Here is a 72,089-nt window from a genome sequence, read left to right on the forward strand (position 1 = left end):
TATGTATATTTACTACCTCAACTTCCCCTTTCTCAATCTCCTATCTGATAAAATGGTACTTGATGTCAATGTGCTTGGTTTTGCTGTGAAATTGTTGGTCTCTAGACAAATAGATTGTGCTCTAATTGTCACAATATATTCTCGCCTTTGTTTGTTTAATGTTGAAACTGTTTAGTAATCCCTTTAGCCACAAACCTTCTTTCACAACCTTAGACGACGCTATAAACTCAGCTTTTGTTGTGGAAAGGGCCACAACAGATTGTAAACTTGCCTTCAAACTTATCAAATTGTTTCCCCATAGGAAAACATAACTAGATAGTGAGCGCCTCTTATTCAGATCCCATGCATAATCAACATCAACATAACCATACCTTTCATCATTAGAGGGATCATTCTGTATATAAGACCCGAGCTTCCTTTGATGAATAAAGATACCTCAGTATCCATTTAACTGCTTCCTAGTGTCGTTTACCAGGATTTGACATGTATCTATTGACCAAACTTTTAGCATAGGACAGATCTAGTCTGGTTGAAGTCATTAGATACATTAAAGATCCCACTGCCTAGGAATAGGGAACAACCTTCACAAGGTTTATGTGATCTTCATCTGTGCTTTTTGGACTGTTTGCAGCTGAGAGCTTAAAATGAGGTGCAAATGGACTACCAACTAGTTCAGCACCTTCTATTTTGGACCTCTGCAGTATTTTTCCACAATATTTAGATTGACTCCCATACAATCTGTCTTGTTTTCTTTCTCTGTCAATTTTAATGCCTAGAATCCTTCTAGATTCCCCTAGGTCTTTCATGTAAAACTCTTTCTTTGGGAGCATCTTGACTTGCCCGAACGCTTCTTTGGAACTTCCAAGCAGCAGCATATCATCTACATAAAGGAGTAGATAAACTAGTTCCTTAAAGCTTTTAGAGTTTGTATATACACATCAATCATAGAAGCTTCTCTTGAATCCTATTTTGGAGATTACTTCATCAAATCTGTCATACCAACACCTTGGTGACTGCTTGAGCCCATAGATAGACTTATTTAGTAGACACACCAAGTCTTCTTCTCCTTTCTTCACATACCTTGAGGTTGCTTCATATAGATTGTTTTATTCAACAATCCATGTAAGAATGTTGTCTTCACATCCAACTGGTCTAACTTCAAGTCTTTTTGAACAACTAAGGAAAGGAGTAGCCTAATAGATGTGTGTTCCACCACAAGAGAAAATACCCCAATATGATCAATACCTTCCTTTTATGTGAACCTCTTAGCAGCTAGTCTTGCCTTGAATCTAGACTTTTGTACTCCTGGAATTTCTTCTTTAAATTTGTAAATCCACTTGCATGAAATAGGTTTGTACCATTTAGGAAAAGGTACTAGTTTTCAAGTATCATTTAGGTTGAGAGACCTCATTTCATCATTCATTGCCTCAATCCACTTATCGGGATTTGTGCCCTAAAGTCCCGTGTCCTATAGTTTGTAACAACTTTGTAAGAACACTTGTGATGTATAATCTATATGATATTTACTTCACTTCTAGACTTTGCACATTTAGATGTTATGATTTGCTTGTTCGTCCGCCATTTGTTGTTGCCTGGTTTGTTGTCTGAGTAATTGTTGCCTTAACCTACAGCAATGATTAGATCGATTTCTTCGTCGGAAGGTCCTTTCAACTTCGGGGTCGTATACCAGTTCAAGAGTGCCTTTCCTGCTTATAAACGTTTACAAACTTTGGTTTTGCTCATAATACTCCCTCGGCTGTAGTTTTCCTACAAAAGATACAAGAAAAATTTCTGGTTAGTTTTGTTGCTGAATCCCCCGTAACGGCGCCAAAAACTTGTTCGTTGAATTCATGATTCGAGCTTAAGAGTGTATTGTATAAAGTAATTGGAAAAATAAATGTGAAATGATGCGTTGATGCATTTATGATGTATTTATGATGCGTTAGTGACGCATTGATGTGCTAATGATATGCAATGGGACGCATGACACTCCTCTATAGGTGTTTAAGTTTTCCTGAATCAGAACCAAGTATAAATCCAACTCAGGTTCCTGGTAAGTCCAGGTTCGAACTCAGGGATTTAGATTAAAGCTAACGCAAAACTTGCGTTGTAACTGTTGTAGAAATATCCTAAGTGAATGAAGAAATGAGTTATTTACACTAAGCTGCTGTGTGCGTGCAAGAAGATACAAAAAGGTTAACTAGAGGATAAGGGGTCGTGTGAAAAATGGAGTTTGATTCAAATGATATGCGTCGATCTAAGTTAGATGCACACGAACAAGAATATGATGTGAATGAGATGACTTTTTTATCTCCGTTTATGCGTTAGACTTCTATTCAGCATTTCTCAATGCGAATATCATACAATACCTATCTCTAGGATGTATACGTCAGTCACAGGATGCAGTAAAACACCAGTGCGTCTATCTCTAGACGTACTAAGAGATTCTAACTTGATGTTGGCTTACTTATTCTCTCAAATAATTTAAGCTAAAGCTGCTTTTACCAATTGATTTAGTTGGTTTAAGCGTTTCGAAATAAAATTTTGCATGAAGTTATAGATGCAACCAACATAAAACAAGAAATAAACAGTGGCGATGTATGATAGATAAAATATGTGAATTTATAAAGAAACTGATTGTCTTAACAAAACCAACACTTAATCGAATGAGAAGATGAAAACGATAAGTAGGATGAAATGAAAGAAGTCAAGCCGCAGAGTACAATCTCTTGTCCTCTTTGACTCAATTCTAGTTCGTGTACAACCACTTGTTGAAGAATTAGAAGAAATATCTCGCTCGAGCTTAGCTTTCTCTGCTTCTTGATCGGCGATGGTGGTGGTTCTCTTTCCTCTTGTTCTTCCCGTCACCACAGTACAGCTTTACGGTCTCAAAATTTCATAATTATGCAATGAGCTAAAAGGATTGTTCATCTGGTGGGATTTCTTCTATTTATAGCCGTCGGTCTTCTCCAACTTGATGATGGGCAGAATTAAATTCCATACCCTGGTCGGCCACCTAACACTCAGATGCTTTTCAAATGCCGCCCGCTACAGATGCCCATGCTTATAAGTGGTGATTTGACAATGAATTGGAAAGATCCGCTTCCGTTCGTAGGAACTCTTGAATAAAAGTTCCTTCAGTTGGTATCAGAGCTTTCGATTTCTAATATTTTCATTTCATTGTTGCAAAAGAATTTCATTTACATTCTTGGTGGGTGCAACATGTCTACTCTCTATTTTAGTTGTTAATTCGTTTATGGATGTGTGGATTAATGGAGTTTTCTGGGATGTAACCTCAGTTTGTTGAATTCTCAAGTTAATTGTTAAGGCCTCTACATTTTTTGGCACAATTAATTGCTATCGAGTCTCTAAATTCAAAGTTACTTTATGTCTTGAGTCATTCCTGATGAAGTTCGGAGCAAAGGTTGTTGTTCTTTGAAGAAGAAGACGATCAAGCGTTGGTCGTGTCGTGTAGACAATGAAGTAGACAATCGCTGAGTATCGAATGCTCGACTGTCATTTAACGCGCGTGCGCACTAGATGATCGTATAGCTCAGCAAGCTTCATCGCTTAGTTATTGACTATACGATCACGAAGTAATAGCATGGTAAATCGTTTACCTTTCGCATTCTAAACAATCGTTTAGACGATCAGGCTTTGCGGCCTCATTGTTGTCTACGCGATCGTTTAGCTTTTGTGCTATCGTCTACCTGGAGGTGTTTACTAAACGATGGGAGCTTCGCCCAGCGGTTCAAGACCCGATTCACTTGTGAACCAGTTTGCTCGGCAGAATAATGTAATAGATAGTTTTCTCATTCCGGTTTTGTATTGGTTCATCCCAGTCTATTAATCCATGGATTTATACATGTGATGTATATTTTTTTTATGTCATATGGTATGCACATATAGATAAATCTCACCTCAGGTTATGCATTGGTCATGCATATTCTTTTTATTATAAGTGTTATGATTTAGTGAAGCATGATTTGATTCATGTAAGTGCATGTTCATGCATCTTATAATATAAGGGTTATATTTATGTATGCATTATTTATTTAGCGTAATATTTATAAGCGTTATAAATACTTCGTTATGTGGCATGTGTGTTTTAGTTGTTTATTTTATAAATGGTTATAAAATGAAATTAGAATAATTAGTAAAAGGTTAAAGTGTAGCAAATCTATCTATAAAGGACCTTTTGTCTAAGGCAGGTTCTATCTAGGCTGATTATTTAAGGTGATGGCAACGGAACACCCCTACCTGGGAATCTACCTAGAAAGATGAATTAGATAGATTTGATGCATGCATGCAAGTCTAAGTAGTCACATTAAAGATGAATTAGATAGATTTGATGCATGCATGCAAGTTAAGGTCAGTCCATTAAAGAGTTTAATGTGACTACTTAGACTTGTTTTATTTCAAAGACAAAATTTGTTTTTGAGCAAACTTAATAAATGACTTAGATTATAATCAGTAGTTGGATTGTCTAGGTTAATAAATCCCTAGGTAGAACATTCAGTGGGAGGTACTTGGGGCATTTGATGCTTCATTTACACCTTTCGCGTTTCTCCCACATAGTCCACATCATGAGATCTATCCTCGGCCTCGTGACACCTTGGGAGTTTCCCCCTAAAGGATGAGGTTTGGGTAGGTCAATATCAAGGTGGATGGAGAGAATGTTCATAGTAAGTGGGAGCGGGAAGTGCGATAACATATCCCACGGTCTCTTTCGTTGGATTAAATAAAGTTTATGCGCATCGCCTCGAGGCACCCTGGGTGTGTCTTGTTTTGTGTGTTTCTTTATTTGATATCTTGTAAGAGGATAAGGTTACTTAATTTCTTATCCTAATCTTCTTTTTCCCTACGGTGGGAGCATTAAGGCAGGACTCTAGGGCCGAAAACGAGGGGTTACACTTACGCGGAATTGTTAACGGTTAACTGTTCTGGACCGAACAAATGGTGCCTATTAGGTTTAGTTCCAAGAGTTGGTTTTGCCTAATAGTTGAGAATGTCTCATCTCAGTGAAGGGACATTTGATCACCCCACCAGTGATGTTTGTCCTGCCTCGTTGGGGCATCATTGCAAAATAGAAGTCTTATCACTTAGGGTACTTGGAATCTGTTTTGCTACAACTATTTGGTTAAAAACGTGGTTTTTGCAAAGTCTTGTAAAATTTTATTCATTTTTCAGAAAAGGTTTTAAATGGCTACAATCACTATCAACTTACTTAGTGCCAAAAAACTGAATGGCCAAAACTATTCAAGTTGGAAACATATGCTCACGACGATACTCATCATCGAGGATATAAAGTTTGTCCTTACGGAAGACTGTCCTTCTATTCCACCTCAGGATGCTACTTGAAATGTTTGGGCAGTGTACGAGCGTTGGACACGGGCAAACGAGAAGGCCCGAGCCTATATCTTGGCCAATCTTAGTGACGTATTGGCAAAGAACCACGAGTCCATGGTCTCAGCACGTGAGATCATGGAGCCCCTACGGGGAATGTTCAGACAGTCGTCTGGATAGCTCAAGCATGAGGCTCTAAATCATATCTTCAGCTCCAAAATGGAGGAAGGCACCTCTGTTAGTGAACACGTGTTGAATATGATGGTCCACTTTAACATGGCGGAGATGAATGGGTCTAAAATCGATGAGAGCAGTCAAGTTAGTATTATCCTGCATTCATTGCTAGAGAGCTTCCTCCACTTTGTTAGCAATACGATTCTTAATAAAGTGGACTATACCATTACCACTCTCCTCAATGAGTTGCAGACTTACCAATCCTTGCTGAAAAGTAAGGAGAAAAAAGAAGGTGAGGCAAATGTTGTCTCGTCTTCTAAAAGGTTCCATCGAGGTTCGACCTCAGGAACAAAGTCTGCACCTTCAACTTCGAACTTCTAACTCTGCTAACCTACCACATGTCGCCTAGAAGAAGCGTCCACCACCAGTTGAAAAAGGAAAATGTTTCCATTGTAACCAGGACGAACACTGGAAGAGGAATTGTCCTCATTATCTGAAGGAAAAGAAGGCAGACAAAGGTAAATGTGATTTACTTGTGTTAGAAACTTGTTTAGTGGAGAATGATGACTCCGCTTGAATAATTGATTCGGGCACCACTAATCATGTTTGTTCTTCTTTTCAGAGGGATTAGATCCTGGCGACAGCTGGAGACTGGTGAAATGACATTGCGAGTAGGCACCGGGCACGTCGTCTACTCTGTGGTTGTAGGAGGCATCCAGTTAACTTTACAGAATAGGTTTCTTATATTAAAAGATGTCTTTGTAGTTCCTAAACTAAAAAAGAACCTTATTTCTGTAAAGTGTCTGTTACAATGCAATTACACTCTTTCTTTTAAATTGAATAAATTGTTTATTCATAAGAATTGTGTTGAAATTTGTACAGCTAAACTGGAAAATAACTTGTATGTGCTAAGACCGTTAGCCTTAAGTTCCCTTCATAACATAGAGATGTTTAAATCTGTCGTAACTCAATCTAAATGCCAACGAGTTTCCCCAAAAGAAAATACCCAACTTTGGCACCTTCGATTAGGGCACATCAATCTAAATATGATTGAGAGATTGATGAAGAATGGCCTTCTAAGCGAGTTAGAAGAAAATTCTTTACCAGTGTGCGAATCTTGCCTTGAGGGTAAGATGACTAAAAGACCTTTTACTGGAAAAGGTTATCGAGCCAAAGAGCCTCTAGAATTAGTACATTCTGATCTTTGCGATCCTATGAATGTGAGAGCTCGAGGAGGCTATGAGTACTTTATCAGTTTTACTGATGATTACTCGAGATATGGGTATGTCTATCTGATGCAACGAAAGTCTGAATCTTTGGAAAAGTTCAAATTATTTAAGCTAAAGTTGAGAATGCTTTGGATAGACGAGTTAAAACACTTTGATCAGATCGAGGTGGAGAGTTTTTGGATTCTGAGTTCCAGAACTATTTATTAGATCATGGAATCGTTTCCCAACTCTCGGCACCGGGTACACCTTAGCAAAATGATATAGCGGAAAGGAAAAACATAACCTTGTTGGCCATGGTTCGTTCGATGATGAGTTACACTTCCTTACCGGACTCGTTTTGGGGTTTCGTAGTGGAGACTGCGGTATACATTCTCAACTGTGTTCTTTCTAAGAGGGTTGTGAAAATACCTTTGGAGTTGTGGAACGGGCGTAAAGCTAGTTTACGTCACTTCCGCAAATGGGGTTGCCCAGCACATGTGTTTGAGGCAAATCCCAAGAAGTTGGAATCACGATCGAGGTTGTGCCTCTTTGTAGGTTACCCCAAAGGTACACGAGGAGGATACTTTTATGATCCCTCCGAAAACAAGGTATTTGTTTCCATGAACGCTACTTTCCTGGAGGAGGATCATATCAAGGAGCACAGTTCACATAGAAAAGTCGTGTAAAGTGAGCTTTCCAAAGAAACTACTGAAACTTTAACAAGAGTTGTTGAAGAACCTACTTTATTAAGCAGAGTTGTTGATGATAGTTGATCTGGTAGGTCGGTTCCACCTCAAGAGTTGAGGGAACCTCAATGCAATGGGAGGGTTACGAACCCGCCTGATCACTATCTGGGTTTTATGAAAATTCTAGCTATAGTGGCAGATGGCAACGTTGAAGATCCGTTGTCCTATCAAAAGGAAATGGAGGATGTTGATCGGGATAAATGGGTCAAAGCCATGAATCTCGAGATGGAGTCGATGTACTTCAACTCGATATGAGATCTTGTAGATCTGCCCGATGGGGTAAGACCTATAGGTTGTAAATAGATCTACAAGCACAAACGGGGTGCTAATGGGAAGGTGCAAACCTTCAAGGCACGACTTGTGGCAAAGGGATATACCCAGGTGGAGGGAGTCGACTATGAGGAGACTTTCTCACCTGTTGCCATGTTAAAGTCGATATGTATCCTCCTGTCCATTGCCACTTTTTATAATTATGAGATCTGGCAAATGGACGTCAAGATGGCTTTTCTAAATGACAATCTTGAGGATACCATTTACATGGTGCAACCCGAAGGATTCATTGCCCAAGGCCAAGAGCAAAATGTTTGCAAACTGAAATGGTCCATTTATAAGCTGAAGCAGGCATCTCGATTTCGGAATATTTGGTTTGATGTTGCAAACAAATCGTATGGCTTTGACCAAAATGTTAATGAACCTTGTGTTTACAAGAAGATAGTCAACAGTTCAGTAGCTTTCTGTTGGGAATTTCCTAGAACTCGCAGTTCGTGTTAAACATTCTATTTATCAATAATAATGATTTGTTGATTTTGCATCTTATTATGGAAATCCAATAAACGCATCCTTGGCAATAGTCTGAATGCTGTAACTTTATATATTGACATAAACAAGATCAAGTTGACAGTATATAGCCTAAATGGTTTAATAAGCATATGGATGAAATTGGGTATCTCATCCTGGTAACACTATTGGATGCGACCCACTCTGTAGTTGTTACAAGAAGTTGTAAGGTTCCACAAACGAAGTGATCCATAAATCGTTCATGTTGAGACATGTGAGTGGGAGCATCCTATGCAATGAGTTTGCACATAGAGTGGACCATGAAAATAGTTACTTTTCTTTATAACAACCGTTTACTATTAAAATTGACTATTTCATTTATCATGTAACCTAGGTTAACTCGATCTTAATTTGAAGCTAGCTATGAACTCTTATTTGTTCGGGATTATCCTTTGATCTGCAAACAGTGAGAGTAATCCAACAGCACTGCTCAATAAGCTTACCATTTTGAGGATAAGACCGGATGAATAGCTGGAGATATAGCCTTGCAAGATGGAATTCACTCCTACCCTATTTAGGGTTAGCAGATAGGTTGTTCTCTTAAGTATTGATTCCAAGTCTTGAACAATCAGGGTCCCGCCTTCTCATGATAGAGAAAAGATTTGATTCATAGAGATTATGAATCAAAACTGTTCATTAGAGGATCAGTAGAAACTTAAGAAACAAGATGTATTCACAGGGGTAAAACGGTATTTTTGACCTAGCTGTGATTACGAACAACTTATGAAGGATCGACTTACTAATTATGGTTTAGGTGGGCATAATATATCTATAGTGAGGGGAGTTCAACTATGGGCTATAGTGGAGTGTCCCATATGTTAACAAATGGGGGTTAGATCGGACTAATGAGTTTAGTCGATTATCTCGAATCATTGGAGCTCATGATCTGTAGGTTCGCAAGGTCCCCCTATTAGCTCGTAAATGGATAAGCTTTAGAGTAGCTTGAGAAAGTAATTTGAAAGGTTAAAATTAAACGGAACAGGAGAATATATATTTAAATATGATTTAAATATATGAAGATGGTTACTGTGCAAAAATTAATTTAATATTTGATATTAATTTAAGATTTGATATTAATTTAATATTTGATATTAAATTAATATTTTAAATTAATTTATGAAATTAATTTTAGAAAATCATTTTTCAGTTTATTAAATCAAAATGGTTTTGAAATCAATTTTTTATTTTTAAAAGAAAATTGGAAAATTGGTTTTGCATGCCTTTCAAATGGAAAATGTTGTTTTTTTCATTATCATCATCTTCTTGCTCACACAAAGGCCATTTCCTTCTCTTCATTAATACTCCAAGCATGAGCTGCAAGCCATGCAATTCACTTCTTTGCATGTTCATCTACAATAAATAAAGAAGTTTGGAATGATTTGAAGAGAGCTAATATAGAAATTTTGAGAAAAAATCTCTATGAGAAGAAAGAGTTCCAATTGGGCTGTTGTGAGTTCTTCACTGTTCTTCATCGATTCAAGTTGTTCTTAACTCCCACAACGTTGTCTAAAGCTCCAAGAGGATAGTGAGGAATACCTTGAGGTGGTTTACAGTGATCTTTGGGGAAGACTGTTGTTGTACAATCAAGTTTTTGGAGAGTTCTTCAAAGGTATGATCTTAAAACCCTCTTTTTAGAAAAGCATGCTTTAGTTTCTGCCAAAATTAGTGAATTTGGATGCTTATGGATCCTTGATACTTCCGCTGCATGTTATTTAACTTTTTCACTTTCTTAGCGTTGTATGTAGATGATATACTACTCATTGGGAATGATGTAGGTCTACTGACTAGCAACTCAATTCCAAATGAAAAATTTGGGAGAGGCTCAATTTGTTCTGGGTATATAGATATTTTGAGATCGTAGAACAAAGTGCTAGCGTTGTCTTCGTATATTGATAAAATCTTGCTCAAGTACTCGATGCAGAACTCCAAAAGGGGTCAACTACTATTCAGGCATGGAGTCACTTTGTCTAAGTACATGTGTCCTATGATGCCTCAAGAGGTTGAGGAAATGAGATGGGTCTCATATGCATCTGTCGTTGGCAGTTTAATGTATGCAATGCTCTGCACTAGGGCAAACATTTGCTATGTTGTGGGAATAGTCAGTAGGTATCAGTCTAACCCAGGTCAAGGTCACTGGGCCACAGTTAAGAATATTCTCAAGTATCTTCAGAGAACGAGGGACTACATGCTTATTTATGGGTCTAAGGATTTGATCCTTACTGGATACACGGATTCTGACTTTTAGACTGATAAGAACTCTCGGAAGTCCACTTCAGGGTCAGTATTTACTCTTAATGGAGGAGCTGTAGTGTGGCGGAGCACTAAGTAGGGGTGTTTATCGACTCCACGATGGAGGTCGAGTACGTAGCGGCTTGTGAAGCTGTTAAAAAGGTCGTCTGGCTCAGGAAGTTCTTGACAGAGCTGGAAGTTGTTCCAGATATGTCTAGGCCCATCACCCTCTATTGTGACAATAGTGGTGTTGTCGCAAACTCTAAGAAGCCCACGAGTCATAGGCGCGGCAAACACATAGAGCGGAACTATCATCTGATCCGCGATATAGTGCATTGAGGAGACGTGATCGTCACGAAGATCGCCTCGAAGCAAAATGTTGCTGATCCGTTTACGAAGGCTCTCACAACTATAATGTTTGAGGGTCACCTTCAGAGCATAGGTCTACGGAATCGTCTGCGGCTGGACTAAGACAAGTGGGAGATTTTATTGCACTGGGTTTTTATGCCCTAGTTTATTGTTTTGTACTTGTTTTTTTTTTTTTTTGTACTCCCCACTTCGCTTTAGGACAAGTGGGAGATTGTTGGGGTTTGTGCCCTAAAGTCTCGTGTCCTGTAGTTTGTAAACAACTTTGTAAGAACGCTTGTGATGTATAATCTATATGATATTTACTTCACTTCTTGACTTTGTACATTTAGATGTTTTTTATTTTACCACAAACCAATAAACTTAATATCCCTTGTTGTCTCTATGTAACTTAAGCATGTATGTAGTGACAGACAAGTGGATCATGTCTAAAGTGACAACCAAAATGGTCTATAGTATATGGATATAGAAGGGAAACCTTATCCTGGTAACATTACGGACGCGACCCACTTTGTGGAATTGTTACAAGTGTTGTGACTTGTCACAGATGGTATGATCCTGATCATTCGTGTAGGGGACATGCGAGCGGGGGCGTCCTATACAAAGAGTTTGTATAAGACCTGACCTCGAAGTGTTAACATCTCGCCATATAACTCCATTCATGACTAAGACTTCACTTCACCAGGATGACCATAGGTAACATAACCTCAATCCTGAGTGAGTTGGGAACTCATACCATTGAGGGCGGTCCTTTTATTTGCATGGGTGCGAATGGCCAGAGTGTCGACTCAAACCTGCCACTTTGAGGATTCGTCTAATTTGGGAGTTGGGAACTCAACTTCACAATATGTCGTTCACTCCTTCCCCAAAGCAGGCGTAAGTAGATAGATTTCTCTCTTAAAGGTTGATCCTGGGGTTTAAACGATATGGCGCCACACACCTTCTCATGGCCCGAGAGGTGTTCACACATAGTAGGACTATGTTGTATTGTTCATTAGAGGGATCAGTAGTACTTAAGGAGTAAGATATAACTACAGGGGAAAAACGTTAAATTGACCTATTGTAATTACGAGCATCTGTGAAGGGTCATCGTACTGATGATTGGTTATATCCAATGGACATAGAAATATATCTATGGTAAGAAGAGTTTAACTATCGGTCTTTAGTGGAATGTCTGGCAGTTAACGGAAGGTGGATATCGTAGCTAAAGAGTTTAGTCAGCTATTCACATACCATTAGAGCTTCGAGCCATAGGTCCATAAGGTCCCCTTGGTAGCTTGGATACAAGTTAAGAGTCAGTTTTTAGATCAGTTTGAAATGTCCAAATTGACAAGAGGGAACTCGATTATATATGATATAATTGAACTAGTTAATTATATATGATATAATTAACTTTATGTATGAGATACATTAATTTGGAAGAAAATGGATATAAATATGATTTATATCTAATAGAGGAAAAATACTATGATTAATATATGATATTAATTCATGAGTTATGAATATGATGTGATGATATTAATTGTCTATTAATTGGACGGTTAAAGTGGTAATAGGACGGCATCTCTTCTATTTTCATAACAGATGAGTAAGTTGAAATGTATTTGAGACACTTAAATAGCTCAGGGTGTGTTAAGCATGGTATGCACGGATATTGTGTTGAAGAGTGTCATCGCTTAGAAAAACCTGTGCCTATACAATTGTGCTTGAACGATCACTTACCTATACGATAGTGCTAAGTGATTGTTTAATGACTACACCCGCGTATGCTATTTATTAAACAATCGTTTACCTTTTTCTAAGCGACCGTTTAGCGTTCGATATTTACTAAACCATGGCATAGACAATCGCTTAGTTTTTCCTATACGATCGTATACTTCACCTAAACGATCAAGTATTTTGTCTATACGATAGACGGGCCTATCTCCCACTTACTTGATCTTTGTATACGATCTCCCTTCCTCCTTCCCTCTACCAAATCTGAACAAAGCCCACCCTTTGGATTCTCACTCCAAGAATACTGAGGGCTCTGAGTGGTGGTGTCATCCCCGTTTTCTTCTGTTCGTGTGGAGATTGTTCAAGGTAGACGATTGGGTTTTGCTGAGCAATAGCTTACTGTCTCAGCAAAAGCAAGATTTGCTGTGAAAAATAAGTCTTGAACTGATATGATCTCTTGATCTCTTATTTATTGTTATTTTGAGCATGTCAATAATTTAGCATTATGAATGCATATTAGTATGTTTGAATGTATATGTGGAAATTATGTCACAATGAATTGGAAAGATCCGCTTCCACTTGTAGGTACTCTTGAATAAGAGTTCCATCACCATTGTCTAACATCAGGACTGTTAGTTGCTTCCTCAAAACTGGTGGGTTCATTGTTGCTTAATGAAATGGCAGCACTTAAAGCAACACTAGCAAAGTCAGATTCTAGATATCTTGCAGGGGGCATGATGGTTCTTCTAGTTCTATCTCTTGCTAAGGAATAATTTTGTAAAACTCCATGTGTCTCTACTTGTTCACTTGACACAAGTACACTAGTCTCAGTAGTGTCATCACCTTCAACTTCTAGATTTTGAGAAGAAGTAGAAGCTCCTTGATCATTTTGAGGCTCTACCTCAAACCTTGTGCTATTGTTCTTAGATATAGATGTAGATTATTGCTCGAACATCATCAACATCTCATTTTCTCTGAGCATCACATCTCTACTATTTACACGTCTCTTCTCAATAGGATGCCATAGTCTATAATCTTTTACTCTAGGTGTAAAGCCTAGAAACATACATTTGATAGCCCTAGGTTTCAACTTACCTTGTCTTTGATGCACATACCCTACACACCCAAACACCTTCAAGTGTTCCAGCTTGGGAGGCTTTCCTGTCCACCTTTCTTCTGAAGTTTTCAACTCAATGGATTGATGTGGACACCTATTTAGAGTGTAGATCGTGTAGGAAACTGCTTCAGCCCAATATTTCTCAGGCAAAAAAGCATTAGACAGTTGATATCTCACCCTTTCAAGCACTATTCTGTTCAATCTTTCAGCAACTCCATTTTGTTGATGTGTATACCTCACTGTTTTGTGCCTCACAATGCCATTTTCCCGGCAAAACAAATTGAACTCCTCTCCACAAAACTCTATACCATTGTTAGTTCTCAAGTGTTTTATATGTTTAGAGGTTTGCTTTTCAATCAAAGTTTTCCATTCTTTAAATCTTCCAAACACTTCATCTTTGGTTTTTAGAAAGTAAACCCAACACTTTCTTGAATTGTCATCAACAAAAGAAAGAAAATACCTTGCTCCACTTAGAGAAAGAGAGTGAGTTGGCCCCCGTAAGTCAAAATGCACATATTCAAGTATCTCTTTGGAAGTATGATGTCCTTTAGGGAAGCATACCTTGTTGCTTTGCCAAGGATGCAATGCTTACAAAACTTCAAGCTGCCTCCAATACCTTTAGAAAGAATCCCCTGTTTTAAGAAAACTTGTAGCCCTCTCACACTAATATGTGATAGACTCTTGTGCCATAGCTCATCTTCTGTGGGTTCTTCATCTGTAGCCATCAAGGTTGAATGTGCCATTTACACATCTTTAATGACATACAAGCCATTAACTTTGGTTGCCATCAACACTACTTTTGAGTCTTTAATTATTTCAAATGTGCCTCCAACTCCTCTATATTCACAGCCAATGGAGTCAAACATCCCCAATGATAGGAGATTTCTTTTCAATGTAGGAACATGCCTCACATTCCCAATCAACTTCACTGATCCATCTTGCATCTTCAAGGATACAGACCTAATTCCAACAACCTTGCAGGTATTGTTATTTCCCATGTAGATCAGCCCTCCATCCCACTTCTTATAGGTACAAAACCACCCTTTAGATGGTGTCATATGGACTAAACAGCCAGAATCTATCACCCAATCTTGAGTCTCCATAGAACTTTACTCTCCACACTCTTCAGTTGCAGCCAAGGCATCTGAATACACAAAGGAATTTTCCTCCACAGCAGCCTCTACTTGTTTTCCTCCTTTGTTCTGTTGGTTCAGCTTCCTCTTCAAGGCATAACAGTCTTTCTTCATGTGTCCAAGTTTTTGGCAAAAATGATACTTGATCTTAGACTTGTCACCACCATTCTGCTTTCCCTTCCCATTGTTCTTTGTTTTCCCCTCTGAAAACAAGCCTTCTCCTTCTTGTTGATCTTTCTTGCTCATCTGTAACTCTAGTTCTCTGACTCTTATTGCTAAATTATTGCTTCTGTCATGATTCTTTTTTTACCATACTTCATGGTTGTCTTGACATCTTTAAATGATTCTGGTAGAAAGTTAAGTAAAATAAAAGCTTCCTTTTCTTCCTCAGTGTTGTCTTCTATTGATCTGAATTCTGATGACAGTCTCTTGAATTCGTTCAAATTATCAGTGAGAGACTTTGTAGCATCCATCTTGTATGTGAAAAATCTTTCCCTCGAGAAAGCTTTATTAAGTAAGTCTTTGTTGAGATAAATCTCATTTAGTTTGTTCCAGAGATTATAACAAGTAGGCTGGTCAATAATCTGCCTTAAAACACTATCTGTGACATTCAAAATAATAGTTCCATAAGCATTTACCTCTATTGTCTCTTTCTCTGCATCGGTGAGTGTTTCAGGGTATTTTGTTGGGTTCGTGATGGCCAGAAGTGCCTTCTACTGACTCAAAACTGCCTTAATCTTCGCTTTTCATAATTCAAAGTTTGTCTTTCCATCAAACTTCTCGATTTCATACATGGTTCTAGCCATTCTTGAACTTTAAGATTGACTTATCTTATTAGAAGTATGCAAGAATTCAAATCTTAGATCTGTCTTGAGTTGTTCACTAAGCTTTGATACCACTTGTTGCCCCAAATACCTATGATCCACTTGTTTTCAAGCCAAAACAATTCAACATTAACAATCAAGTTCACTTCAAGACTTGGGAAGACTGTATGCTTCAAGCTTCAAAACTCTTCTATCGTTTACCTGAATACTACTTAATCGTGTAGACGAAGCTCCAAAGAACTAGATGATAGTTCAATTATGTAAACGATATTAAGAAAATTTAGACGATAGTTGTGTGGAACGAAGCGATCGTATGGACGACAACTGAGGTACTAGACGATCGTATAGACGATGCAATGCATAGTTAAACGATCGTGTAAACGATGCGAGAGGAACTAAATGATCGTGTACACAATACCTAAGTAAAAGCTAGACGATCGTAGAGAAAGAAAGAAAGAACACAAGTATTTAAGTGGTTCAGCCAAAGGCCTACGTCCACTGTCCAAATCGAGCGGGTCTCTTTTTATTACTTTTTCTTCAAACTTCTTATAAAATGAATATCTTACTCTCTCTCTCTCGTTATTCTCTCATTCGTTTTTGTTTTATACAGGCGCTCATTGTCAACGAAGAAGCTCTGGTGGTTACAACAAACATAACAAAAAGAATACGACAATGATCAACTAACTGCATCTTTATTTCTTTTGTCTCGGTTCTTTCTGTAACAGTTTCAGATGCATGTTCTAAAATCCTTTTGGGCTGATGTTGTTTCCACAACTTGTTTCTTAATAAATCGCATGCCCTCTTCCATTCTGAAGGATGAGATACATTTTTGTACTTTATGCCTCAAGCAACATTTGTTTCCCATTCCACCCAAAATATTTGGTTGTACCTGCTTTATTCGGGATGTTCAGCCTCAACATACCAAGCTAGATCCAAAGTCCTTATACACTACAAGAATTTTGGCCTTTAATGTCGGTTGAAAAAGGTGAAATCAGATGCATAATGTCGATTTTGTTTTTTTTAAAAAAAAAAAATAGATATTTAATGTTGGTTTTAAACCGACATTGTAGAGATACCTTTAATGTCGGTTTTAAACCGACATTAAAGACTCGCTTAATTTTTCCCTCTTCACTCTCCCCCTATTTTCTTTTTCCTCTTATTCTCACACTTCCTCAGACCCTCTTCTTTCTCACTTCTCTCTTCCAAACCCTTGCCAATGGGTAGCGTAACCTGCACCGCCATGCAACCCGTGCAGGTATGTCGTGGTGTAGATCTAGTTGTGCAGGTCTGTTCATCGTGCGACCCGCGCCCCCGCACTCAGTCGCTTGGATCTAAAGTCCAGACCTGAAGTCGCCCGGATCCGTGTGCCACCATTCGTCGTTCGATCTGAAGTTCGTCGTTCGTCGTTCGTCTTTCGTTCAGATCAGTATGCTCTTCTTCTCTTTCCTCTCTTAAACTCACAGCAATTTTTGTTCTTATGTTACGCCTCTCAACTGTTTGTGTAAATGTCTCAATGTTACGCCTCTCAACTTTCCTCTCAGTGCTAGACGATCGTGTAGATATGGCAGGCGCTAGACGATCGTGTAGGCGGGCGCTGGACGATCGTATAGCAGATGCGCGGGCACTGGACGATCGTCGATCGTGTAGGCAGGCGCTGGATGATCATATAGCAGATGCGCGACGCTAAGCGATTGACTACACAATGGCGCTACGTGATAGGCATGAGCGCTAGACGATGAGCAGACGCGCTGATCCGTGTGTCGTCGTTCGTCGTTCGATTTGAAGTCCAGATCTGAAGTTCACCATTCATCGTTCGTCCAGATCAGTATTCTCTTCTTCTCTTTCCTCTCTTAAACTCATAGTAATTTTTGTTCTTATATTATGCCTCTTAACTGTTTGTGTAAATGTATCAATGAAAGCCAACTGCGGTTTCACTTCAATATGTCTCTCTGCTTCTAGATTTGGGCCTACTTTTTATGTGTCTATGGCCTTTGAAATTCGTTTTGATTAATGGTTTTATTGTATATGATACATTTGTTGAAGTATTGGCAAGAGGCGTTGCCAAGAGTTGCTCCTGCGTTGGGTATGCGTGAGCAAGAGTAGTAAAAGCAAAATGTTGAACACAAGGCACTGGGTAGATGATCGTGTAGCAAATGGGTAGCACTACACGATGAGGTAGGCAATCGTGTAGGTGGGTGTTGGACGATCGTGTAGCAATGCAGAAGCTAAACGATAAGGTAGACGATCGTATAGCAGATGCGCAAAGCTAAGAGATGCACTAGACGATCGTGTAGATATGCGCGGGCATTGGACGATCGTCGATCGTGTAGGTGGGCGCTGGACAATCGTATAGCAGATGCGCGGGCGCTAAGCGACGATGGCGCTACGCGATGGGCATGAGCACTAGACGATGAGCAGACACACTACACGATAGACGGAATGCTAAGCGATAGACGATGACGTTAAGCGATAGGCGAATGCGTTAGACGATAAGGCGTCAGCGCTAAACGATGGAGGTAAACAATGGGTGCGGTAGCTAAATGATAGCCTATGTGCAAGATCGTTTACTAAACAATTGAGCTACACGATGGGCCGCTGGAGCTAAGCGATAGAGTATTTATACTTTTTCTTGGGGAACTCTAGTAAAGATTTTTGGTATCGCAACCTCTTTATGCTTTTTCTTGGGGAACTCTAGTAAAGAATTTTGCCTTGAATGTACCATTTATACACATTCCCAATAAACTCGGTTAGTTGAATATGAATTCTGATCACATTTTCACTTTCAGTCCTTTTTCTTAAACCTTTTTTGTTTGTGATCCTTTGAACAACAGTGGTCAGACAAAGATGCCTATAACCAAACATTGCTAAAGCTGGGGGTTCTGTTCAAGAAGAATTATGAAGGGATCCATACTTACCAAGTGGAGAGAGATAGTAAACTCATAATGTTTGTAAAATCATAATGTTTGTATTACTTGTAATTTGTATTTTCAAGGGCTGAATTATTATACAACCTTTTAAATTATAATTTTATAGCATAATTTATGGATTAAATGTAATAGATTTACTATCCATACATAAATAATATGTCATAGCCACAGTGTTCGATGATGATGTGTCATGTTATACTTTTTGACCAAAAAAATGGATTCGGCAATGGAATTTTAAAAAAAAAATGGACAGATTTGGGCTTCAATGTCGGTTAAGAATTTTTAAAAAAAAAAAACACAGGTTTTAATGTCGGTTGCAATTGACATTAAAGACCTTTAATGTCGGTTGGAAATTTCACTGAAGACCTTTAATGTCTGCAACCGACATTAAAGGTCTTTAATGTCGGTTGCAACCGACATTGAAGGCTGTGTTATTGAAGCCCTTTAATGTCAGTTTAAAATCGACAATAAAGGCAACCGACATTAAAGGGCTTTAATAACACTATCTTTAATGTCGGTTGTCAACAGATATTAAAGCCCTTTAATATCAGTTTAGCCCAAATTTCTTCTAGTGAAAATGTATTTTTCTAGGTTATTCCCATGTTCAAAAGGAGTATCGGTGTTATTGTCCTAGTCTAAATAAATATTTTGTCTCTTCTGATATCATGTTTTTTTAACATTCCTCATTTTTTCATCACCGCCTTCTCTTCGAATAAGAGTCAGGGGGAGCATAAGGAATTAGAGGATGATTTCCTTGTTTACACAGTTATTTCTCCTTTCGATCCTCTTCTTGATTGATCTCTACTTGTGGCTACCTCTACTCTTCCACTCATCATTAAGGTCTATACTCGACGAAAATGTCCTTTAGTTCCATGCCCTGTACCAGAGACTTCTTCATCTCCTTCGGTTCCATGCCCTATACCAAAGTCTTCTTTGTCATTGGATCCAGAAAAGAGTGATGATCTTTCTATTGCTCTTCATAAAGGTAAACGTACATGTGCTCATCCTATTTCCTCTTTTGTTTCATATAACCATTTTTCACCTTTCAAATGTTCATTCATTGCATCCTTAGACTCTGTATCCATCCCTAAAACTGTTCATGAGGCTTTGTCTCATCCTAGTTAGTGTGTCACAATGGTGGAGGAGGTGATTGCCTTAGATGATAATTGTACTTGGGATTTAGTTTCTCTCCCTACAAGAAAGAAGACTATCGATTGCAAATGGGTGTGTGCAGTTAAAGTCAATCCTGATGGTTCTGTTGCTCGGTTAAAAGCGCGCCTTATAGCGAAAGGCTACACACAGACTTATGGCGTTAACTTGATACTTTTTCTTTTGTAGCAAAAATGGCATCTACGAGGTTGTTTATTTCATTAGCTTCAATCAATCATTGGTCTTTACATCAGCTTGATATTAAAGATGCATTTCTTCATTGTGATCTTCAAGAAGATGTGTATATGGAGCAACCACCAGGGTTTGTTGATCAGAGGAAGAATGAAACGGTGTGTCACCTTCGTAAATTTTGTAGGGATTAAAGCAGAGTCCACGGACTTGGTTTGATAAATTTAGTCAGGTGATTGAAAGCTTTAGAATGCGGAAGAGCACGTCAGATCATTCGGTCTTTTTTAAGAGATCTGAAGGTGGTGTCATCTTGTTAGTCATATATGTGGATGATATTGTGATTACTAGTGATGATGTTTTAGGTATCCAGTCTTTAAAGACATTTCTTCATAGTCAATTCCATACAAAAAATTTGGGCATGTTGAAATACTTCTTAGGAATTGAGTTAATAAGAAACAAGAAAGGAGTACTATTATCATAGGGAAAATATGTACTTGACTTGTTGACTGAAACAGGGAAGCTAGGGGCTAAGCCATGTAGTACCCCAATGATGCCCAACTTACAGCTCACAAAAGATGGAGAATTGCTAAAAGATCCTAAAAGATATAAGAGGTTAGTGGGAAAACTTAATTACCTTATAGTGACTCGACCCGACATAGCCTATTCAGTAAGTATTGTGAGTCAGTACATGTCCTGCCCTACAGTTGATCATTGGGCTGCATTGGAACAGATTCTATGTTATCTGAAGGCTGCTCTCAAGAGTGGTTTATTATATAAAGATTATGGTCATACTAATATTGAATGTTTCTCAAATGTCAATTGAGTAGGATCTAAAGAAGACAGAAGATCAATCTTAAGGTATTGTGTTTTTGTTGGTGGTAATTTGATTTCTTGGAAGAGTAAGAAGTAAAATGTGGCGTCACATTCAAGTGCGGAATTGGAATATAGAGCAATGACACCGTCTGTATATGAATTGATTTGGATATATCAACTTTTTGTTGAGTTGGGATTTGAAATTACCATACCAACAAAGTTGTGGTGTGATAATCAAGTAGCACTTCATATTAGGTCTAATCCATTTCATAAAAAGACTAGACATATTGAAGTTGATTGCCATTTTTTACGTGAGAAAATTCAATAAGGGTTGGTACCTACAAGATATGTGAAGACTGAAGAACAATTAGGAGATATCTTCACAAAAGCATTGGATGGAATACATATAGATTATCTATATAACAAGTTGGCCGTGATTAACATATATGCTCCGACTTGAGGGGGAGTGTTATAGTTATATTGCTAGGGTTCTCCATTATTGTAAATATTTTGTTTGTATATATTCATATATTTGGTAAATGAATAGCATATTTTGATTCTCTCTCAAACTTAAGAGTTTTACCCAACAAAAATTTATAATCTTAATATAACTTTGGAATGGAAAATGAATCAGTAATAAGTTGTTTTAACAAGGAAAAAAATCTACATTGAACAAAATTGTTGACTAATACAACAATCTTTGATTTATTTGGCTTTGAAGATCACATTTCAAATTTGTAAACTAACAATGAACACTATGAGAGAAGAGAAAACCTCAATATATCTATTAATGTAGAGATTGTCAAGTAGTAGTAGTTTGGGGGGGAAAAGATATACATATTAGAAAAAGTGGGCTCCACCGGCACTAAATCGCTTGAAGCCCCTCAAAAAATTTGTAATGGAAAGATTAGAACATAACTCTTGCAGCAGTTCCTCCTTTGCAACTATAAGGTTGCTAAGAACAATGTGAATAGCTATTAGCAGCACAACAGAAGAAACATATTTTTATATCTCCAATTTGTACTTGAAAAGCCTTTCTTCCTGATTCACCCAGTGAATAGGAAACCCATCATTTACAAGTTCCCCAAAAATAACCAACCAACCTCTCAAAGAGAAAACAGTGTAATTTCTACTATAACTTGATTTTTCAGTTTCTAACTATACCTTGTGCTGTTTCTCCTTCCCCACCATTTCTTTTTCACCCTATCCATGGCACCTTCATTCCCAAGCTTATTCAAAATCACTTTCGTTTCGCGTAGCCTTCCCCCATAATCTTTCTTCCATGCTTCAAACATTTGCTTCAACCTTCTAAGTTCTCTATCTGGGTCGAGACTTGCCTCAACTTGACCGGATTTTACCTCTACCAAGAACTTTGCATCGTCACCGAAGACTTGACTTCTTTGTTCAAATTCTTCAGCTAATCGGCTAATGACACTGAGACCTGCATTCATCGGCCTTACTCCATTGCTTTCGTTAGCTGTGTTGTTACTACCCACTTCCCAACTGTATCCTCTGTCATCACTTGCATTCACTGATGCATCAGAATTTCTCTCTGAATCATCAACTGCTAAGCTTTTCTTTGCAATGGAGAGGCTAGACTGCAGGGATCTCATTTGTCTCTGCCACACCTCTTCCATTGACTTCATTTTCAGCTCATACTCTGACCAACGGTTCTCGTACTGTTGGAGGCGCTGATGGAGGATGTCGTTTTCCTCTTCTTTCTCTCTCAAACCCGCCTCAGCCTTCAGGACTCGACGTTGTAATTCCGCAAGGAATGATGACTTAACAAGCACCTCACCTGACCCATTTGCCTGTTGGAAATTCAAGATTTTGAGTAATCATATTAGACAAACATATAAGAAGGCTGCAATTTCATTTTTAGACTTAGGCTAATGCCTGATTAATTAGATCTATGATTGGGATCCTTCTCGTATAAATATTCTTATTTTCTCACTCAATAGTATAGTAGAAAATAACTCTCAAACATAACTTCAACACTAATTATCAGTCATAAATCAGACAAAGTTGAAGTTGGACCAGCATGGACCTTGAACATTTTAAGGCAACCAGAAAATTCGAAAGAAAGCATGAAAATCAGAGAGAACAGATAAAAATCAAAATGCTAGAAGTTTACCGTCAGGCCACCAGGTTTCATTAATCCTATATCCCCTGAGCATCTCCTGACCAACCAGCCACGGATAACTAAAATGTAACAAACATTAAACCAAATTAGTAAATGAAATCAGAATTCACACCAAAAAAATGCACAAAGAAATTGTATATTCAAGGGCTTAGGAGTGGGGGGCATGCACACTAAGTTATCTCAGATAATTGAACACTGTTTTGTAACAAATCTCAAGACTATGAACTGTAGTCTGCAGTTAGTTGCTTCCTTGTGAAATCATAAATCCAGCAGAATATCTAAGAACAGGTTATTTACCCGATTGTATCGTAAGTGATGCATCACAGACTTTCTTCAAACGTTTACTAGCAATTCTGGCTTTCACACACTTTTGAATAGAAATGGCAGCCCTATGCCTTTGAATCAAGATTGCATACTCTTTTCTGGCTTTCTCCCCACGTGCAACTGCATGAGAAATTAGAATAGATCAAACTCTGTATCCCAAGAACTAGAAAGTGATTGGTTCTAAGTCGACAAGGGAGGTTAATACATGACTGAAGTACGGAAATCCCTCTCTTCAGCTCTTTGAGGTGGCGTCGAGCTAGGTGCCCTCTATAACAGCTTTGAACAGAGAGAATCCCATGGAGGGTGCGGTTTCTTGTATCTTCAAGCACTCCAATCTGCCACATTGTTTTTGTCCAAATTTGATTAGTTGCACTAGTCAGTATGTTATGTGATTATATCAAAGCTACTATGAGAAAAATATTTATATATACACAATGGCAGAGAATAAAGTTCAACGACAATTAAAATTATATAAAATAGAAATAGGTTATAATTTTAATTTCTAAACTTGTATCTCAAGCTTTTTCCATTTTTTACCATTGATTTCTAACCCAATAGAAACCCGAGGAAAATAGCAAGTGCACTATATAAGCAACAAACTTTTACCTGCCCAGTTCGGAAAAACAATTTTGTATAGCCAACTTGGTACATTTCAGGCAATATATTGAATTGATGAAGAATTGCGACCGAGACACTAAGGGGATCCTGCGATGCAATGCTTTCTTGTAGAAGGAAACCATACCTGATGTCCCACACCAAGAGCCATGCACAAGTTATCGACAGATGTTAGAATGAAAAAATTTAAAAAGCATAATGGTGTAACAGCAATAACCAGCACTACCTTCTAGCGAATTTCTGATGTGACATCCGGGTAGGAAAACCAGCTCGTGATATTCGTACCACTTCTAGGACCCCACAACATCTTAACTGTTGTAATACAAGTCCTTGCTCATACAATCTGGGAGATTGAACGTTGTTGGGCTTGATGCAACGGATGAAATGGGGTGTTGTATTTTCAAGACGGAGCATCAATTGGAATAATTGACCCTAAATAAATTCAAATCTGTTAATTAAAGCAAGAAGTTCAATATATGAAAATTCAGTTCCTAAAAGATAATCGAACCCTGAAGAAATCCTCATTCACGTATCCACCTAGTACTAAGAAAAGGTCAAACTCAATGATTCTGTATCCTACTGTCATGAAATTTACTGTTTCTAAAACAAATGACCATTGGAGATGTCTGTCATATTACCAAATGCATCAAGAGCAACTCGCAAAAATTTGCAAGAATCAGACAAACATCTGAAGAAAGCAAACAAAATAATGTTTTTATCCTGGCTCCAGTTTAAGCCTGTTTCCCCACCCCCCACCCGAATCCTCGTTAATATATAAATTTGAACAAACTCTTAAGAATAAGAATAAGTGAATAATAATGTGTGTAGCCTAAGAATGACTAAAGAAGAAATCGCCAAGAATCAACTTTAGAGCCTTTACTATATATCAAGTTGAGTCAAATATAGGAGAAGGAAAACCTATTTATAAGGGATTAATACACAAACAAGGGTAAAAGGAATTAACCTAGGGATTTACCTAAATTACCCTAATCCTACCTACATCACAATGACTTATAGATGCTGCATAAAGTCAAACAAAATAAGTCCTAGGTTCAGGAAACATCATGCACAAGTGTGATTGAATGATAAATTTATTATGAAAGACAGATTACCTTGAACTTTCTTGCGACACTTAGTTTTTGGGATTCTGCACCACCAGACTTGTGTAAAGTGCCACCTATGGACTTTTCCGATTGAGTTAGCATGTTGGATGCAAAAATCTGAGGGAGATGGCATGAGCATGAGGATAGGAGTTGAATAGAATCTAAATGTAGCAAGTCCCTGTTTTTCTCCAGAAAACCAGTTGTATCATAAGTGACCTGAATGAAGACCCAAATGCAACTATCAAAAAGTCAGGTAAAATGAACTGAGGAAGAGAAATTTCACCAATGACTACCACAACTTATATTATTTACACCAGGCAATAATATTTTCTTAAATATTTTGTCAATTTAACAGCTTCACGCAGTAAATCCATCACAAAACAGAAGGAAATTAGAGACGGTTAATTGAATCAAGTCAGGGGCCTTTGGAATAGCAATAATCCCTCTGACTAAGTGATGAAAGTTTGCATAAATTATAAAAATATAAAAAGTAAACTGCAATAGGAGTAGAAAATAAATAAATAAATGTTATATGCCAATGATATGTAAATACCTCTCCTGCATAATGACCGACAGTGAAGGCTTTCCCTCGTTCTCCTCTAAAAGAAGAATTACGACCCAAATGCTGCTTAAGCTTGTTCGCGAAGGTCAGATCTGTGCCATTTGGAAAAGTGGACTCCTCATCTAACAGGGACAACAATCCCAAAGGTTTCTGCGTAGAAATTATAAAATAAAATTCAAAGAAAGCATGACGAACACTTTTTTTCTAATAAAGCATCACTCAAATCATAGTCCAAACTAATAACTCAGAACAAACATCAGCACTTGTTATAGCCTACTACTCAGACAGACTATATTAGACACCGGTAAATTAATAGTTAAATAGAAGATTTAGGCCAGGGCATTTCAGCATATGAGTTCGTCTGAGAATGTACCAGGGAGAGCCTAGATGGCATACATAAGTTCAACCCAACTTTTGGTGAAAGACATAAAAGAAACAATAAACCAAAAGGCATATGAGCTTCCAGATAATTCAAGAGGGATGGTAATCTCTCCCTACTCACTATTCTCTAATAACAAACCTAACTATCCACTCTCACGCTTGCCCCTTACAAAATTTGCGCATCCCCTTCCTACTAACTGTTGGGATATATTCCCCCCTTTACCCTTCCTAATGTACTGACAATAAGAGGCTTTACAATTGTAGTTATAATCAGATATAGTATGCAGATTTAACGTAGTCATGCTCTGAAACAACATACAAAAACCAGTGAACTTGTGTTATTGAATATCAGCCAAAAGGTGAAAAAAAAATTGGTGAAGTACAAGTAAATAGAAAGATTAGAAGATGAAGATAAAATCAACATAAATACTAAAAAACCAAGAGATGGTAGTGCAAAGAACCAAATCAATAAATTAAAAGCTACCTTTTCAAACAGACTGAGACAATCTTGGTTGTCGTCAAAATCAACTTTTGCCCAATCAATGCCATCTTGAATATATTCCTAAAATAAGTAAACTTCAATGTCAAGCATGAGAAATGAGACGAAAATCTAGTTATAGTTCCTTTCCCTCTCTATAAGCCAGCTTAACGCTGGGGATAATACAGGTTACACTTTTCTCTTGTATGATCTATTCCATGGTAAGGGTCCACAATTTTATGATTTGGTAGATTCTAATTTTGTATTCCATTGCTATCATTAGGTCATTTTAATAAATCTGGTCCAAACAACTTTAGGTGAACCATGCATACATAAAAGCTATGAGATTTTTACCGTGTTACATTCCTAAATTACACCAAAACGATGAAATAATACATTCAGATAATAGCTATTCATCATCAGAATTAGACATATATTAACCCTCAGTACTGTCTGAATTAGGAACAAGAAGAGGAGAAACGGCTGTTGCATTCCAATTAAAAGTAATAGCTTGAAATCATTTCAGCTTAATTCAACTGGACTGTTACCTCTTGCTCTAGCTTAAATAAATGACGGTTGAAATGCTGCTGCAGTCTCTCATTTGCATAGTTAATACAGAACTGTTCAAAACTATTCCTCTACAAAATCAAGGAATGGAGAGGGAAAAGATATTAGGATAAAGATTCATACCACATACAGTGACACACTGAGTCCAGAATGGGGAGAGAGAGAGAAATTAAGAGCTTAAATGAGGCATACATCAAATGATTCAAAGCCATAGATATCAAGAATGCTGATTGATCTGCCAGTACGTCGTTTGCCTACAGCAAGAGATTTGTTAATTTGTTCGACCAGCCACTCAAACAAACAAGCATAAATTGACTTTGCCAATGCATCTCTTGTGTCAATTGCCTGAAAAGTGTAAAGTCAGAAAAATGAGATCTGATGTGGGAGTTCTCACGAAGATAAAAGTTAAATGCAGTCTTCTAATATATCAGATGGTTGGAACAACAATACAATATAACTAAGTATAAATTACTTTGTAAGGTTCAAGCTCTATTTTGATCCCCAATCCACATCTTATGATACAAATGTATAACAATGCAAGACTGACAAAGCATAAATCCAAATGTGAGTGCATACTGATGAAACCAAAGCCAAAATAAAATTTTAAAAAAACAAAACAAAAAAACAAAAGGACAAGCACTGGTTATGTTTTTAATTGCACAACCGTGTGCATGGCATGAGCCTCAACAGATTTGGGCCTGAATAGTCTAGTCATTCCACCACAACTATTCAATATAACCTTTCCACCAAAATCACTCATCTTTGACGTACATTGAACAATTTGTTTCTGTCTGTTTAACAATTTGTTTCTGTCTGACAAAAATCTTTGTGAACAAAGAAGAATTTAACAGTAGAGAGTTCTACTCGCAATTTGAAGCTCCAATCACAATTAAATTCAAGCTAAAACATTTACCATAAATAGTTACTAAGTCATTGCTTAAACATAATTTAAAGGTGATTAATCATGCAGTTTGCATCGGGAATTAGTTTCTCCCTTGTACACAAAATAAAGTAAAGGTTTTCCTGAACAAGTTTCTTGCCTGAGATAAAGTAAGCTTTTGGACAATGCTGTCGTTGCCAACTCTCATTTTTCGAGTTGATAAAGCTAGTTTAAGCTCTTCAATCTCACACTCAATCAGCTTAGCAACAGTCTGTAAACCTGAAAATGGTTATCCAATAAAAAGCATAACGCTCAAGAAACATGTTACAACGGAACATGAATAATTAGAAAGAAACCAAATACATAGTTACTTATATAGTCATGCAAGTAAATACTGTAATTACAAGTAGACGAGTGACATTCTAAATCACTATGAATGAAAGAAACAAAGAATAAAGAAAGTTATAGATGTATTTCTAGAAATTGTTATCCCAAGGATGGGAATTACTTCTTTTTTGTTAAAGCCCTACAATGGTTTTTAAAAATATGAACTTTAATTTCAGTAAAGGAAGGTATCTGTTTATTCTTCATGATATTAACCATAATTTCTATCCTGCCTATTTCAATGTCAAAGATGGAAAGCTAAATTGAAGTAGAAAGAATACGAGAAATTGCTCTCACACTTCCTAAACATTAGACAGAATGATAACCACTCAATTGTATCGCCATTTGTTCATTTTGGTTTATCTGACACTAAACTCTTTTATAGTTTATTTCACACGGTTATTTATAGGCAACAAAAGCATCCCTAATTATGACTGACAAATTGACAATATTAATTTCACGATAATTTAAGCCTCAGGAAGTACTTAGAAAAGAATATAAGAAAAGAGGCTGAAGAAAGTGCCCAAAGTGTGTCTTTCCTGTTCAAATCTATGCTACAAAATAGAAACATATTTTACAATTAGAAATTCTAACCTTCATCTTCAACAGCCTCTACATGATTCTCATTGTCTATAACGCTAAAGGAAACATTTCCCAGCCAAAGAACAGCAGCAAGCATTGCAAATACACTGTGCTGATCTTCTTTGCTGATATGGACGACATCTAGTGCTTCCTGAGAAGTAATGACAGACACATTAAAACAAAATTCTACGAACACATAAAGACTGAATATAACGGATCAAAACAGATTGCTGGTCAGTATTGATTTAATTATAAATTTAAAAAAAATTACCATGACTACACGAAACTCCTCAGCATCATTTACTCTACTTATTGAAAAACAACTGCTCTGGCAGAGATATTTGTACTCTTCCGCTCTTCTCAAGTTTAGCTTCTCTGCACACCAAAGTTAAACCCTAGATGAGATGGTGCCGCAAAAATGAGAACAAGATGTCTAGATGAAACACGGGACACACATCGGTACTGAACTTGGGATGAGTTTAAAGCTAACTATTAAGCCCTTGGTGGTACTTTTAATCAATCCATTTAACAATGAGAAAAGGCAGTTAACAATTACAAGTAGATGAGAGAACTTCAAGAATTCAACCGTGGACGGTAGAACCTAACTACTTTTTCAGTGTGCAACGAAATTATATGCCACGGAATAAAAATTAGATCTTTTGTGCAAACCATGCACGGGAGTAAATATCAGAAATGTGAAATCATAGCAAGGAGAAATTAAGTGGAAAACCTTCAGAAAATTATCAGAAATGTGGGGGGAACCAGCAAATGTTTGAAAATTAGCATGGATTTTTCAAGTTTTTTGAGGCTGCTTCTTGTCCAACTATTAATTTGCAGAAATCCTCCATTGCCGGCTTGAATATTGATAAAGATGAGGTCTTTGAAATGGCTAAGCTGCTCAGTTGTAAGGTTGATTCTCTTCCTTTTTCTTATTTTGGTGTTATGGATGGTGGGAGCCTAAAAAAGAATCATTCTCAACTCCAATTGTTGAGAGACCTCATAACAAGCTGGAAATTTGGAGGGGTTTTTCTCATTTAAAAATGGTGTAGATCTATGCTCATTAAAGCCATTCTTTCAAGTATGCCGGTCTATTTCTTCCCTATCTTTAGAGCTGCGGTTGGCACCTGTAAGACTATTGAAAAGTGATTTAGGGGCTTTTTGTGGGAGGGGGCTAATTTGATAAAAGAGAGTCACCTTGTTAAGTGGGACAAAGTTTCTATCCCATGCTCTTTGGGTGGTTTGGAAGTTGAAAATCTTAGAGCCAAGAACTTTGCCCTTCTTTCTAAATTTTTTTGAAATGGATACTGATCTTAATGAAAAGAGACTAAACTAATGCTCTAAAATACAAGAATGCTCAATATACGGCCTCTGTTTGGAGTGCTCAACACAGGTTGTTTTGCAACACTTTAGATACATTAATTGGAAGGTCGCAAGCACAAACAGTGCTCTAAATATCAGCTAGTACATGCAACTCAAGATAAAACCACTTAAAAGAAACAAAGAAAACAAGATATCCAACTCAATTCATTTGTATTCATGATGTGTAAGCTATTAGATAACTAGTAAAGGAAACACTACTAACAAATTAGCTTCAATTGTTACACCCAAAAGAATGGTTTCAATTGCTTTAGTTAAAAATGAAGTAAATAAACTTCTGATTGTGATACAAATCCACAAGATATAAAAGCACTGTCCCATAACAAGCCAAAATATGACCTACAAATAACTGCAAATTGGAAGAGAGGAATTACCTTTGAGTGTAGGTGAAGCCCCACTACAAAGTTGATAAAAGATGTGGTATGACCTCTCTCCCTCCGTGCATTGGACAACTCTAGACTGTTGGAGAAATATATCATTCTCGAGTAGTTTTTCTTTTTTGGAAAAAAAAAAAAAAAGTAAAGAATCAATTCAGGCCCATTTAAAGGGTAGACTAATAGATTTACCTTTTCAAGCAAAACTGTTCCGGGTTCATCAAGAGGAGCACAATCAAGGTTAGATTTACCATCTCAAATAAAATATCCATTGAAAACCAATCCAGAGTCCAAATTACAGGAAAGCTTACAAGTTTGAATATTTGCACCAGATATTTTTCCAGTTTCACTAAAATGGATTTCTATCAATTTTCCCTGCAAAGGTTAAAATCAATTTAAAAAAGGATTTAGAACCTAAGTAGAAAGCCACTTTATTACATCATAGCCATGTAAATAGAATCAAAGATTTAGGAGCTTACGAAACGGCTTGAGTTATCATTTCTCAATGTTTTTGCATTTCCAAAAGCTTCTAAGATAGGATTGGTCTTTAATATCTCATATTCTATTCCACTTCCACCGCCAAGAGCAGCCAAATATTGCATTGCTATCTTAGCTGTTTCAGTTTTCCCAGCTCCACTTTCACCACTGAAAATGAAGGGATTAAAAGGACATGAATGATAAAGGAGAATATAAAATGCCTTCATGCTATTCACGGCACCCGCATGTTATTTATGATACAAACTAATAGTTATATGGAAAACATGAATAACAAGCTACCATGCTCTAAGAGACATACCACATGCTTGGTGGTATGTTGTCTTACGTCATTTATCTGAATACCTAAATGGTGTAAACTGTAAATACTGTATATATTATTATAACAGAAATGCAATCCATTGGGTCCTGAGCAAAACTATAATCTACTGCTAGAATAATAATACAATATATAACTTCCTTTGCTCTTTTAGATGAATGCTATGCTAATGTGCATGAATAAAAAAGTAACACTTGAAGAGAACAGCAAGGAATTAAAAAAATAAATAATAAATAAATAAATTAACCGTACAACCGTGGAAAACATGCCCCAGCATTACCTTATTATAATTGATTGATTTACTTCATCTGAAAGTGGAAAAAAAAAAGTCGGTAAGCAGACAAAATAACAACCCACGCACAAATTGAATCTAATAAAATATCAAGGGGATCAGGAAACCTCGAATCATCTCTCTTATGGCTGTATCAGTAATGGCATATACGTGTGGACTCTCAATTGTTTTGCGCTTGTATGCGTCAATGTAATCGTTTCCATACAAATCAACTTTCTTAAAAGGATTGATGGCAACCAGAACCGGCCCTGCTTTTGTCTGAAGTTTCCCAAAATCATACCATGTCATTACCAATAGAAATGCTTTTAAGCAGACCCTTGACTAACTAATATATAATAAATTTTCTGACACTCACATATATAATATCTTGATTATATCTGTACTCAAGATCATATAATACTGAAGGCTCATTTAAATAGCTAAGTTGCATAAGATCATCAACGCCATCAAGAATATCCGGATTTGCAGGAATCAAATTTTCAGCTTTCACCTTTAACACCTGAAACCATCCATATGATATAGGCAATCAAATATCAATAAGCTTCCCACAGCTAAAGCTTCTTACAAATTTCAATTTGCTACCTTTCCATCAGTCAGTGAAACTACTGACTCTGTTCCTGCCGTTGATAGTATCTTTACAAGATCCCAATTCCCATTTGGAAGTTTAAACCAAGACTGAAGTATCTGAAATAGAAAAATTGAGCAATGTCTTTAAATCAAAAATGACATATTTCAATTAGAGGAGCCAACAGAATACAATACTTATTCAAAAGATTATGATTAACTGAGAAACTCGTTTGTTCACAATAGCTTAGAAAAGATCGGTCTATACAAGATCATACACGCAAATGGGAGTTTTATATATATATAGATAGATAGATAGATAGATAGATAGATAGATAGATAGATATAGATATAGATATATATCCATTCCAATTTTATGGGAAAATTTTTAAGTTATATGAGATGCACGAAGAAAACAGAAACTATTAAGGCCTGAGCTGCCAAATACAGATGAACCTTTTAAGTGCATTTTCAGAAAGAGATCTAAGACGTAAAAGAGGGGACAATATACACAGCCATGTAATTATTATTGCTCAAAACAGCTTTGTTGTATGGGCAAGGGGACCATCTGTAATAGAAACGAGTAGGTAACAGTGATCAGCTAATCATGAAGATGCAGTCCAATAGGTATGGAAACTGAAAGTTGTGTCTCAACTATTCCACTGTCATCAACTAGCTTAAGCATTTGTATTTGATATTACCTTCTCCAAGAACAAATTGATACACAAGAAGATCCAAAGACATAAATATCTAAATGAAAGAATTATATGAAATTTAAAAACTTATATTTACAGAATATTTAGGTCCACTTGAAAAAATATTTTAGTAGGTAACTGCACACAATTTTTTTATGAGAAACAGGACGTATATTATGCACAAAAAAACCCAAAAAAAAAAAACAGCCTAGAGTCAAGGGCGAAGAAATGATATCTGGACACAATTACTTGCAAGGACAATGATCTAGCATTTTGCACAATAAAATTATACTGCAACTGCCACGCAAGCACGAGCTATTCCTAGATAGCACGCATCCTTCCTTCGGATAATTGCAGTCACTTTAATATGGATTACTACTACTTCTATTGTACTAAAAGAATTCTTAAGTTGATTTCTTTTTTTTTTTTTTTTTTTTTTGGAGTATAACAAATTGGGGTAGCGGGAATTTGAACCTCCAACCATAAGGAAGGTAATACATCCCAATTACAGCACTATGTTCACTTTTGGCTAAAAGTATAAGTTAAAACCAGAACATAAATATCCTATTTTGATCATTCTGCATGAAAAATATAGACAAGTGAAAAACATGAGTTGATTTGAGATAGCAAGTAAACTAACACGCATGAAGTTTGCATAACTTAAGAATAAAAAGTGAATCTCATATTTGGTAGGTGGGTTTTCTTACCTCGGCCTACAAATTTGATAATTCCACTAATAACAAAAACCTGAGTTACCTAGCTTATGGAACCCACCACCAGATACTAATTTTTACAAATCATTAATCCATGACCTAAAAATAGCCCATTCATTAGTACAATCCAAAAAAGAATATAGTACACATCTTGGACTAATCAAATCTCAACCTCAGACTTCACCACTCAAGTTTATTACAATTGTGAGCCAAATGTCTCAAATGGAAAAAACGACTAGTATACATCTTCTTTTATATAACAAATTAAGTAAGGAAAGTAAAGGGGGGGAATGGTACTAGAAGGAGAGGAAAGAATGAATGTTAACTTAAGTAGAAATGACCAAGATTTTAATGAGATTAAATGGTAGAAATTAGAATGTATCTCTGGAGTAATGGTGAACTAAAAGTAAAACCTCGGCTACCATTATCCTGTGATTAATTTTTTTTATAAGAGTTATTCTACGATTTGAAATTCAAGTGTCAATATATAACCCAAAATACCTTCCTCGGCGTGTAGGAGGATGTGTCACCCCACCTGCGTTCGCTATGTGAAGCTGATACTGAAGGTGAAGGTAATGGCATAAAACCATCTTCTCCATCATCCATGGTGGGTCTTTCTTCCACTGTTGTAATATTGTAATTGTATGGCGAGTCCTCATTCAGCTCATCAATATTGTTCATACTGTATTGAAGTCGATTGACGGCATCATCTCCAGCAGCACCATTTTCACCATTGACTATCGAATTAGCTTCCGTGTTTTTCACATTCCGATCAAACGACTCTTCCATAGTTTCAGCAGTTTGTGGAATCATGAACCGAGAATTAACTGGCATGGATTTGGTGGACTGCAATGAAACCATCACCTGGGATTTCCGAGACATAGTCCTGAAAATTTATTCATTGTGGCAGAGTGAGCACTGGCAGATGGGATAGCTATGGCTATCAATGTTGAGATAAAAAGATCACTTTCAAAAAAAAAAAAAAAAGAAACTAATAATTCTAATCAAACTTTAATAAGCTCCCACGTGAACGACCCATCTGACGGACGAAATGGAGGGGACCATCTCTAAGATTAAGATGCAGTATCAACTGATCCTGGTTAGTATGTCACTATTGACAAGTTCAACGCCAAATGTCTCCTCAATTCTGAAATGTCCTAAGCTAATACAGAAAGCAATAAACTTGGTTCAAATCAATTGTATAGATAGAAAGTCTCTGCTTTAACCCAAAAACTCTGAAATTAAAAACTCCTCGATCTGTAAGCTTAAATTCCTTAAAAGCTAACTACCGATCAGAGTTAGAATTGTTTCTTCAATAGATCTTTCAGTTAAATCCACCCATTGGAAGCTAAAGAAAAATTTGAAAAAGTGAAAAGTGAAGCTGAATGACATCAAATTCGAAAACTGAAAACATTAAAAACGAGTTCAACCAAACTTCATCAGTCAGGAAAGAGTAACAACATAATAAAAACGAAGAACATCAACAACAACCAAAACCCATTTGATTTATTTCCTGAAAAGAGAAACACACAAAGGTAAAGTCAATACTAATGCATTAAATCTAAAAATTCATCATCTTACCTCTTTAAGAAATGAAAATACAACAGCTCCGAGCAGATTGGAGGCAAGATCGAGTACCCAAGAACTAAGAAACGAGAAATCTGCTCAGAGCTTGAGAGAATTGAGAATTGAAACAAGAGAAACTGGGGAAATCCTGTGCAAGGAGCTGGAAGAGTTGTGTGAGCTGAGAGAGATCGGTTCCAATGGGGGGGGCTTTCAGGGAAACCTAGAAGCCATAGCCAGGAACATGGTAGGGTTTGTGGAGAAGGAAGAATCAAGGGGTTGGGATTGAGATGGAGATGGAGGGAGGTTTGTTTGGATTGCGAGAAAGTTGAACAGAAAAATGGAAAAGAAAATCCAAAGCGTGTAGAGATGGTGCAGCTTTTTTGCCTTGCTTTGCTTTGTTATTTTCCTCTGCTTCACAGACACACATAAATTTACATTTTTGTTTTTTTTTAAAAAAAAAAAAAAAAAAAAAAAAAAAATTGAATTTGAATTTGATTCGTATTTAATTTTTCCTCCCCCAATTGAAATTTTGAAATTTTTTTTTTTTTGTTGGAGGAAATTTTATTCCATTGACGATTTTGCCCTTGAAACATTTTCGAATTGCCATGTGTGTCCTCGGTGGATTGATTCGAAAGCACGGAGTTGACTGATCTGAAACAGGGATGTTGGTCCTAGGCCGGATAATAAATTCTTTTATTTTAATATATATATATTAAATTTCATGTATAATCCATACAATTTGAAGTTTGTGTTTATTTGCATTTTAAACTTGGTTAAAATATTATTTTGTTTCCAAACTTTAAAATTCGTACTAAATTTGTTTTCCAAACTTTAAAATTAGTATTAAATTTTCAATTATCCAATTTTAGTCAATAAATTTTAAATTTAATCTCTTTAAAATTAATTTTTCACAAAATTTATTATTTCATGCAAGAAAGTACAATATGTAAATATATTTTTAATATTTATAGTAAAATAAAAATATTGTAGGTAACCAAAAGTTTTTTAAAAGATGAACAATATTCTATCATTGTGAATAAATTTAAGATGTATTCAAAATATAGGGATTAAAATTAAAAAATTGAAAGTATATGGACTTAAATTGAACAAATTTAAAATATAGGGACCAATATAATATTTTAATCTTTAAACTTCTAAAAATATATCTTTAAACTCTTAATTTTATGTCTAAAGAAATTTATTGACGGCTTCAAAATCTTTAAAAAAAAATCAATATATTGTATGTAAGTTTGAATTTTATGTTATTTTAACCTTGAGCTATTCAGTTCTATGTCTAATTGATTCATAAGTTTTAAAAATTCTAGAAGTTCAAGAACTAAATTTATAATTTTTCGAGATCGATGACCAAATGACACAAATGCCAACTTTTTAAATTTAATCATACACACATATACATACAAACATACATATATATTCTTTTTTTATATATATAAGGAAAATATTACCCCGTGTGTGAGTGTGAATTTGAAAGTATAACATCGAAGATAAATCAAATTAGTATTTGAGTAGGAGTTAGGTGGGGAGGAGTGGAGTTAAACTTCACCTCTTGTTTAGTCGTCAAACAATTCTCATTCCTATTGTAGATCTCATGACTGATTAACTTCTTACATTTTGTACCTACAACTAATTAATCTTACTAGTTTGTCTCAAACACTCTTTGAATTATTCTCGTATCTACATTTATAAAATATGATATGAATTTGGTTGAATATTTATGTATTTCTTTTGAGATTAAATATTCAAATCGTTCATATACAATAATAGATAAATTGTCAAATTCAAATTTATATGATTTATGTTTGATTTCGACTTCGCATTTGTTGTAACTTTCAGTCATCTCATTTTGTTTAGTTAAACCTTACCTTCAATGAGATAAGGGTTGAGACTTGAGAGTGAAGTTTGACCAAGTCAATTTAATTTTTCAATAAAACATTTAGACTAACTTCTAAAGTCTATAGGATAGGACTAAGCTGAAACTAAGTGTAAATTATATAAACTAATTAAAAAATATTTATATTATATTGTTAAGAGTGTATGGTTTTAATATTTGACTATATTTTTAAAAATAGTTAATTATTGTGTTGAGCTTTGGGGCAAAAGAAATAATAATAATAATTGAACTTGCCCTTTATTTGTTTAAACTTGCAACTTCTTAATTTGTTTTCCATGTTAGAAGTCAATGATTAGAGGTCTATTTTTTTTCTCAACCATTTTTAAATTATTGGTTGATGAATTATTATCGCACACTAACTTATTAAAGCGTATTGATTCAAACTTAAGGAAAGTATTGTTGTTGTTATTATTATTATTTGCAATAAGAAAAGTATTGTCTTATGACATAGTTTTAAAAAGATGCATTTTACCCAAAAAAAAAAAAAAAAATTTGCACTAATGACAAACATTTAATTATTTTGAGAAATTGTAGTGGGTATATATAAATATATGGATATTTTATGGCGAATTTGAGCGCCAAAAAAATAGCGTTTTCTTGTGGTGATAAAATGGCTACTTTAAAACAAATAAACAATAATTTAAAATAAGTCTACGAATAATAACATTTGTACGAACACTTGCTGACTAATAAATTTAGTATAATAAAGGATAAATTTGGTATATGAATTATACAACTACTTGATCTATTAAATATAAAGTATATCAGTTGACAAATATATTGAAACATAAAGTATATAAAAAAATTGGTATGAAAAAAAAAAACGAAAACCATACCCTTTTTCTTTTCTTTTCTTTTTTTTCTCTATACTTATAAATTTCAGTAAATCGTTGCTAAATTTATAATTTGTAGATTTTTTTTTTTCTATTGTTGCAACAGCCCCAATAATTTTTCCAACACAATATAAATTTTATTTTCACATACGTAAAGATAGTTCAATGACATTTTATTTTCTTTAAAGAGACATATTTTCATCTTGGAGTTTTTTACAAATAACCTTAATTTTGAATAGTTAATGTTGTTTGTTCTATTTTTTTTAAATAATGAAAATGATCTTTTATCTTTATTTCAAAAATATTAAGAGCGTATTAATTATTTAAACAATTTCTTGAATGTCGATTATTAGTTTTTGGTCAAATAAATGCAGAATTAGGTTAAATCTCTAATATCGTAAAAAATAATTATAAGGTAAAGTATGATTTGAGATCAAATCACTTCATTAAAATTCGAGTTCACTATAAAAACTAATTGACTAATAGTCACAAATGAGAGAAGGCAATAGAGTACATTGGTTGTTTTAATAAATTATAGTAATATGCAAAAATTGAAACATAAAATGATAAAAATAGTCCAAATACTATGTGACACCACTTGCAATTAAAACCTTTGTTATTGTAGCTCACTTCCATTATCTTGTGAAATGTTTATTAATCTTTTAATTTTGGTTAATTTCTTTTGTCCCCATTTTTTGGTTCAGATGATAGGTAGAGTATGAGATTCGTTAATTCGTACTTTATTTCAGTTCATTTGTGTCTTTATTGGCAAAAATATTTTATCCTTCAATATTTATGAAAGTAACAATTTAATCATTAAACATTACTTTGTAACAGTTTAATTCCTATAGTAAAAAGAAAAAAGTGAAACAATTTAGCCCTCAAATTTCAATACGCAATTATTTGGTCTACGTACTTTTATTTGTAACGATTTTGGTTTTATTATGAAAAATATTATTAAAACTTAATGAAAGTTCTCACACGTGTAGATCGATAGACCGAATAAAAATAATGTTATCTGTCAATACACTATAAATACCATATCATTAAATACTAAAAGTTGACACTTAAAAGTTATGATTTTTTTTTCTCGTCATAGGATTAAATTGTTACAAATTTAAAAATAGATGATTAAATTATTACCAAATAAAATTTAAATACTAAATCGTTACTCATGTGTTTTTAAACATTTTAATTTGTACTACGCACTAATATCATTTTTTCATGTTTACTCTTTTAAAAACCTTTTTCTCTTTAAATTAACTAATTTACTCGATTGAAAAATTAAAATTCCATTAGACATAGAAATCAAATTTATATCCAATAGATCTATTAAATTTTCAAAACTTAGAATTTGTAAATGACTTATTAAACAAATAGTTGAAAGTTTAAAGATCTATTAAACATAAACATAAAAGTTCAATGACCTATTAGATAATTTTAAAAAGTTATAACCAATATCTTTGTTAGTAACCATTTTGTTTTCTAAAATTAAGTATATAGACACTATTTCTACATCTAAAATTTTTCATTTGTTATCTATCAATCACCAATAGTTTAAAAACCTAAGCCTGATTTTGAGAGCTAAAAAAAAGTAGTTTTCCAAAAGTTATTTTTGTTTTTTGAATTTGGCTATTACCGAACGGGGGCCAGATAAATACAAAATTCAAAGTTCAATAATTAAATTGGTAAGGTTAAAATTTCATTTTCGTCCTATATTTTAAAATTGTTAAATTTTAGTCAATGTAATTTCAGTTATTCAATTTTAATTTATATATTTTCAATAAATCTTAAATATAGTAATTTAAAGTCAATAAAAAAAAACTGGTTAAATAATAATAACAATCTTCACGGAACAAAATACAACATGTAAATATGTTTTCAAAATTTGTAAAAAATGATAATAATAAAAATTTAAAAATCAATAATTAACTAGTTGTATGAACTAAATTTAAGATTTATTATCAATATTTGTACAAAAAAAATTGTATAACAAAAAAAATTATGGGTTAAAAATAAATAAAATTTAAAATATATGAACCAAAATAATATTTAAATAAACCAGTGATTTAAGGGTTATTATTATTATTAAAAGAAAATAATAAAATTGTGGATTTGACAGTTTGAATTGGGGAACAATATCAGAGTACGACACAGAAGAAACATGTGGTAGCATGAAAATTTAAATTGCTAGAAATTAATAATTTTGAGTAAGATAGTGGCAAAATGGTCATTTCTGATAACAAAAATTGTTTTATTACTTATTACTTTGACAAAGAAAAAGCGGGCAGTGAGGAAGGGAAGCGGAAATCAAGGAGTGAAACGGCAGCGTTTTAATAATGGGCGCCAGATAGTTTAAAATTAAAGCCATACCCATCGGGTACACATTGCTTCCCGTGAAAGCGGGTGCAGATGATTATGCCTCCCACAAGCCTCACTAATTTCTCATATGTCTTTAAAAAAAATAATTGTTCAATTTCCGACATGTCACTCTGACGTGTCTCCTCCAAATCACTCCCGTGGGTCCCACGCATCAAAAAGTTGTATCTTGTAATATAATATAAAAGTAAAAGTCACACTTCTACTACTGATTTTCATTTTAATATATATGTATACAATAATAGTCAAAATATTTTTAAAATTTATGTTTTTTTTAATTAGATTGTGAGTGGATATTATGGTATTTTCTTGTTGGATTGTTATGGGTAGAATTCTACATGTTTGTTGTGACATCAACATTTGAGATAAGAAGTTGATTATTATAATTCTAGGTTATTATGGTTGAATTATAATAGTTTGTATTTGAGATGTAGATTATTTTAGTTTAAACTATAATAATATGTGTTTGATGTGTAAACTATTTTAGTTTGAGAACAAAATAGTAAATATTATAGTAAAGAATAAAAAAAACGATGAATGTGAAAATTGTAGTAAATAATAAATATAGTAGCGAATAGGGGTTTTGAAATAATGTTGATTGTAGCTAATTGGATACTACAAAATAGTATTTATTATAACAATAGGTGATTATTATAGTCCTAGAATAGTCATTATCCAAAAGCACTGGAATAAGTAAAAAAAAAAAAAGAAAAAAAGAAAAAAAGAAAAAAAAATGCAATTTCTCTTATTATTTAGGTCCAACAGCTTAAAATATCTACTTGTAAAAACCGTTTATATTATTTGGATTAGCGAACATCAAGATTAAAAAAATTTCCACGAGACAAGTTTAAAATTTTCGAGCATATAAGGTTTTTCAAAATGGAAGAAATGTATTTATTTAGCAAAATATGATTTATATAATTTAGAATAGATCTTACTGTACATACTTACAGCTTGAAGTAGTAATGAAAAAGGTGTTTTTGTATTAAATTAAAATGATGACAATAGGATGCATCTTTCTCTTTAAAGCAACAAAATACTGTTTTATTTAAGTTTCTTTAAAGAATTATTATGATGAATTAAATAAGACTACTACATTATACAATTTTATAAGATATTGCTGTGATTTTTGTTTTTGTTATTTTTTTTTTTCTCTTTTGCCCATAAAAGGAGGACTTTCTAACACACACATTAAGAAAGTAAACAAAATTGTTAGCCAAACTAGCTGCAATGAATGAGCAATTATATGTAGAGATCTCAAAGGAAATCAAACCATGATTCTTTTATAGTAATAATTATATAGTTTTGAAGGGATTCAATAATAGAAAGGACCCATAAGTTTAAAGTGCAATTTTGATGTTTAAAAAAAAATAAAAATTAATAGAGGGTTATGTGTAAGTAAAACTTAGCATTATTTAATGAAGACAACCCACCTAAATTATGAGTCCAACCTTGGTGGGGTCTATAAAATTAACAACCCATCTTTTTTTCCCCCTATTTTGCAAGTAGCTAACATTTTATTGTCATCACAACCCACTCAATTAAATATTAATTAAAAATAATAACTATAATCATAATCAAGTATGAATTTTAAAAGGGATCATTGCTCCTCTAATTTATTTATTTTAGGATTACAACAAACGGCGCGTAAAATTTAAACATTTGACTTCAAGAGAGGTAATACATGTCAATTATCAAGTAAAATACACGTTTATTTAAAGAATGTATTGAGCAAGGATGAGAGTTGTTTAGTTGAAAATTTGTTAAGTCTAAAAAGTTGTTTAGCTCTTGGACCCACCATATAAGAAGTAATTTTGAGAAAAATTTTCTAATCTCCTAATAAACCAAGTTAAACTATTGAAACTCGTTCCTAAACTTTATCGATTAAGAGTTTGGTTTTTAAAATTGAAAGTTTATGGGTGTAATAGTTACTGTCATACTTTTTAGGGTTTTTTTTTTTTTTGATAGTTTTCCATTAAAATGTTAAAAAGACAAAATATTAAATTTAAATATTTTAAAATCTGAGACAAAATTGACAATATTTGAATATTATAGATTAGAATATTTATTTTGAATAAATAACAATAAAAGAAAAAGGGGGAAAAGAAAAGGAGAGGGCCAAGCAAAAGGGGGTGAAGGTGGGAGGCTACAATAGCTCCACCACACCACATGGGCTGCCTTGGTCCGAACCGACCGGTAAGGACCAACCCTCGACCGGCCTTTTGTTGCCTCTTTTGGCCGGTCCGTCTCTCTGAACCACACACATCAATTTCAAATTTGTTCTCTCTCCCTCGTATAACATTCGCATGATTTTTTAATTTAGAAAATACTTGGTCGGATTTTAATTGTACATTTATTTAAAACGCAATATTTTCGATGTGAAAAAATTGTTCAAAAGCATGCAATTTATGTCTTGAATTATAAAATCCAAAAAGTTCTCTGGACTAAACTTGAATTAAAAATTAGGGATTAAAACTCGATTCATCGTAAAACGACATAATGACAAAATTTTAGATAAACTTCCAATAAATTTCTAATAACACATCATAATAAAAATATTCTTACTTTATATGTCATAAAAAGGATACAATTGAAAAATGATAAAATTACATCAAAATTATAAACAAAATACAAATAACAATTTGATGTCTTTCACAATTCACAATGAAACTTTTAATCTAATCATGAAACAAATATCAAGTAAATAAAAGATCGAATCATACAAAATTCTCTTGAACTTTGGAGTAAGTTTCAATTATGTTTATAAACTTTAAAAGTTTCATTTTATCCGATAAAATACATTTTCTTTAAAAAAAAAAGCATTGGATGATTTTTTTCCCCAAATGAAAGGATATTAATTGAAGTTGCAAGCATACATGATATCATCTACATTTAATTTTCAATTATATAGAAGATCAAGTTCATCGTTACAATTTTAACTCAAAAGATGTTATTGACATCATTCATAACATTTACAAAATCAATTTTCTTACACATAAGCCGTCCCATCAATTAACATGAATGACATTGTAAATGAGATTAAGTAAGTGTTTTAATTTTTACACACTAATACATGTTTTCATTCATCATCCGAATGACAAAATTTCAAAGGATACTTTTGGAACATTTTCAAAGTTTAAGGGTTAAAACAAAACTTATTCAAAGTCTAGAAAGCATAATGAAAAAGGAAATACACTCCTAAAATTTAAATTTTTTTTTTTTTTTGAATTCAACATAAATGAAAATAAGAAAAAAGAGAGGGTGGGAAAAAAGTATAATAAAAATGGTTGGAAAAGAAATGAGAGATGTTGAACTTAAAGGAGAGAGTTGAATGTGAATAGAAGGTATGATTTTGAACCCCACATTATTTGGTTGGTCTAGTGGGTTTCAAGTGTCAATGTTTATGTGAAAGAGAAGAGATTGGAAAGGGTACAAAATGATTGATTATTTATGAGGATGGCAATTTTATTTTAATATATATATATATTAAAAAAACTTGTATTTTAAAAAAGGAATTTGACAAAATTGCTTAGCTAGAAGAGAAAGGGACCCACCAAAGAGAAAAAAATGAAAGGGACAACTTAAGACTTAGACTCTCTTTCCCTTTTGCTTTGTTTTTTCTCTTATTGCACAACTCCAAATGTTCTCGTATTGCCCATCCCAACAAAATTCCATCTCTTCCTCTACATTTGCAGGCGGGAGATTCTCATTTTAAATTCACAATCTTTGGATCACATTATCTATTCAAATACTCTAACATTTGTCCAAATTTGTCTCCATTCTCCTTGTTATGATTTTGAATATTCATCTATGTGGCACTCAGATCTCGTTCGTGTTAGGCTTTGCTGCAAGTGCTAGGTAGCCTCGACCCTTAGTCTCGATCTTGTCTGAACTAACCTACATAAGAGATCCTCGCAGCGATATGGTGTCGAATCTACTACACTCTTATGCTTAAGTTAGTATTATGAATGACTAGTTTAGTTAAGCACAAAAAGAAGTAAGGTAAGATCTCTTACTTTTTGATTGCTTACTCTCCTATTTATGGGTGGTTGAAAGAAACCATTTATAAATCTATCTTCTGACACATAACCATGGTTGTGTGTGACGACAGGGATGTCAGGGACGTTTTTAACCTTCGAGGTTACATGGTGCAAGCTCGACTATGACTCATTTATTTTTCAATTAGTATATATTTATCAGCTCTACTGGTTGGTCCAAATCCTGAGGCACTGACATTTTTTTCTTTTGGAACACACACTCCCCTGTGCCTTTTTCTGGTACTTTTTAGACTTCGACTCGTTCGTGGGCTTTGGGCAATTCTCAACAATCTAAATTTTAAATCACTATATCCCATATCGATTAGACTTAGATCGTATTCAGTTTTATAAGACTATTATGTGTTAGGAGGAAGGTTTTCATCACTGTATCCCATCCCATATCTCAATTAGATTTAGAGTAAATTTCGGTTTTTTAAGACCATTCTATAATAAGAGGAGGGTTTTCAATCTTGAGTTTAATTTAGTGAAATTCACGTGCTTGAACTATCAACTTACTATTCAAGTCCCTATAATTTTTCTTTCTTATCCTGACACCCTAAACTTTTTTTCTTTAACCATTAGATTTACTAGGATTAAAAAACTGGACTTGTGCCTAAACACACCCTTAGCTTCCTATTACCTACACTATAAAGAAAAAAAAAAGGAAGAAAGTTATTAAAGCTACTCTTACACCTACTATCTTATTAAGGATTATCTTTTAACTTGAAAAAATAATAAATCTTGCTCGGAGGGGAACAACCTTTTCTACAATTATCTAATTACTAAAAAAAAAAGAAAGAAAAGATGATGTTGCATTTTAGAAAATCAAGGATAAATTTTTATTTTAAATCAAGTGGGGTAAAATACTCAGAGAATCAGGTGACAATCATGTTGAGTGTCATAGCACTGAAAATAGTAAAACTTAAAACGAATACTTTCATCAATCAAGTTCGAGTAAAAGAAAAAGAAGGTATCAAAATTTAAAAGGAAAAGAGGAAAAAAACTTAAAGCAAAAAGTATCAATTATCCACATACAAATGGCATATATATATATATATATGAAGGGAAGAAAAATGAAGAATACATAACATGCAGAATAAGTTAGCTTTTGAAAAGTGGAGAAGTCAGTCCTATCATATTCAAGAGAAATACATAACATAAAGTCCAATTAAGATTTAGGGCATTTGGGCTGAGTTGGATTTGGACCAAACTCATCACATGCATTAGAAAAAGGAAGAATTAGAAGAAGAATAATCAATAGAAAAAGGAAAGGGTAGGGCATGAATGTTCCCATGTGTTTATTTTCCCCATAACCCATAATTATATTTTTAAATATTTTTTGCCAACAGGTTAAAAAAAAAAAAACTATGGCCCTTATGAAATTGTTTGTAAAAAGAAGGTTTCAATCAGGTTGTTTCATTTTTCTCTGTTTCTAAACTTTCAAAATGTCTATAGGATTCTTTTCGAAATTATTTATAAAAATAAAGTTTAAATATTAGTTTCGTCTTGAAATTTCAAATAAATATGTTTTGGTCTTTAAATTTTTAAAATATTTATTTTAGTCTATAAATTTTCAATATCATTTCATTTTGCGGTCTCCAAACCTTTTAAAATGTCTATTTTAGTTTTTGAACTTTTTTTAAAAAATAATTATTTAGGTTCTTACCTTCATTTCAATTTTAACAAATTAATGACATTATTTACGTATGTATACTAGTATGATTCCAAGCCAAATAAATTAGAGATGAACATTGAGAAACATAAATTTAAGGTAGAAAAGTAACGTAATAAAGTCCAAAATGACAGTCTTTTAAAAGATTAGGAATTGAAACAAACGTTTTGAAAATTCAAAATAGTTTAAAAATTAAAATAGACATTTTAAAAGTTATAAAATAGAACAAATTTAAACATAAAATTAATAATCTTTTGCAAGAATTATAGTTTAGAATTGGGGAGGGAAGAGACCATTTTTCCTTTGTCAAAATGTCAAGAATGGTTTTGCTTAAGAAAATGTCAAGAATGGTTTGTTGAATAGAACTTAAATCTAACCTACACAAAGAAGCCTATAAGAACTTACATGACATGACTTTAATTTGAAGCACTACTCCTATCTTTTGTACATGCTCTTAGCCTTCTCATTGTAAAAGATTACAACCTTGATTAAATGACACGTTTAATTAATCTCTTAACTATCTATTTGGTCTATAAATTTTGAAACGTATCTAATAAGTCTTTCACCATTTACTTTTGTGTCAAAATTAACCTTAAATTAAGACATATCCAACGTTTTCCAAAAATCATGAATTATGAGACACAAAATCAAAAGTTTAGTATATTACTAATTAGATCAATTAATTTAAAGGAAAATCCGAATACAACAAGATCACTAGACACAAAAATGAAAGTTGAAGAACCTATGTGACAATTTTAAAGTTAAAGGATACACATAAAATTTAAAGTTCAGAAACTAAATAACCACAGACTTGAAAATTCAAAATTTAACCTATATTTTTCTAAATACTTTACTTTCCACACTATTACATTTTATTTAGAAGGCGTTTGGTCCCCCAAGTTGAGATGGATTGGGTGGGTAAGAAAAACTCACTCACCATTTGATTCACCAATAATTAACGAAGTTTATTACCTCATTATTTATATTAGCTTACATTTTTCAGATCGTTATTCGCATCAACTCTCTAAATTACTTTCTTTCTATACTAATAACCAACCCAACTCTACTCGATTATGCGTATCAAACACCTCTTAGAATGTTATTAAATTACAAGCAAGTGATTGTGGTGGGCAAGAAGCCAAACCAAACCACATTGAAATTCAATTATTAAAGCTCATGGCTTGTTAAATGTGCAAGTGTCTCCCTTTTTAACCTTTTTGGATACTGAAAAAGTGAGCTTAGATAACAGATTCATATCCATTTTTGCCTTTTTTTTCCCTTTAAAAAGCTATTATGCTTTTAAAGCTGATTCAAATTGTTTTCAGAGTTTATAATTTATATATTCCACTGAAATTACCCCACTGTCCCCCAACTTTTTCATTATTATTATTATTTTTATATATATTATTATGCACCAAATGAGATTGCAGCAAAGAAAAAGAGGCCTTACTGAGTTAAAAATAAAATTGTAAAGCTGCAAGGAGAAAAATAACATGGTAGTACTATTCTAGTACATAATAATTAAAGTCATATCGATTCATTATTATAAGTAATAATTTTAGTTGGTGAAATTTAGTCAAAAATACAAAAATATTTTAGTACTATGATAGTACTAGAACGTTTTTCTTCCTACGACGATAAACTCGAGCTTTTAATTCAATGTTAGTTGTCATTGGTGGTCGTAAATTTTGACTATCGATTAGCGATTTATGTAGAGCTTGATGATGAGAAAATTAATGACTAAAAAAATTAAATTAAATAATCTAAATAGGAGTAAAGACAATGTTATGATTATTGATGATATAAGTTGATTAGTCAAGTAATTTGATTGAGGTTAATTAATGTATGCTGTTGTTAATAATTAATTTATTCAGTCTAGATCTAATCTACCCATAATTTGTGTAATTATCATTTTTTTTAGTGAAGTTACATCTGAAATTGTAATAATTGTCCTTTTAAGTATATAATAAAATTGGTGATGTCTATTCCTTAATGTTATTTTTTAGATTCATTATGGTTGGCTGAATATAAAACAAATTAATTATATTTGTACACAAGTGCAAACAAAGCAATTTACAATTAAAGACAAAGTTTCAATTTTTTTTTTTTTTTTTTTTTGAATTAAAACTTTAGAAAACAAGAGAATGAATTATTAACAAAGCACATTGCTAATTATCTTTTCAATAAAGAATAGAAAACATGAAACAATTAAACAAATTTATTTTTTTAAAAAAAATAAGAAACAAAAATGAGAGTTAATCCCATCAAACAGTTCAAAGCCTAGATGTTAATTCATACCCAACTTTGAAATAAAAGTTTGACAAGCCAACTTGACCCAACCCATCAATCTTTAAGATTGGATACAAATCAACATTTTGGACTTTGGGCCGACCCATGGGCCGATTTGTTTGGGCCCATATCAGGCCCAATCCAACGATCCAAAACAATTTTAGTCTCATTGGGTTAGGTCCAAAAGGCCCAACCCATACAACCCAAAAACCCAACTTGTTTTTAGATTTTTGCTGACTTGTGTTAACTGTTTACCTCAAGTAATTTGGCAAGCTGCAGCTCACCTCTGTCATTCCACCAAAGCTTTTGAAGCCTAAATTCATCTGATCCACTTAAAACTGCTGATGCAAGAAAATATTATAAAGAACCTACAAAGATCACTGAAATCTAAGTGTCTATTTGGAATGACTTTTCAAATGCTTAAAAATACGTTTCTGACTACTTAAAAAGTCACTCCAAACATGTCCCAACATTTGATTTATAACCAATGCAAAAACAAACGAAAATGACAAAAAAATGTTATTTCACTGCACAAAAAGAAAAGTGAAGAGGAATGAATATCAAAGGACTTACTGTGCTTAGTGATGGTTCATTCATATCTCCATTTGTCTATCAGCATCGACAAGAGAGGTTGCATCCCTCACAAAAAAGTTGAGCCAGTAGTGGAGGTATGGTTAGTGACTTGATGCTATTTCTAAAATATAATTCGAAAGGAAACTGACTCACTGTATAGTCCTGCGAAACAGATTCGTGACGTTCGATGCTTTCATCCAGGCTAGATCATCTCTCCACTGAAATAATAGGAAAATGGTGTTTGAATTAGTGACTGTTTGTAGATGTACAAACAGCTAATTTTAGATAACTCTAAGGTAGATGTACAAACAGCTGCTTTTAGAATAACTCCAAGGTATCTAATCCAATCTCAAAAGTGTATGCATCTTGTTGACTATTATATGTTAAGGAGAACACACAACCAAGTTATTTCATTTCACTTTTCAGAGGAGAGATTTTGTATTGCAAGTAATGTACCTGTATTTAGTACACTGAGAAACTTTGGTGATAAGTGTAGACCATGGCAACTCTTGGAAAGAAATTTTTGCCACAAATGCGGAGTTTCATAGAAGACAAGTGAAAAGCATGTCGAGGTTTCACACGAGAATTTTGTAAGCTGGTTCGAAACAATAAGTTTCAAAAAAATTTTCCCTTAAAAACTCAAAAGGTTCCACCGGATATAGTTTGGGATTCAATTGTAGAGAATGCCAATCAATGCATCTGATTCAATTTCCTTTTTCTTATATTTCAACCCTGCTATATCCTGGGTCTTTCAGAACCTTTCTATCTGTCATCCCCTCCCTTATCTTTGCAGCATCTTCCCAACTATTCCCTTCAGAATAGACCTTTGACAATAATACATATGATGCATCATGTTGTGGAGCCAATGAAAGCAATTTTCCAGCGGTCAATTGCCCCAATTCTCTATTCCCATAGATCCTACATCCACTGAGCAAAGATCTCAATATGGCAGGCCAAGGTGAAAATGGCATCGACTCAATTATATATCGAGCGTCGTAAAGAAATCCATTCCTTGATAACATATCGACTAAGCAACCGTAATGGTCCCGAGAGGGTGTGATATTATAATCCGATTTCATTGTTTGAAACATAGAACGGCCTTGTTCTACAAGACCTATGTGACCACAGGCCGAAATAACCGCGACAAATGTGGCTCGACTAGGCTGTACTTTAGTCATCCTCACTGTCTCGAAAATTTGGATTGCTTGCCAAGCAAGACCATGATGAGCATATGCCATCATCATAGAATTATATACAACAATGTCATTGGACTGACATGACTGTTCGAATGCTTTTCGTGCACTCCCAATATCGCCACATTTTGCATAGGCATCTATAATTGCACTAGCAACATGCACATGGAGGCCAAATCCCATCTTTTCTACAAGTGAATGGATTGCCTTTGTTTGGTGATAAGCTGCCCTGCTAGAGCAGCCATTCAATATGCTGCCGAAAATAAATTCATCGGGCTTCTCGCCAGATTCCATTAGAATATTCAGAAACATAATGGCTTCATATATATGATTTTGGTGAACCAAGGCAGATATCACAGCTCCCCAGGTTGCCATATCTACAATCTCAAGTTGATTAAAGATCTCAAAGGAACTTTCAAGGAGTCCTATTAAGATGTAATATTTCATCAATGAACAGGAAACATACTTGTGAGAACCAAAACCAGCCTTCAATGAAGCACAGTGAAGTTGTCTGCACATCCATGGGTTCTCAGATTTGCAAGCAGTCTCTATAATGATGGAGTAAGTATATTCATTTGCTTCAACACCAAATCTCAATAGATTGGAAAAGGTCTTGAAGGCTTCCATGTCAAAAGAATTCAAACTATATGCCAAGATTAACTGATTCCAAGCAGATATAGGTTTGAAAACTAGAGAGTCAAACACTGAGAGTACCATCTCCATTAACCCACATTGAGAAAACATACTAATCATAGAGCTTAGCACACTAAATTCATCAAGAAAACCCAAATGTACAGCAAGACAAAAGAACTGAAACCCAAGTTTAAAATCAAGTAGTGCTCCACATTGCCAAAATAGAACCGAGAAAGTGATATGGTTAGGCTTCATGCCTTCTACCATAAACTCGCGAAACAAGTCTACGATTTCTTTTGCATCATTTTCATCGGAGAAGCCTCCAAATACTGTATTCCATGATATAACGTCTCTGGTTTGCATACTGTTAAAGGTTTTCAGAGCAGAGTTCTTCCTGTCATTTAGGAAGTACATATCCATGAGAGCATTCATTGCCACGGTGGATGTTAACCCTCGCCGAAGGATGAACCCATGAAGCTCTTTCCCGGAATTCAAATCCCGAATTAATGAGCATGCTTTGACAGCACTAACAATGGTGAACTTGTCCATCTTTATACCCTTGCTGTTCATCAAAGATACAGCACTCAGAGCTTCCAGGCCAAGACCACAGTTAGTATAGCCTCCAATCATCACATTCCAACAACCAACGTCTACTTTCTCCATCCATTCAAAAACCAACTCAGCTGAAGTAATATCCCCAAGCCTTGCATACATGTTCGAAATTGAACCACCAACAAAGACATTCTGCTCTATCCCAAGTTTCCAAGAAAGACAATGAACACCGGAACCAAATTGATAGGCTCCGACATCCGCACACGCCTTCATCACACTACCAAAAGTAAACTCATTAGGCATCAACCCATCCCTCATCATCTCCAAAAAACTCTCCAAACACAATTCAAACTCCCCATTCTCTGCCGCACCCGAAATGATCAAACTCCAAGATACAACATTTCTCTGAGGCATTTCTTCAAACACCTTAAGGCCTTCACACATAAACCCACATCTGCAGTACATTTTAAGCAGATTATTCATGGAGAAAGTATCGTAAGTGAACCCCAACTTACAAATATGACCATGTATTTGAGTACCCAAAATGCATGATTTTGCATTTTCAGATAGAGAAAGAGCCGTGGCAATTGTTTTAGGGTCTCTACCAACCGAGATATTGTAAGAGTATGATAATAAGCGCTTAAAAAATGGAGGGAAGTTAAGGGCTCTGTTAGTTAAGAGAACTAAGCCAGTTCCTAATGATGAGGTTTTCATGTCATTGAGGTCAAATTCAAGTTATAATCATATGGTGGCTAATGGAGATTATTTAAAGATGGGTGATTCAAATCAACATATAAGTGATGAGTTCTATAAGAAAATGCTTGAGCTTGACTCAAAAGAAGGGGGGCTACATCATTAAAAAAGCAAGCACTCACTTGCTTTCCCCTCTCTCCCCTCATAATTTCTTATCATAATTATTAAACCTCAATATTATTCTGACCTAAATTCTAAAAATGAAAATAATATTTTTTTTATTTTAAAAAATTACTTGGATTTTAAAATACTTAACAAATAACAAAATAAAAAGAAAAAAATAAAATAAAATAAAAGGATGAAAGTAGTATTTATAAGTTTAATTTGAATAACAAAATAATCACCTAATCCAATCTAAATAACGAGAATAGGAGCTCGTTATAGACTGGGTTGGTTCCCTCTTATCTTTGAAAATTAAATTTTTACCCAACATATATCCACAATAGTATAATATTGTCTACTTTGGGCATACACCCTCATGTTTTTGTTTTTGCTTTACCTAACTTATATAACCACGGTCATCTCCTTATTTAACCAATGTGAGATTTTGGTCACATTCCCAACAACATAGTATTTAAAGGTTTGATAAAAAAAAATTATTTGAAACAGGGGTGCTTAATTACATTCCATATATTGGTCCTACAATTTCAAGGGTCTAAATCTGGTCTATATATTTTTAATAAATATTAAATTAAATTTTGGAAGTTAATTTTATTTTATTAAAATTGAATAAATAATAAATAGTAATAATAATTTTCATGCGATACTAAGTACATATTTTGAAGTGAAAGGTTTAGAATCACTTTTTTCTTATTCAAAATCACTCTAAAACATATATTTAATATCTTAAAATTAATTTGGTATTCAACTTTCCACTTTCAAATACAAATTTTATATGATTAAAAATATGTTCCATAACGATTTTAAAAATGTAAAAAAGTGACAAATGCTAGCACAAACTATTTTTAAGAAATAAAATAACAATTGCGACCGAATTTAAGATGTATCAATAGACTAAATTTGGATATTTGAAGGCAGAAGAATTAGTTAAAAAAAAAAAGATACAAGACTTAAAAAATGGAAAATCCGATTAAATTATTTATTTATAAGTTGTGCGTGCGTTAGGCATCGATTGCCCCTATAGCTCAGTGGTAGAGCGTCAGTCTTGTAAACTGAAGGTCTGTAGTTCGATCCTGCATGGGGGCAATTTTTTCATTTTTCAGTTAAAAGAACTTTTTTTCATTTTGTAAAATTTTATCAAACACTTTATTTTTTGGAAAAAAAAAACTACATTTTTGGTTCATGAATTTTGGGTATAGTTTCTATTTGGTGTTTAAAATGTTACACATTAGTTCTTAACTTTTGAGTTTGGTCGCAATTTAGCCCATAAATTTCAAAATGTTACAATTTAACCTTTGACATATGAATTTTATTTCAATTTGGTTCTTAGATTTCAAAATCTACACTTTTAACTTTGATTTCTCACCAAATACTCATTTTTCGTCTCCAATGTTAATATATGTTAATAAGTTTAAAATAGTTAATATAATTATAATTAATTAAGTTTAACTATTCTTCATCATATTTAAAATTAAATTTAAAATTTCATTTCATAATTAATTTTAATTAATTAAAAGACATTGACGTCAAGTGAGTATTTAATGAAATTTGAAGTTAAAAATGTAAAATCTTGAAATCTAAGGACCAAATTGAAATAAAATTCAAATCTCAATAGTAAAATTGCAGCATTTTGGAACTTCAGGACTCAATTGAAATCAAACTCAAAATTTAAGGACTAAATGTGTAATATTTTAAAATCTAAGGACTAAATAGAAACTATATCCAAATTCCTCATGATTAAAAAGGTATTTCCCTTTTTTTTTTCAATAAATATTAGTCAAATTCATGATATATTCTATTATCTATGACAATCCAATCCCGAATAGATTTTTTTATCAGTTTAAATTTCAAAGTCCATTTTAATTTTCTAAGGTTAAATTGCAAGTCTGGTGTCAAATTGAGCTTCGCGCTTTGATAATGTGCATAACCTTTCTCCCTAAAAATTGGAAGTTCGATCACTTATTGTTTGCAGTTGTTATACTTAGAAAAAATAACATGATTTGAACTGGGATTTGAAATTCAGATTTGGTATTTGATAGTTCTGACATTCTTACATCCCCTACAACTTGACCACACAATGTAATTGTCTTAAACTACTTTCAAGAGTGAAGATTATTCCCACAAACCAACAAAGATTTTTTCATCATGTTTTGTCATCACTCACATGTTTCCTGGGTTGAAGAGGTTACATAACATAGAATTGCTCTAAACTAAGCAAGTTTAACTTTAGAGTTTTCATGATCAAACAACCAAAAAGGAAGGTGCACATTTTTAGTATAGGTAGTAACTTTAACTTCTTTTTAACCTTTCTTAACTATACTTTCATATCCTTAAAATTCATTTCATTCGAATGTGATCTTCGTTTATACATGTACCCCTCAAGAACTTGGGTGTTACATGATGTCCCTCCTCCTTTAACTTCAAGCTCACATTTTTTCGCATGCCAACCCACAACCTCCAAACTATCAGCCGTCGGTGATAACTTGTAGAAATATAAGTTATTATAGTATTTTACTTAGAATAAGAGGATAGATAAAAAGAATATGCGTCAATTTTGTTAAGAATTCATGCTAAATATTAAACTTGCGCTGAAGTATCTCAAAAACACCTATTGACCGCATATCATAAGTTATGTTGCGCCAAAGTGTCTATTTTACAAATTGATCGTAGGACTTCGTCGCATGCCTCGGGATCACTGAGCTGGTACCAACGATCTTCTAACAAGCATCCAGAATGTTGATTATCATTGATGTACTGGTGTCTGCACCTACCATGTTAGATGATAACAACTTATCAGATCGGGAATCCCACCAATAGTCAGCATACGACTCTATAAATAGAACCTTGACGCCATGAAGAAAGAATGGGCTTTTAGACCCAGAGACTGAGATTTTCACGAGAGAAAATTCCACCTCCATATTTCACCCCAATTCTTCATCGGAGCCTCGTCAGAGCAAGAGTCTGAGAGGGCCTTCTCCATTCACCCAACCATTAGATCACCAATAACCTCAACATTCGTTAGGAGTATTGCAAGCTTAAGCGACAAGTGACAAACAGTGTATGAGGTATGGACCCTCAATTCATTATTAACCCCGAAATCAAAAGAATTTCCGTCATAGAGCAAGACGAAACATGAATAGACGTAGAAGAAATATGGCAATAACAACAATCCAAACAACCAGGTTGGGAGAAATTGAGCATTTTGGATAAGGGCAGCAAAACCCCACCTTCCTTACTGCCGACCGTAGCATTTCGATGAGAAATTATGCAACGTAGAATCTATATGACTTCTCACTTGGTATCATGAGACCAACCGTCGATGAGAACACAAGGTTCGAGATTAAGCCAGTGATACTGCAAATGATTCAAAATGTCGGGTAGTTTGGAGGGTTGCAGGGTGAAGATTCGCACGTCCATCTTATGAGCTTTGTGGAAATGTGCAACACATTTTCCATTCCAGGCGTAACACCAGAAGGAATCCGACTATCTCTATTTCATTATACTCTCTGTGACGAGGCTAAAAAATGGGCCTATCCTTTGAACCAAATGAAATTGTATCCTAGGACCAGTTAGTTAAGCGCTTCATGAATTTTTTTCCCTTCGGCCATTAACGCAAGGAGACTATGGGACATCTTGAATTTTAAGCAAAGAGACCCAAAAACTCTGAGCACCGCTTCGGTCCGATTCAGGCACCTTGTCCGTAATTGCCCACACATTGGCATTCCTGACTGTGTTTTGATGGAGACCTTATACAACAGGTTGAACAAAGCCACGTGGGCGGTAGCAGATGCCTCTATAGCAGGTGGATTTATGGACAAGACCTATACTGAAGCCAAAGTCATCTTAAACCAGATTTTCAGGAATACGGATGATTGGGTTGACGGCTATGGGAACAGGAACGTTGATAGAAGGAAGATGGAAAGAGCAAAAGTACAGTCGGATGCGATGAACGCATTAGCCGCCCAAATGGCTACTGTTACTTCTCTTCTGCAAACCATGGAAATAAACCAAGGTGCATTGAATAAGAATGTTGCTGAGCAGAATACCATGACACAAGTTGCACTAACAAGCAACATACAAGAGAGGAGGAGAGGATTTTTCTTCTTTGTAAATTTTTTTCCAGAGAGAATCAATTCACATAGAGAGAATTTGGGGGGGGGGGGGGGGGGGGGGGAGGACTCCCTCCTTTTAAAATTAATTTAAATAGCCTATAGTTTTATATTGCATCAAATACAACATAATCTATAGTTATATTTTCTCTCAATAATACATGGTATTTAATATAAATCACGTTTATATAAAATTCACTTATATTTTCTCTCAATAATACATGGTATTTATATTAAATTTAATTACATGAATCTCATTCATATAATTAGTATTTGAATCATATTCAAAATTTTCTCATATTACCATATATTTCAAATTAATCCAAAATTAATTCTCAATTAAATCCTTGTTGAGCTACGTAGGGGACCTAATGGACCTGTAGATTGAAGCTCCAATGATACTTGGATAATTAATTAAACTTTTTAATTAAACTACTCAACATCCATTAACTACTGGTCATTCTATTAAAGACCGACAACTGCACTCTTCACACTGTAGACAAATTTCTGTATCCATTGGATATAACCAATCAACAGTGCGATGATCTTTCACAATCACTCGTAAGTACAATTGGACCAAAATTACCGTTATACCCATGTAGTTACGTTTAACTCCTTAAGTACCACTGATCCCTCTAATGAACAATAAGTCATAGTTCAACTATGACCAAGTCCCTCTCGGGCCAGGAGAAGGTGTGACCACTATGTTCAAGCCCCAGAATCAGCTCTTAAGGGAGTAATTTATCTACTTGCTCCATCATCGGGGAAGAAGTGAATTCCGTCTTGTGTAGCTGTGTTCCTAGCTCTCCTGTTAGACGAATCCCCGAAATGGTAGGCTTATTGAGTTGGCAATCTGGCCACTCTCACCCATACAAATCAAAGGACCGCTCTCATAGGCAGGAGTTCACAACTCACTTAGGATTCAGGTCATGTTACCTATGGTTATCCTAGTGAAATATAAGTCTTTATTATGAACGGTTTTATAATGAGACTAAACATTTTGTAGTCCGGTCTTATACAAACTCCTCTGTATAGAATATCCCTGCTTGCATGTCTAATATATGAATGATCAGGATCCTATCATTTGTATAACTTTACAACAATTGTAATACTTACAAAGCGGGCCATTCTCGTAGTGTCACCAGGATAAGGTACCCAACCTTATCCATCTACTACAGACCATCTAGGTTATCACTTAAACATAATCCACTCTTATGTCTCTACATACATTTTAAGTTATAATGATAACCTTAGATATTAGTTTATTGGTTTGTGGTTAATGCAACTGAAATATCATATATTTTATAGACAATGAATAAAATATCAAATATTTTATTAAATACATAAAGAGTTTGACATAAAGAACCCTAAGAGATTTAGTGCATCAACCCCAATATCAATGTTGTTACATCTAATGATTACTATTTCGTGGTTTGGTTTTACGCAAACTCATTGCATAGGATACTCTCACTCGCATGTCACATACAAGAACACGTTGGATTATTGCTCTTGTATCGAATATAAAGTGGGTCGCCATAGTGTTATCAAGATAAGGTACCCAACCTTATCCCTCTACTATAGATCCTCTAGGTTATATCTTGAACATTGATCCCTGTATGTTTCCACATATAATTCAAGACTTATAAGGTAACCTTGGATATTAGTTTATTGGATTTAGGGATATTAAGAAAAAATAAAAAAAAACACAATAATAGTTATTGAATTGACATCTATAACTCTTTATTTATGGCAATAAATTAATAACACTTACTATCTACGAGTTTTAGGGCATAAAATCCAACAGTTGCACCTTACCATAGGACCGGGTTGTGCTCCAGAAAGAAAACCAAAGTGCAGTGGTGCTCCCCACCAGTGTAGCTGCACTCCGACGTGCTATAGTTACTGTCCGTTGGTCGTGGGATTAAGCCTTCTTGAGCATTTTCTTCGATTTTTTTTTATTTAGAATTCAAATTATGTAATTTTTATCTTTTCTAGGGGTGCCAACACTTAGTCTATTTTTGCTATTTATTTAATTTTACATGCGATGTATGATTAAATTTTTATATGTTGCATAATGCATATCATATAGTTTTAAGAATCTCACCTTAGAATAAACAATAATCATGCATCATATTTTATATAAATGTTATAGTATATAGTTACATGATGATATAAGCATGCATATGCATCATAATTAATATAAATATTATATTATATGATAGCATGTTTTATTAATCATATCCGTGCATCATACTTTAGTATCATTGTTATATATATGTATGATGAATATGGTTTTATTTTCATTAGTAATAATATAATTGTTATATTATTTAATGAAAATGAATTGTACAACATAACATTACTTAGTAAATATAATAGTTATATTTATAATGTCATTAGATGCATGATTGTAGGTTTTAATATTTCATTAATTTATAATCACTATAAGTTTAATGAATTAGATTAAAATCTATAATCAAGAGTTGCATTCAAACATAAGATCTAATTAATTTTAAATGGTTTAAAATTAATTCACCTAACCTTATGTTAAACTATTCTAATATGATTAGAAATAGGTTAATATTTTAATTTTCTTTTAATAGGATTAATTGGAAAGAATAAAAGATTAAATCTATAAAATATTTGCCTATAAGGGACCTTTATCTAAGGAAGGTTATGTCTAAGATTGGAGTATTTAAGCTGACGGGGTCAGACATCTCTTCTTGGGAACCGACCTGGAAGGTGAATTAGTCAAATATTTTATAAACATATAATAGATGACTAAATTTATTAAAATGTTTAATAAATTATAATCATGCATGTTAAACTATCCAATATAAGAGTTATATTATGTAAATTTTAACGAAAGACTTAGATAAATTGATTAGCCGGATTTACTTAAGTAATAAACTCTAGGTTTTAAAATGCTTAGCGGAAGATAATGATATATATGATGATTGATTCTCTTACATTCTCGGGTAATTCACGCCTTGAGATTCATGCTTGGTTTCGAGGTGCCTTGATGTGTCCTCTTACGGATGGTGTTTGCATGGATCAATACCAAGGTGAATTAGAGAAAGTATTTATAGTAAGTAAAAGAGAGGCATGTGTCAACATATCTCGCGGTCTCCATCATCAATTAACATCGTGAGATTCATGCTTGGTTTTGAGACACCTTGATGCGTCCCCCTACGGGTGATGTTTGAATGGGTCAATATTAGGGTTAACTCCTTAAAAAGATAGGGTTGTAATTTTTGTTACTCAATATTGTTCTTCCCTACGAGAGACTTGTTGGTGCAAAAATTATAATTTCCAAAATGATAGGTTACACTTACAAGAATTCATTAAGGTGGTTAATAAAATTTTGACCAAATAAATGGTAACAAAATATTATAGGAACGAGAGTTATTCTGGTGTAATATTTAGTTAAGAATGTCTCAGTTCAGTGACGAAGTAATTGTCTGCCCTACGGTGGCTTTTATTCTAAATCACTAAAGTATCATTGCAAAATAAATTATTAGGGTTCATTACTGTTTTGCTAAAAAGTGATGATTTTTTTTAAGAGTTATATAAGTTTTCTAATATAAATGAATTTGCTTGGTTTAAGCAAATATGTCAAATTCAATTATTTTCTTATTAGCTTTCGATATTAATTGCTCATCGTTATACAACTTGGAAAATTTTTATTAATACAAAGTTAGTGGTTAATGATTGAGAATTCGTCTTATATGAGGAATGTCCTCAAACTTCTGGTTCAAATGTCGAACGAAATGTTTGTAAGGCTTATGAAAAGTGGATAAAGGCTAATTAACAAGTCTGAATCCACATCTTGGCAAGTATACCAGATGTCTTGGCTAAAATGTTTGAGTCTATGCAATCTACTCATGAGATGATAGAGTCTTTGCATGAGGTGCTTAAGCTCATTCACAATCAAGATTGGAATAGGAAACATCTGTTTGGGAACAAGTTTTCGATATGATGGTCCACGTTAATATTGCTGAAATGAATGGTTTGTCATAAATGAGTCTTTAACTGAAAGGAACAAGTCCAAAATAGGTAAATCTAATTTACTTGTTTTTTAAACATGCTTAATAGAGAATGGTGATTTTACCTGGATACTTGATTCAGGTGCCACTAATCATGTTTATTCCTCATTTTAGGAATCTGATTCCAGGAAATAGTGAGCCGCATGCGGGGAGACCCGCACGTACGATTTTTAGGGGGATCTGGTCAAAAGACCGGCCGGCGCCCACCCGACTAGAGGGACTGAGAAATTAATAGAGTACAAAACTTATCTTCAAGTTTTACCTTATTCTGATCGTTTAAAGGGCGATCGCGGAGAAATGACAATCAAAGTAGGGACTGGGGAGGTTGTCTCAACTGTTGCTATAGGGAGTGTAAAGTTATTTTTTTTAGCAAGAACTGTTATTTGTTATTGGATAAAATCTATTTGGTTCCTAAGATAAAGAGGAATCTTATTTTAGTTTCTTGTTTGGTTGAACATTCTTTTAACGTTTCATTTCTTGGTAATAAAGCATTTATTTCAAAAAAATGGATTTGAGATATGTTCAGCTAGTTTAGAAAATAAATTATTTGTGCTAAGGCCGTTAGCAAATAAATCATTTCTTAATACTGAACTGTTCAAAACAACAACTTCAAAGACTAAAAGACGAAGAGTTTCTCTTGAAAATGATACATTTCTTTGGCATCTATGTTCAGGTTACATTAATCTCAATAGAATCGAGAGATTGATACAGAATAGAATTCTAAGTGACTTAGAAATTGACACTTTGAATCATGCTTGAGAGCAATGTGACTAAAAGACCTTTTACTGAAAAATATTGTAGAGCCAAAGAAACCCTAGAGCTTATACATTCAAACTTGTGGTCTAATAAACGTTAGAGCCATAGGAGGGTTTAAATTTTTCATCTCATTTATAGATGACCATTCTAAGTATGGTTATCTTTACCTAATGCAACATAAGAATGAAACTCTTGAAAAGTTCAAGGAGTATAAAACTGAAGTTGAAAACTTGTTAGGTAAGAAGATAAAAACACTTTAATCACATCGAGGTGAAAAATATATGGATTCAAGATTCCATTACTATTTGATAGAATATGGAATTACATCCTAACTCTCAACTCCTGGTACATGACAGCAAAATGGTATATCAGAAAGGAGAAATCGAACCTTGTGGACATGGTTCGGTTAATGTTGAGTTATGCTCCATTGCCAGATTCTTTTTGGGGTTATGTAGTATAAACTATGGTTTACATTTTGAATGCCATTCTATCTAAAAGTGTTTCTGAAACACCTTTTGAACCTTGGAAAGGCTATAAATTTAGTTTCAACACTTCAGGATTTGGGGTCATCCAACACATGTGCTGAGCACTAATCTAAAGAAGTTGGAAGCTCGTTCAAAAGTATGTCTATTTGTAGGTTACCCCAAAGAGACAAGAGGTGGTCTCTTCTATGATCTAAGTGAAAATAAAGTATTTATATTGGAAAATGCTACTTTCTTGGAGGAAGATCACATATGAGATCATAAACTATGAAACAAAGTTGTATTAAATGATTTTTCCAATGAATCTACTGTACAGTCATCAAGAGTTGTTGACATGGCTAGTACATCAAAAAGAGTTGTTGATGAAGGCACATCGAGTCAGGTACATCCATATCAAGAGTTGAGGGTGCCTCGACGTAGTGGGATGGTTATGAACCAACCTATATGTTACATGGGTTTAACTGAAGCCTAACTTATCATACCAGATGATGATAAAAAGGATCCATTGTCCTATAAACAAGCATGGTTGATGTTGATAAAGATGAGTAGATTAAATCCATGAATCAAGAAATGAAGTGTATTTACTTCAATTCTATATCGGATCTTGTAGATCAACCTGATGGGGTAAAACCTATAGGTTCCAAATGGATTTATACGAGGAAAACAGGTCTAGATGGGAAGGTACATACCTTTAAAGTTAGATTAGTGGAAAAGGGTTACACCCAAGTTGAGGGAGTAGACTATGAAGAAATTTTCTCACCGGTTTCCATGTTTTCCATTTGAATACTTTTATCCATTACCTCATATTATGATTATTGGATTTCAAGACTGCCTTTTTGAATGGTAATCTTAAGAAGATCATTTACATGCAACAGCTAGAGGAGTTCATTGAATAAGGTCAAGAGCAAAAAGTTTGCAAGCTTAAATGGTCTATTTATGAGCTGAAATATGCATCCAGATCTTAGAATATAAGCTTTGATACTATGACCAAATCTTATGGCTTTAATTAGAATGTTGATGAACCTTGTGTCTACAAGAGAATCATTGATAGTTCAGTAGCATTCCTAGTGTTATATGTAGACGATATCCTACTAATGGAAATGATGTAGATTTACTGACAAAGAAATAACTAGCCGCCTAATTCCAAATGAAAGATTTGGGTGCGACGTAGTTTGTTCTAGGGATCTAGATTATTAGGGATCGTAAGAACAAAATGTCGGCCTTGTCTCAGGCATCGTATATTGACAGGATGCTTGTCAAATATTCGATGTATAATTCCAAGAGGGGTTTATTACCTTTTATGTATGAGATCGTATCGTTTAAGAAACAATGTCCTAAGACTTCTTAAGAGGTTGAGAAAATTAGACGTATTCCTTGTGCATTTGTAGTTGGCAGCCTTGTCAATGTTATGTACTAGACCTGACATTTTCTATGTAGTAGAGATTGTCAGTAGATATCAGACCAATCGAGGATATGATCACTGAACCACAATTAAGAATATCTTTAAGTATCTTCGGAGAACGAGGGCCTATATGCTTGTGTATGGACAGTGGCGGAGCCAGGAATTTTGTATGGGGGCACTATATACTTAAAAAACTATAAAGAAATGTAAAAGGAAAAAAAAAAAAAGATATTCATAGCTTGATAGATTAACTAATTTAGTACAAATTATAACTGGCCTCTATGAGTTTTTATGTCTTGAAATTGATCTAAATTTCTTGAATAGAAAAATATGATTACGAGGCTAACAAAGACCTTGTTGTAAGTATACTCTACGAATTTGATCTTAAATATTATCATTGTAGAAATTTAGTTCTTAGACAAGGATCTGCAACTAGTTCTCCTAAATTGATTTCTATATAAGATCTATCAGAATCAAACGTATGGTTTCTTTTTTAAGATGATGATTCTATGGTCTCTATTGTTATTTTTCTTTTAAAATATCACTCCATGTTGATATAGAGTTAACTATGCAAAAGTATTATCAATCAAAGTATTATGATTTATTACATAGATTTAAAAGTACGAAAATTAAAGAGATGGAGAAAATTTTGAAATTTACTTGTGAATGACATGATATATCTTGGTGAGGAAATGGAAAATTATCTTATAATTTTGACTCTGAAATTAATTAAAATAAATATATACTAAGTAATGCAAATTCGAAAATTAGGTAAAAAAAAAGTTAACGATATCTTTTTAATAGAATGTTGTTGAGACTTGAGTGGAAAAAATTAGGTTGAAAAAAATATCTATAATCAAAACAAATTGATGTTGATTTTTTCTCTTTTAAATTTTTGTTAGGTGATGGCTAGAAAATTTAAGTTAAGGCTTGTTATTTTTAAGAAAATCTAAATTCCCTTTTTATTATTATTTTATTTTTCTTTACAAAATTTCTTTTTTAGATGGAGTATGACAATAGGTAACTTACCAAATTTGATTTTAAAATAAATTGATTTTAAAAGTTACATTGAAAAAATCTGCATCCATGACCTACAACTTAAGCACATGTCTTCCTTACCACTGCACCACTTAAACTTTTTGGAAGAAAGTTGGTTTCTTACGTATATATTATTAAATATTGCTTAAATTTTATATAAAAAAAATACAAAATACGATAAGTTGAGGGGGGCACGTGCCCCTCTTGGCCCCTATGTGGCTCTGCCAATATATATGGGACTAAGGATTTGATCTTTACAGGATACACTGACTCTGATTTTCAGATTGATAGGGATTCTAGGAAATCCACACCAAGATTAATGTTCACTCTTAATGGAGGAGCTATAGTTTGGAGGAGTACCGTGCAAGGTTATATTGCTGACTCTACCATAGAATTTGAATATGTAGTTGCTTGTGAAGCTGCTAAAGAAGTCATTTGGCTTAGGAAGTTTTGGATAAATTTGGAAGTTGTTTCAAATGTGACTTTGTCCATTACGCTTTACTGTGATAATAGTGGTACTGTAGCAAACTCCAAGGAACCTGAAAGCCATAAATGCGGGAAGCATATTGAAAGGAAATATCATTTGATATGGGAGATTGTGCAACGAGAGGACGTGATAGTCATGAAGATAGCTTCAAAGCACAATATTGCTGATCCATTTACAAAGGCTCTCACGACTAAAGTGTTTCAGGGTCATCTAGAGAGTTTAGGTCTGTGAGATATGCACCACGTTGTCTAGGGCAAGTGAGAGATGCTACTAGATATAGTGTATGCCTAGTTTATTATATTAGTGTACATTACCGTATTGTTATTTTTACTGTTTTGTACACCCCACTAGCTTCAAGAAAAGTGAGAGATAGTATCCTAAATCTCGTGATTTGTGATGTATAAAAAATATCCATTTATTTAATAAAATAAAAAGTTATTTTATTTGACATTTAGAATTGTATAATTGATGGAACGAACACATGTGTAGTGGAAGAAATAATGGATCTAAAATACTATAATTAGGTTAATTTCAAAGAATAAGCATGCAAGTAAATTAAGAATAAAGGGTAAGAAGATATACAACCTTTGTAGACTCGACTCTTCTCCAAATCAACTCCAATCTCCTCATGAACAGTTTGTAGACCACCACGGAAGTCTTTCTGACTATTCTCCAGCCTTATAACGGGATGGTGGAATATGGTGAGTGACTAATTTGGAGAAGAAATGGTTAAGGATAGGGGTGTTCAAAAAACCCGATGACCCAAAAAAATCGATCAATCCAACCCAACCCATGCGGTTTAGGGTTGAGTTACAATTCATTTGGGTTAGGTTGGGTTTAAATAAATGAAAATTTTATAGGTTGGGTTGGTTCATGAGTTCACATAATATACCCTAAACTAACCTAAACCAACCCAAATTTATTATTAACTTTAATATATATATATATATATTTTTTGTTACTTATAACACAATTATTTATACATATATTGATTTTAGTTTTATTAATTCTATATATTTTTTTTTAATAAAAAGTAGTTCCTTTGCACTTTAGAAAGAAAATTTTCTCTATATAAATTGAAATTGAGTTGTTAATCTTAATTCAATATATGAAAATAATTAAATTAGATTTTTACATATTTACGTTTTGCTTCTTTTTAGATCAAAATTTTAAATAAATGACCCGATTAACCTAAACCAACTCAACCCAAATATTTCATGGTTGGGTTGGGTTGGGTTCATTTTATAATAAGGGTTTTACTAAACGATTGCGCGCGAGAGCGATTGAAGAAACTCTTATCAAAGAGTACTTATGAGCGGAAGCAAGATCGTTCCAAATTCATTATGACATAAATACAAGCATTCACAAACTTACACAGTAGTTATGCATTACAAAATAAATTACGACATGCTTTCAACAAATTAAATACAAGAGAATAAGAGACTCACATTTGAAGAACTTTTCTTCTCTTTATCTCTTGCTCTCGTCAAAATCAGCCCCTCTCGCTGTCATTGCAACGCCAAGCCAATCGTCTACCAAATATCGCTGTCGCTCAGCCAACAATGGTCTTCACCATAAACAGGCAATAATTTGGACATCACCACTCAGTGATCTTGGTATTCTCGGAGTGAGAATCCAGAAGGTGTGGGCTTTGTTAGATTTGGTAGAGGGAAGGAGGAAATACGATCGTATTCGACGACCAAGCAAGTGGGAGAGGTGTGTGTCTATCGCATAGACGGATGCTTGATTGTTTAGAAAAGGTGCACGATCGTATAGGTAATCGAGTCTGATCGTTTAGACGATCGTTTAGGTAATCTCGCTCTCGCGCGCGATCGTTTAGTAAAAGCTATATCATCGTTTAGGTAGACTATGCATGTAAATGATCGTTTAGGAAAACTTGAGCTATCGTGTAGGCTCTCGTTAGCTATACGATGGGCAGTGTACAACTTGTGAAGCGATTATCCGATACTTTGCAAAATGGAAATAATTTTCATTTTATCCTTCAGTTATAAAAATTGAATGCAACCTCCCACTTTCATGTACGGTTATGGAGAAAACCACTAACAATTATCTCATAATTGTTTAATTATAAATAAATATATAACTAATTTATCATATTAAACCTAGTTTTAATATCACATCATATGCAACATATAAACCATAGTTCTTTTCTCCTCCACTAGATATAAATCATATTCATATTATTTTCCTCCAATTAATGTATCTCACACATCATGTCAACTATATCATATATAATTGACCAGTTTAATCATATCATATATAATCAAACTCTCTCTTGTCAATTTAGAAATTTCAAACTGATAAGCTGACCCAAAAACTGATTCTCAACTTGAATCTATTGAGCTACCAAGGGGACCTTATGGACCTGTAGCTTGAAGCTCCAATGGTACGTGAATAGCTGACTAAACTCTTTAGCCACGAGATCTAATTCCATTTAATTTTGAAATTACTTTTAATAATTAATTTTAAAATTAAATCAATATTAAATAATTAATTAAACAATTTAATTAATTTAATTGAATACTAAATCTACCACTGATCTCAATTAATTTGAATCCCTATTCATAATCTTGATATTTAAATCTTATTTAAATATCTCCTATTTTCTCTCTCTTTATATATACAATATATTAGGTTAAATATATTTTATAAGGGTTAAATATATACAATATATTAAGGGTTAAATATTAAACATGAGGTTAAATATATTGTATATATTTTACCCTTTGCTCCAAAAATCGAATTCTAACACTTCAAATTCGTTCGTCACACTATTCTAAGGTTTAGTCTGATATGAGCTAGTAAGGGGACCTTATGGACCTACAGATGATAGGGTCCAATAATCTGAGATTAATTGGCTAAACTCTTTAACCTAATTAACCACCATTCGTTAACTACCGGGTCACTCCACTAAAACCCAATAGTTGCACTCCCTTCAGATATATATGGTTTACATACAAGTAGATCATGTTTGAGTAATAACCTAAATGATCTACGGTATATGAATAAGGTTGGGTGCTTTAACCTGGTGTCACTACGGATGTGACCCACTTTGTAATTGTTACAATGCTTGTAAAGTATTATAAACAATTCGATCCTAATCGTTCATGTGGAGACATGTGAGTTAGGGTATACTATATAAAGAGTTTGTATATGATCGAACCGCAAAATGATTAGTCTTTCTTTATAACACCGTTACTTAAAAAGACTTATATTTCATTAGGATGACCATACTGAAGGAACTCTTAAAGAAGAGCATCCATGAGCGTGTTCAGATCTTTTCGATTTCATTGTGACCAAAATACCACACACATATTCTATTAAACAGTTGTGCAATTTACACTAATTAACAACATGCTTTGATAAATAAAATACAAAGGATTAAGTTCGCATACCAGTTGAAGACTTTCTTCACTTCGAACTCAATACAGCAGAAACAACCTCTACGTTCTTTGTTGCTCAGCAAAACAGTCGACTATGGTAGCCCGATCGTCTAGACGAACGGCAGCAACATGAATAAGCACGAACAAGTAGGAGCGGGGACGACACACCATTTAGAGCCCTTGGTATTCTCGGAGTGAGAATCCAAAGCGTGGTCTTTGGTGAATTTGGTAGAGGAAGGAGGAACGGGTTGATTGTGTAGAATGATAAGCAAGTGAGAGAAGGCTATCGTATAGCGGATGCTTATCGTTTAGAGAAAGCTACACGATCGTGTAGGTTTTACTAAGCGATCGTCTAGTAATAGATAAACGATCGTTTAGAAAACTCGACACGCTAAGCGATCGTATAGGAAAGCTAAGCGATTGTTTAGAGAAAAGCATGCGATCGTTTAGACGCTGGTGTGCGATCATTTAAGCGATGAAGCTCTATCGTATAGGCTCTCGACTAAGTGATCAAAACGTTTTCACACCGTTTTCGAATTTTTTTCCGAACTTTTTGCAAAATGAAACAAATTTTCATTTTATTCTTTAGTTACAATAACCGAATACGGATTCTCCCACTAACGCACGACCGAGGAGAGGTTTTCGACCAATTATCATATAATTAACCAATTTAATTAATAAATGAATTGGTTTGATGTCATATATCTACTATAGTAATTTCTTCTTCACTTGATATAAATCATATTTATATCTAATTTCCTCCCAAAAAAAATGTATCTCATACATTTAGTCAATTATATCATATATAATTAACCAGTTCAATTATATCATATATAATCGAACTTCATCTTGTCAATTTGAACATTTCAAAGTGACCCAAAAACTGATTCTCGACTTTATCTAAGCTACCTAAGGGACCTTATGGACCTGTGGCTCGAAGCTCCAACAGTACGTGAATAACTGACTAAACTCTTTAGCCACGAGATCTATCATCCATTAACTGTCAGGCATTCCACTAAAGAATAATAACTCAACTCTTCTTACCACATATATATTTACGTGTCCATCGGATATAACCAATCATGAGTACGATGACCCTTTACAGATGCTCGTAAGTACAGCTGGGCCAATTTATCGTTTTTCTCGTGTAGTTACATCTCACTCATTAAGTACCACTGAATTCCTCTAATGAACAATACAACATAGTCCAACTATGTGTGAACACCTCTCGGGCCAAGAGAAGATGTGTGGCGCCACATCGTTCAAGTCCTAGAATCAGCCCTTAAGGGAGCTATCTATCTACTTTCCCCTACTTCAGGAAAGGAGTGAATTTCATCTTGTGTAGCTGAGTTCCCAGCTCCCAAATTAGACGAATCCCTAAAATGGTAGGTTTGAATCGACGACCTGGCCACTCGCACCCATACAAATCAAAGGACCACTTTCAATGGCAGGAGTTCCCAACTCACTCAGGATTGAAGTCATGTTACCTATTGTCATCCTAGTGAAGTGAAGTCTCTGTCATGAACAGTGTTATATAACGAGATGTTAACACTTTGTGATCAGATCTTATACAAACTCTTTGTATAGGATACCCCTACTCACATGTCCTCTACACTAATGATTAGGATCAGACCTTCTGTGGCAAGTCACAACACTTGTGACCATTCCACAAAGCGAGCCATATCCGTAGTGTTACCAGGATAAGTTTTCCCTCCTATATCTATATACTACATGCCATTTTGGTTATCACTTAAGATATGATCCACTTGTATGTCACCACATACATGCTTAAGTTACATACATATAACTAGGGATTTTATGTTTATTGGTTTGTGGTAAAGCAAATAAAACATACAACTGAGCAAGATGAAGATGTGAAGTAAAATATCATATATTATACAAACAAGCGTTCGTACAGACTGTTTACAAACTACAGGACACGAGACTTTCGAGCATCAACCCCAACACATAGATAACTTGACCTTAATCTTGAGTGAGTTGTGAACCTCCGCCTATGAGGGCAATCTTTCAATTTTTTTGTATAGGAGTGGTAAGGTTCACTAACTCAATATGCTTACCATTTTGGGGATTTGGCTGACTGGAAGCTGGGAACACATCTACACAATATGGAATTCACTCGTTCCAAGTCATAGGGTAAGTAGATGAATTACTATCTTAAGGGCTAATTTCGGTCTTGGACAATGAGCTGTCTCACCCTCTAACTGGCTAGAGAGGGGTCTAGTTTATGGTTTGACTATAACTAATTGTTTGTTAGAGGGATTAATGATACTTAAGGAGTTAGATGAACTACAAGGGTAAAGTTAACTCACTATTGATTAGTTATATCCATGGACATAGAAATACTTCTACAGTGCGAAGAGCGCAGCTGTCAGTCTTTGAAGTGACCGACAATTAATGAATATTGATTAATTAATTAATCTCGTATCATTGAAGCTTCTAATATGTAGGACTATTAGACCCCCTTGCTAGTTCACAAAGGATAAAACAAAGAATAAAAAGTTTTGGAGAAATTTGAATTGTTCAAATTAGTTAAGAAATTTTTTTATATTGATGTGATTAATATAAAATATTATGTATATTGATACATTAGGATACATAGTTAATTATGAATGTGATTTATTATTAATACTATGTATAAGGAAATTAATATAATGTTTATTGATACATTATAGTTAATTATACGTTTCATAATTAATAAGAGAGATAAATATTTGAATGAGATTCAAATTGATATAATGTATATTGATATATTGTAACATATAGTTAATTATAAATATGATTTATAATTAATACTATATAATATATGAGAGTAATACATTTGAATAAGATTCAAATATTAGTTAAATGAATATGATTCATATGAATACTATATGTTAAAATTAATATAAATGAGATTCATATTAAAACTATAGGTTATATGAAATGATGCCATTTGAATATGATCCAAATAAAATTATCTATATGATATTGAATTTTAGATTAATTAATTGTTAACTAATGTTATTAATTTAACTAATATATATATATATATATATAATTAAAATAACTCCCCCTAAGAGTTATTAGATGTTAAAATGAGAGAGTTATTAACCTCTCAGTCAATCATAAATCTCACACAAAACTCTCGACAAAGTACTCTATGATCTCTCTCAATTTCCTCTTTGTATTCCTATCCCTCTTCTAAAATAAAGGATCCCACAATCCTTATTCCTTGTCGGAGAATAACAAGGAAGTCTTCTTGGTGGTGTTCATTATCCGTGATCAGTGTTGTACGTGGAAAGATTTATACAAGGGAGTTCGAGGTCGTTCATGACTTGGAAAGGAAACACCCAGAAGAGAGTCTTCAAGGATAAGTTTCATAATGATCACTTTTCTTTCTTTAAACATGCTTTAGATAGAATTGTTTATCTTGTACATTTATGTTTTTCTTTGTATTTTGTTGATTTCGAAATTGAAATCCAATTACATAATATTCACATACTTCCACGAGGAATTCGATTCCTCCTTTTGCGAAATGTTAAAACAAAAAAAAATTAATAAAAAACTTGTTTACATTTATAAAATCACCCTAAATCACTTAAAACTATAAAATTAATTTAGGAATATACATTTTAAGTTTCAAAGTTTCATCAAGAGAAGAAAAAAATTAATCTAACTCAACCCAATATCAACATAAGAATAAAAGTAGAGTACCAAGAAAATCTATTGCAAAAAAAAAATCTGTTTATTTTATCTTTTAGGATTTTTTAATTTAAGAGCAATTTTGACCTTTCAAACTTAATTTGTCCCAAAACTCAACTTTTTAAAAAGTGATCCAAAAGTCTTTAGCCCCTAAAAAGTGTCTTATTTTTTATCGTTCTCCGAGAAAATAGGTTTAATTATCAAAAATCAAAACTTAAAACAAAATGGTTACTAACCCGATTTTTAGTCTTTGTACTTTTACAATTTATCACAATTTAGTCTTTATTGGAAAAAATATTATTAAGATTTAATGAATTTTCTTACACATGTAGATGGATAAACTGATTTGGAACCAAACATTTTATAAACTACCAAAACTAAGTTTTTACATGATAAAAATTAATACATAATTGTTACCTAAGTTTGAATAGATTTTTTATGTTAGAGAGACTAAATTGTACGACTTTAAAGGTATATGAACTTAATTGTTAGAAAATTAAATCTATAACAACTGAAATCTTAAAAGGAC

General features: G+C 33.9%; 2 protein-coding genes and 1 non-coding gene across 5 annotated transcripts; 1 reads left to right on the forward strand and 2 right to left on the reverse strand.

Moving 5' to 3' along the window:
* Window positions 1-21,537: 21,537 nt before the first annotated feature.
* Window positions 21,538-35,602, reverse strand: ATM1 (myosin 1). Its single transcript, XM_039036147.2, has 24 exons — window positions 35,204-35,602; window positions 34,124-34,508; window positions 32,233-32,334; window positions 32,006-32,149; window positions 31,758-31,908; window positions 31,639-31,666; window positions 31,024-31,189; window positions 30,856-30,919; window positions 30,737-30,750; window positions 30,545-30,629; window positions 29,065-29,168; window positions 28,806-28,944; window positions 27,988-28,106; window positions 27,140-27,292; window positions 26,929-27,018; window positions 26,387-26,464; window positions 25,513-25,671; window positions 24,969-25,175; window positions 24,083-24,288; window positions 23,848-23,983; window positions 23,447-23,576; window positions 23,215-23,361; window positions 22,909-22,976; window positions 21,538-22,585 (listed from the first exon to the last, which is right to left on the reverse strand). The coding sequence occupies exons 2-24, from the start codon at window positions 34,502-34,504 to the stop codon at window positions 21,929-21,931; spliced, it is 3,528 nt and encodes a 1,175-aa protein (XP_038892075.1). The 5' UTR covers window positions 34,505-34,508; window positions 35,204-35,602; the 3' UTR covers window positions 21,538-21,928.
* Window positions 35,603-48,170: 12,568 nt separating this feature from the next.
* LOC120081262 (pentatricopeptide repeat-containing protein At3g09040, mitochondrial-like) lies at window positions 48,171-52,122 on the reverse strand. Of its 3 annotated transcripts, XM_039035989.2 has the most exons (4): window positions 49,340-52,122; window positions 49,037-49,101; window positions 48,884-48,949; window positions 48,171-48,648 (listed from the first exon to the last, which is right to left on the reverse strand). In XM_039035989.2, the coding sequence occupies exon 1, from the start codon at window positions 51,973-51,975 to the stop codon at window positions 49,603-49,605; it is 2,373 nt and encodes a 790-aa protein (XP_038891917.1). In that variant the 5' UTR covers window positions 51,976-52,122; the 3' UTR covers window positions 48,171-48,648; window positions 48,884-48,949; window positions 49,037-49,101; window positions 49,340-49,602. The 3 variants fall into 3 exon arrangements, with proteins under 3 accessions (XP_038891917.1, XP_038891915.1, XP_038891913.1); XM_039035987.2 differs by having other exon boundaries at window positions 48,171-48,949; XM_039035985.2 differs by having other exon boundaries at window positions 48,171-48,678; window positions 48,884-49,101.
* A 1,026-nt stretch (window positions 52,123-53,148) lies between these two features.
* Window positions 53,149-53,220, forward strand: TRNAT-UGU (transfer RNA threonine (anticodon UGU)). The gene has a single exon. It is a non-coding gene; the product is annotated as a tRNA-Thr (tRNA).
* The last annotated feature ends 18,869 nt before the right edge of the window (window positions 53,221-72,089 follow it).

Source organism: Benincasa hispida, chromosome 7 (genome assembly GCF_027475165.1).
Source record: "Benincasa hispida cultivar pf3 chromosome 7, pf3_genome.v1.1, whole genome shotgun sequence".
NCBI lineage: Eukaryota > Viridiplantae > Streptophyta > Magnoliopsida > Cucurbitales > Cucurbitaceae > Benincasa > Benincasa hispida.

What these genes read in the sequence shown, in the direction of transcription:
- ATM1 (XM_039036147.2), bottom strand. Translation starts at nt 34,504, where the DNA reads ATGTCTCGGAAATCCCAGGTGATGGTTTCATTGCAGTCCACCAAATCC. An exon ending in TTTCACTGACTGATGGAAAG is followed by an intron (nt 32,150 to 32,232) that starts GTAGCAAATTGA and finishes GGATGGTTTCAG; the next exon opens with GTGTTAAAGGTGAAAGCTGA. An exon ending in AGAGGCTGTTGAAGATGAAG is followed by an intron (nt 28,107 to 28,805) that starts GTTAGAATTTCT and finishes AACCATTTTCAG; the next exon opens with GTTTACAGACTGTTGCTAAG.
- LOC120081262 (XM_039035989.2), bottom strand. Translation starts at nt 51,975, where the DNA reads ATGAAAACCTCATCATTAGGAACTGGCTTAGTTCTCTTAACTAACAGA.